The sequence below is a fragment of the Antedon mediterranea genome, chromosome 9 (genome assembly GCF_964355755.1).
Source record: "Antedon mediterranea chromosome 9, ecAntMedi1.1, whole genome shotgun sequence".
NCBI lineage: Eukaryota > Metazoa > Echinodermata > Crinoidea > Comatulida > Antedonidae > Antedon > Antedon mediterranea.
Window position 1 is genome coordinate 7,543,857 of NC_092678.1, and position 72,089 is coordinate 7,615,945.

Consider the following 72,089-nt stretch of genomic DNA (forward strand, 5'->3'; position numbering starts at 1 on the left):
GCGCTGCGCCACGGAACTTGCTTGAAGAAATTAATCATCTAAACTATTTAAACTACTGTATGCATACATAGCGCCCTCATTTATTTTTAGTCCTCCCTAGATGTGATGAAACACCATTTGTGATTGGTTAATACTCACAGTAGTAACCGGTACGTGCGCGACGCACTGAACATCCGGTGATTTGGCTCTAAGAAGACGAATTATTATTTATTCGGCCTACCTGATAATATTATTTTTATTAATGTAGGCTTATTGATGGAAATTCTTCTGTTATTATTTAAACGACCTAGGCTAGTGAATATTTTATTGCCAAGGAACGGGCCAAGGAATCATTAGTCAATTAGTAATTATCTGTATATTATTCTTCGAAAGGTAAGGTGTCTGGGCAGCTTGTTTACATACAATACAAAAAGGAGGCCTAGCATAGCTACCCGACCCAGCAGATATTCTACTTGTTGTTGGCTATGTAATATAACAGATATCGCCTTTTATATCGGTAAAATACAAGATTAGACATCCCCTCGGGAATGATATTAAGTTCTTGGGAATTATATATTTCCCTCGGCTGGCGCTTTGGGAAATATATATTCCCTCGAACATAATATCATTCCATCGGGGATGTCAAATCTTATATTTAACCTCTAAGCCGTCAATATCTGTATAATAACATACCTAAAATACCCAATTATTAGTTGATTTTGTATCATATATTTTGCTATATTGAACAGATGGCTTTAAGCTTTGTTAAAATCTTTGAGAAACAAAGAATGAAAACAAAGCTATAGCAGCCATTGCCATTTGATCAAAGGATGTACAGAAAAAATATTATATATTTAAATCTGCATACCTTGAGTATATAAATATTATATTTAATTTAGTTTAGTTTCTGTTAGTTTCTATATATTTACTTGATTAACCAATCATATTTAGTTTATTGTCTTATGACATATAAGCAACTTATTTAGGGTTTTAAATTTTCAACTCATTAGTCAACATTTTGTATAGTAATATAGCATATTATAATAATAATTAATATAACTTTTGTAAACATTTTTGTAATCCTTAAAGAAAAAATCCAAAATAATTAAAATGTATTAGACACTTTAAATGACTGGTACTATGGCAAAGTTCTTACTTAAATCTTTGCATTTAGCTTGAGTATATAAATATTACATTCAGATGGACAATTTAGTATTTATATATTTACTTGATTAACCAATCCCATTTAGTTTTTTGTCTTATGACATATAAGCAACTTATTTAGGGTTTTAAATTTTCAACTCATTAGTCAACATTTTGTATAGTAATATAGCATATTATAATAATAATTAATATAACTTTTGTACACATTAGCCTATTTTTGTAATCCATAATTTTAATGTTATAAACATAATATATAAGAATCATGAAAGAATGATAAAAACATGACGACTAGAATAGAAGTCCTTGTGTTTCTGGTACACACAAACCTTAAAGAAAAAATACAAAATAATTAAAATGTATTAGAGGATACTTTATTATGCTGTTTTGGCCATGAATAAAAAAATATCCCAGAATCCATAAGCACACAAGTGAGCACTTTTTGCTGTTTTCTCTATTTTCTCCATTTGTATTTGAAATGTCACTAATATTTATAACATTATTTACTAAATAAGATTGAGAAAAATAATGAATAAAGAAAAGAAATTAAATTTGTATGCACACAGACATTTAAAGACAGACTTGACTTTAAATGTTAGATGTTGTCAAAACTAAAATGCATTTCTTTACGCATGTTTTGACAACTCAGATACAGTAAGGTAAGGTTTTTTTTTTTTTTTTTTTTTAAACCATATTTAATGAGGGTGATCCATCCAGCTATTGCTGATCATTAGGGACCCTCAGAGGTTCACAAGACAAACATATACACAAGATCCATAAGAAAAAATCCTGACATGTGACGGGACTTGAATCCAGGACCCTTAGAGTGGTAGCCGAGCATCATAACCACCAAGCCACAACTCCACTCTGAATTGAAAATTGGAAGATACCATTTCACACGGCTAATAGAGATAACAGCATAGAAGTCATGATGTATTCTTACCTTTTGAGTCTAGTTCTTGTATTCATCATAAATATGTTCCATATCCTGCTCTGTGGCATTGTCAGCAGGCAACTGGGAGTCATCATATACTCTGTTAATGTGTGTACTTGTTGCTGGTATGACAACATTTTTAGGAACTATGTTCATATTCATACTATCCATTCTTCGGCACCTAAGTAAACAAAATGCATTGTTACACTTTGTATGTCTTGGCCTTATCTGTGTGCATCAGGAGAATGGAATGTGGGGCTAGGCTTTATGTCTTCTTTAATTACAAACATCGCAAGAGGGCTCTCTATATTATGGTTCCCTGTCATTTGTGATTTTGCACTGGGTTACACCCTCCCCTCTCTAACTATGCATTGTCCCTAATGCAGATATAGCATTTCCAATATTAGTTAAAAAAACATAAAAAGAAGGATTTCCTAAATTATCGTATTGTAACCTAGCTGGTGGTCTTCTTTCTCTACGTGGACGGGTCGAAGTCTCCTCCCCTCTCAAATCGTCATCTTGGGGTTCTTCATGATCGATTTGGTCAGTGATCGGAGGTTTATCACTTGCATCACTTGAAGTTAACAAGATCAGTTCATCCATTGAAGTTGGTTCCGGCTGAGTAACGATTGGTTGTGACGTTTTGGAAGTTGGTAGGGTTTGGGTGTCATCTGCTGAATCTGAACTAATGTTGTCTGTATCTGCATCACTATCTTCAGTTTCCATATCTTGCATTGGTTCTTCTATACAAGGGATAGATACATTATCATCATACAAGATGGTGGTGGTATCAGTCACAGTCATCTGATCTTTATTATCATTAACAGTGATGATGTTACTGTCATCATCAACAGAACTGCAGTTTTCATGTCCATCTCTGATCGGCATTCCGTCTCCGATACCTTCCACAATAACCGTGTCCGGTATCGGTCCATGCGTGCTATCAACACATGAATACGACCTAGGCGCATGATCTACCACAGTTTCGTTTGCTGCTGTCTCCGACGTATCAGGATCCACCATCATACCATCAACAGCAACTTCGGGTATTGCTTCACTCGCAACACTTTCTCTGTTACCAGTCTCAATGTCGTGGATTACTTCAGGAGGTTCCTTCTCATCAGTCAGTAACCGGATAATTGATCGAGGTGTAAATGGAGGTACATCGACGTTTAGGTGTGGTTGAGTTGAAGAAGGTGTAGACAGTGGGTCTGGTATAACAGAATTATCATCTGGAATTAAAAGTTCCTCAGAATCAGCTACCGGTACTTGGTCCTCAGAGTCGCATACAGTACTATGGCGCTCTATAACTATTGGTACTATTAATTCATCATCTTCATCACTGTCACTCTCACTGTCATCACTAGTATGTTGGTTATTATTGTTGATCTTCTGGTGGGATCTCGTCTTTGGTTTGTGGACTTTGGTGGGTTTTGTTGTAATTTCTTCCACTCCAGTTAGATAACCTATCGGCAGTAAGTGATCTCTGTGAAGTGTTTTAACAACGTCCCTATCCTTTTCTGGTGTCACTTTATAAACTGGCAGGTTTGGTAACTTATCCACTACTATATATGGATGTGACTTCCATTTATCTGCCAATTTGTTCTTGCCTTTTAGTCCAAAGTTCCTAACCATTACTCTATCTCCAGGTTGTAATTCGGAAGACTTTACTCTCAACTTTTCATCGTAGCGCCTTTTATTGGTAGCAGCATGTTTTCGGCTTCCAACTTAGCTACTTCGTATGCCTTTTTCAGGCCTTGGCGCAGTTCTTTCACGTACTGTCCATGACTGGTGTGCAAGTGGCCATCGGTGCTGATACCAAAACAGATGTCTATGGGTAATCTTGCTTCTCTACCAAACATTAGATAGTAAGGAGAAAATCCAGTACTATCATTTTTGGTGCAGTTGTAGGCATGCACAAGAGCTCCGATGTGTCTGCTCCAATGGACCTTTTTTTCCGTTTCCAATGTTCCTAACATATTTAGGAGCGTTCTGTTAAAACGTTCAGGTTGGGGATCGCCTTGAGGGTGGTAGGGTGTAGTTCTAGACTTCTTTATCTCAAGCAGCGTCGTGAGCTGAAGAATCACCTTGTTTTCAAACTCAGGGCCTTGATCTGAATGAAGTCGCGCTGGGAGACCATAGTGTTTGAAGTACTGCTCCCAAAGAACTTTTGCTACCGTACAAGCAGTTTGGTCTTTAGTAGCAAATGCTTGCGCATACCTTGTAAAATGATCTGTTACTACTAGGATGGATTTTCGACCACTTGCGTCGGGCTCTAACGATAGGAAATCCATGCAGACAAGTTCCATTGGGCCATTGGTCTTTATAGTGTGTAGTGGTGCAGACTTCTGCGGAAGCGCCTTTCTTGCAAGGCATCTTATGCAATGCTTTATCCAGGTATCAATATCTGCTGCCATCTTTGGCCAATAAAACCTTTCTCTAGCTAGTGCCGTAGTGCGTTCAACTCCTAGATGTCCGAGTTCATTGTGTAACATCCTGATTGACTTTTGTCTATATTCATCAGGCAAAACAAGCTGTCTAATAGGAGTGCCATCCGGTTTGATTACGTGTCTATATAGTATACCATCATGGATCTTCAGCCTATGGAATTCTCTAAAAATCTGGAAAAGTTCTTTATTGTCATCGGTGTATTCCTTAGCAGGTTTCCGACCAGCGGTTACTGCGTTGCGTACTTTATTAATTACTGGGTCTTTCGTCTGAGCCTCTCTCCAATCTATAGAATCTGGATTTATATCTGAAGCTAAGAATTCATTGGGTATTTCATCTTGACCCATGCCTAAGCAATATGCATAGGGTGTAAAGTTCCTATGTGGATTCTTCTTACCAGACGTTTCATTAATAGTAACTGAGTTCCGAGCATATATTGCATCCATAGCATCTTTTGAACATACTTGGAGTCTTGTTTCTAATAGATCCTTGATGTTTTGTTGATCTGAGATGTCCTTTGAGGCTGAGTTATTCAGTGTAGGTCTTCTCGACAAGGCGTCAGCATCTTGGTTGGTGCGGCCAGGTTTATACTTGATTGTAAAGTCGAAATTTGCTAAGGCAGCAAGCCATCTATGTCCTGTAGCATCAAGTTTCGCGCTCGTCAAAACATAGGTTAACGGATTGTTATCTGTCAAAACTTGAGTTCCTTTTGCATGATACAAATAGTCACAAAATTGGTCGGTGACAGCCCACTTCAAGGCGAGGAATTCAAGCTTATGAGCTGGATAATTTCTTTCACTCTGTATCAGACTTCTGCTGGCGTATGCTACTGGTTTCAACTTTCCCTGAACTTCTTGGCATAAAACAGCACCAAGCCCGTCTCGACTTGCATCAATGTGAAGAATGAACTGTTTAGTAATATCAGCATAAGCCAGAACTGGAGATGAAGACAACTTATCTTTCAAAGTCTGAAAGGCATTTTCACATTCATCGGTCCATGAGTCACCAAATGGATCTGATGCTCGTTTCAAATCAGATTTCTGATGGTTGCGTTTCTTCACACGTCCTCGCTTCGGGGCATATCCGTAACCACTAGACAGGGCATGAAGAGGATTAGCAATCTTGGAGTAGCCTTCCACAAACCGTCGATAGTAGCCGGTAAGTCCTAAAAAGCTTCGCAACTCTTTTGCGTTAGTTGGACGTGGCCAAAACTTCACTGAAGATACTTTATCAGGATCAGTCTGGATTCCTTCTTCACTAACAATATGGCCTAAGTACTTGACAGACTTGCAGAAAAACTGACACTTTTCTGGAGATACCTTTAAACCGTAATCATTTAGTCGATCTAATACTTTGAGGAGACGAGTTTCCATTTCTTCAGGGGTTTTGGCGAAAACAATTAGGTCGTCCATATACACAAGAACTTCTAAGTAATTCAGTCCAGACATACAGGTTTCCATGAGACGTTGGAAGGTAGCTGGTGCTCCTTTTATACCTTGCGGCATTCGCTCGAACTCATAAAAACCTACAGGACAGGTGAATGCTGTTCGCTCCTTGTCTTCCTCTTTCATGGGAATTTGGTAAAATCCAGATTTCAAATCTATGACTGAGAACCAGCTCGAGCCGCTTAAATAGTCTACTGCATCTTGAATTAAAGGCACAGTGTACTGGTCTGGAACTGACCTTGAATTTAGTAGTCAGTAATCAACACACATCCTCAAGCTTCCATTTTTCTTGCGAACAAGTACTATTGGAGAGGCATATCGGCTCCTAGATTCACGAATTACTCCATGGTCTAACAGCTCTTGTATGTGATTCTGTAAGTCTTTAAGATCAGCAGGTGATACCTTCCGAGTACGCTCACGGAAGGGGCTGTCGTCAGTAAGGTTGATTTCGTGTTCTGCATGTTTTGTAAGACCTAGATCCCATTCATGCTTGGCAAAAACGTTTGATCTGGTTTCAAACTTCTCTAGTATGCGGGTCTTTATTTCGGGTGAAACATCTTGTCCGCACTTAAACGGCAATTTAGAGACAGTAACATCTTTACTAGCTGTACTGGACACATTAGTCATTCCACATGTTACATTACTATTACTATTTACATCAGTCGAATAAATTGGAGAAGAAATAAAATCTGGGAGAGTTGCTTCCGCCAGCGGAGCACCCGTAGGAATATGGATATCATCCTTAGTTGAATTGTATATATTTACAGTTAGTTTACAAGTTGACGTGTGCGAAACCTCTGCTATACTTGCCACTGGAACTATACCTCGATTATTACCTCTACTGAGAGAATCTATAAGCACAGTCTTTGGTGTTCGCAAACGGTTCCGTATAATACCTTGAACTTCCTTGGTCATACCTGCAGGAATGGTAGTCGAGCCTTTCGCTTTTACTACTCCCAACTTCCCTTCGCTACCTAATTGTGCTTCTTTCTCTGCGTTGCTATACAGTGTGGCGCACCAGGAATGCATATTTAACTTTTGCAAATATTGATTACCAGCATCTTTCTTACATCGTCTTCTTAAGTTATCAAAAAGACCAGTGTTAGTACCAACTATTATTTGGTGTTGTGCCTGTGGATTGTCTTTTATTACTAATGTTAAAGTTGAAAATGACTGTCGGGTGCCTGCAAAATGTTGGTTAAAGCCTAATTCTATCTTGGTCCAGCCAAGATACGGTATCTTTCCGCCTCCACCATGCCAAAGAACAAGGTCAGAAAGTGGATACAGCTTTGTATTTAAAGACTCAAAGATGGAATTACTAATAACGGTAACTTGAGATCCGCTGTCGAGGAGGCAAGGATGGCATATTCCATTAATGTAACAGACATCAACTATACTCTCTCCAACTAAACCATGCGGAATGTCACTATTCGGAGCTACTGATCGTCTGATGACATCTGGTCGCTCCTTCTCAGATGCCGTCTTCCGTTTCCCTGATGCAGTGCAGCTATCAGTTTTTCGTTCACTAGCTCTTGGTTCTGGCTATTCTGGCAACTACGTCTCATGTGTCCCTCTTCTCCACATTTATAGCAAAAGTATGATCGGGGCCGTCTAGGCTGACGTGATTGGCTAGAAGAATTTGGTGGTGTTGTAGACTCAGTTGACTGTTGCTGGTAGCTACATGCTGAATTAGCCAGGAGTTGCTCAATCCTACTTAGCCTCTCAGCCAGGTCTTGTTCTGACTTCCGGTCATTTACTGCTTCAACCTTCGCCACATCAGTCGGAGAGCCGCGTTGGGAAATATGACCGTTATCGCGAAATTTTCGACTTCGCATGACGTCATTAATTTTAGAAGCCCTCTCTCGGCACAGAGGCATCAACGTTTCGCGCGAAAACATTAGCATAAAGTATACGTCATTTTATAGCTGTTTAATCAACATTAATAGGCGAAAAATTAACCATATATGGTAAGATCAGTTCCTTATATGTTTAAGATGTCGCAGGTCACCTAATTTTCGGAATAATTTGTTGGATTTGTTGTCAGTGACAGTTTCTTTCCAAAGTTCGTGTGCAGCCGTCAAAGCTGAAGTTTTCTAACTTGTGTTTGTTTACAAATTTTCCATTAGTGGGATTTGCATCCCATACAGTGAATTACCAAAAAATCGGCGTATATGGATAGAGTAAGTATCAATAGTCTGTTTTACGTTAAAATTGGCTTGAAACCCTATTTAAGCTTCCTACAGCGAACATTTTAAAAAAGGTCCTCATTTCACATAATTGTTACGTCTCGCGGCACTAGTTCCGTCGTGTGTGGTGCATGGTGTGTTGATTGTGGTTGTTGCAGGTGTGGGTGTGTGTGCACGACCTGGTGGATCGTTGTCGTAATATCGGCCTAGGCTTAGCCTTAGTAACATGTTGATAATTGAAATACTTTAGTTACAATTTAGTATTATTAAAGATTCGTTAATCCTACTCTATGGGAAGGTTTTAAAAAGATAATTAAGCCAATCGCAGCCTGACATATAGTTAAATATCCTCATTATTGGCAACTGATGGGTACAATTTATTTACTGTATTAATAATTATACAATAAATATACAGACACAAGGAAGTTTTGTGTTTAGTGCTTTTTTATGGTAGGCCTACAGTACAGTCATATTTTATCTGAATATGTTTTCAGGTTGTGGAATAATTATATAATTATACAGTATTTAAGAAAATGTTTTCGTCATAGTGACAATTATTTAAATAGTTCTTTACATTTCAGCTATTCATTTTCATTTCAGGTTTTTTGTTGGTATCAAGATTTTCTATCTCGTTCTTCAATATGAGGTTGGACGGTGGAAGCTGTAAAGTGGTTTTCTCGATTTCAATATCATTGCTGATAGTTTTTCATTCTATTCGCTAATATTACATATAAATTTATATTCATTTAAGTTGTAGAAGTGTTTCAGATCAGTAAATTTTTATAAAGATATAAATTAAGTTGCAATTGATTGATTGATTTACTTTATTAACCAGAGTCGCACAGATGCATACAATATAAACATAAAACAATCATAAAATCAGTACAACAGTAAGACTCAAGTAAAAATGATATCTCAAAAAGTACATATGGTGGCATATTTTATATTTACAGTATTAGGCCTAGCTAGTTTGTTATGTCTGATGAAGAAGGTGCTATTAGAAGTTTTTATATACAGTAGTATTTACTATTTGTATCAGTAATTGTTTGAAAGGTTGTATTTTTTCACATTCTGTATATGTATACATAAAAAGAAAAAATGTAATTGCTTGTGTGAAATGTAAGTTGTATCTAATAAAGTAATAGAATATTTCTGTATACAAGTGTGACATTTACTGCCAGATATTGATATACAGTACTTATAAGTACCAACCAATTAACAATACTCAAGTAAATGATGGGCTAATATTATCTTTTTTAAAAACATGACCATATAAAAATACATGGTTGAGTCTCTCAAACAAAAGATGCCTGATTTTATAAATAACATTCCCCACCATATTTATATATAAATTGAAAATGGGTTATCTTTTGGCATTTTGTTTTTCAATTTATTGTTTTTTAACAGTTTTTGTAATTTTTTCTGGGCCTAGGTTCTTCTTCAGGCTTCTTCTTGCTTGGTATATGAGCTGGGATAGACCTACCAGCCTAGATTATGGAATACCCAGATTATGTCTACTTCTACTCCAGCTACTATAGGCCCTACTACTATAACACAAACTACTACTATCAGAATTACCTAGCCTAACTAGGCCTAGAAAATACTATTTTTAGGCCTAGCTAGGCTAGAAGTTAAGTAAGTAATTATAGTAGCTAGTCTAAGTAGGCCTTTCCTAGCTCAGAAACCAAATAGAACAATAATCGGGCAGCAGATTGAAACCTTAGGCCTGTGACGCAGTACGCCTGCATGAACAACCGGATTAAACAGGGACACGATTCGGTCCGGGTCGATTCGTACCAGCTTCGTAAAACGTAAACAAAGTTTCAAAATGGCGGTTTTTCGATCGTAACCATGGAGTTTACTCCATGATCGTAACTGAACAGAAATGTAGTAGGTTTGGTTTGATTAGTGGGAGTTGCATCCCAAGAAAGCTTAAAATTAGATTTTTATTTTAATAGATAGCTTAATAGTTTATCTTGAAAGGATTTTAAATTCGCTTTGAAACCTTATCTAGAAAATATGAAATTTAATGATTGTTTACCATCATTTAAAAAAAAATATAAATAAAAAAGTTTATACACAAAATAATGATATTTCTCGAAACAAAAAAACTGTGGAATTTAGATCACAGTTTTTATCATTATTTACGCTTGCAGTTCAACTATTGAAATACGTTTATTGATTTCATCTAATATCAAAATTATACAATTTTCAAAGTGTACTAAAATAGCAAAAATTCCAACATTTTTCACGAAGCGCGCCCTCACAATGAATGAAATCAGTGATGCGTTACCAACGCGGCTTTCCGACTGACATGTGCGATTCTAGCACCAATCGCCTTTGCCTTCTTGGTTTTCCTTTGGCATTCCTCTTCCCATCTACGCACCTGTCCCAGAAGAGTCAGGTAGGTCGGTGCATTAACAACCTGATCTCGAAGATGCAGGTCTACGAGGAGAAGTTGGTCGAAGAGAGTTCCCTTCAGGAATTGCTTCAAAAGCGCCTGGTTGGCCTTGTCTGCTGCAATCCCTCCCTTTTGGACTATCTGCCTCAATGAAGACTGTAGTCTGGACAAATAATCAGAAGGCTTCTCACCTGCTTGTTGATCTAAACCCACAAACTGGTGATATAGTTCTTCTCCCGAAAGCGTAGTTCCAAACACCACCTCCAACGCGTCCAAGTAGTCTTTGGCGGTGGCTTGCGGGTTATCTTTCTTTACGTCATCTATAATATCTAATGCTGGGGATCTTAGAGCCTCTCTCAGTCTTCTCTTCTTCTCCGATTGGGAGACTTCAGTTTCGGCTTCTTCTATCAGTGCTTTGGCTTGCGCCCGCCAAACATGGTATTTGTCCTCATCTTTTGACTTATCGGTTGTGTGACCAGAGAACACACGGAGCTTTAGGTAGTTGCTACCAAGCGAAAGTCTGGACAGATCAATTGCCGGTGAAGTGTTGTTTGTAGAAGCTGTTGGTGCCGGAGACGATGATACCATTGGTGTTGAAATCACGGCTGTCTTCTTTAGGATGATGGTTCGCATCTCCATGTCTTCGGCTACCACAATCGTTTCTGGGATGTTCAGTTCTCTGACATGTATGGAAAGCTTTGCCAATACTAGCGTCTTCTGCCAGCCATGAGCATCTACCTCCTCTCGTCTGTCCACTGTTTCAGTTGGAAGCGACCCACACAGAGAAATATAAATTCGTTTTGTAGGAATTTCCAATTTTCGGCTGACTAACAGCAAACATCGATCTACGGGGTAGTTTTTTTCCTCACACCACTCGATTCCGTACGAAACGTAGTCTGGCATGATCTGTTGTACACTGGCTCAATATTCCTTAAATTTCCAAGCTTCAATTGGGTTTCCCGGACGAGCCCCCAATTTGTAACCCTTCTTGTTCGAAAATACTAATAAAAAACAGGTTGTTAATATGGTCGGAGCACTGTTACACTTTGTATGTCTTGGCCTTATCTGTGTGCATCAGGAGAATGGAATGTGGGGCTAGGCTTTATGTCTTCTTTAATTACAAACATCGCAAGAGGGCTCTCTATATTATGGTTCCCTGTCATTTGTGATTTTGCACTGGGTTACATATGTAGGCTATGGAGTCATAAAATTAATGAGTTGAGCCAATTTTAGTTGTTTAAGTTGACCATTGAAAAATAAAGAAATTATAAGAGCAGTTTAATAAATAATAATACAGTAATATAAGTACAGTAAATTAATCTTCATTTTAAATGCAGGCAGTAAATGACAAAAAAACATCAGATATATCAAAAGATATATGAAGTAAACGAGCAAGTATAAAAATGAGGCAGTTCCTCATGATTACAAAATCAAAAGGGTATTGGAAGTTTTTTTGCTTCTTAATCCAGTCATCTATTTGTAAAGTACTGATGAAGGAGACTCTGATTTGGTGAATATGGATTGGACCAGAAGCATGACTATAACTTTGACTTTAGTTGACAGAATATCAATAATCTTACAATTACGGTAATATAGCAACTATTGATTTTTAGTACAACGGAGCAGCACAGATGTGGAACAATGATCAAGTAGCAAAGATTTGCCACTATGATGTGGAACAATGATGTAGAGCAGCAAAGATGTGAAATAATGATGTGGAAACAATGTGGAGCAGCAATGATATGGAATAATGATGTGGAAAACATGCGGGGCAGCAAAGATTTGCCACTATGATGTGGAACAATGATGTAGAGCAGCAAAGATGTGGAATAATGATGTGGAAAAAATGTGGAGCAGCAATGATGTGGAATAATGATGTGGAAAACATGTGGGGCAACACAAATCTGGCACAATGATGTGGAATAACGATGTGTAAAAAAATGTGAAGCAGCAAATATTTGTAACAATGATGTGGAACAATGATGTGGAGCAGCAAAGATGTAAAATAATGATGTGGAAAAACACATGGAGAAGCAAAGATCTCATAATGATGTAGAGCAATGTTGTGGAACAACAATGTGAAGCAGCAAAGATGTGGAACAATGATGTGGAACAATGATGTGGAGCAGCAAAGATGTGGAACAACAATGTGAAGCAGCAATGATGTGGAACAATGATGTGGAGCAGCAATGATGTGGAACAACTATGTGGAGCAGCAAAGATGTGGAACAACAATGTGGAGCAGCAAAGATGTGGAACAATGATGTGGAACAACTATATGGAGCAGCAATGATGTGGAACAATGATGTGGAGCAGCAATGATGTGGAACAATGTGGAGCAGCAAAGATGTGGAACAATGATGTGGAGCAGCAATGATGTGGAACAACTATGTGGAGCAGCAATGATGTGGAACAACTATGTGGAGCAGCAAAGATGTGGAACAACAATGTGGAGCAGCAAAGATGTGCAACAATGATGTGGAACAATGATGTGGAGCAGCAATAATGTGGAACAACTATGTGGAGCAGCAATGATGTGGATGAACTATGGGGAATAGCAAAGATGTGGAATAACGATGTGGAACAATGATGTGAAATAATGATGTGGAACAACGATGTGGGGAAACAAAGTTGGAGCGATGGAATGAAACCTTTTTATATATGTAATTAAATCAATTATTACAAAAAAACTAGTACTGTAGGTAAATGTGAAGTATTTTTAAACAACTGAACAAAATGTAATGACCAGAAAAACATTTTGAATGGTGTAAGTATGCAAGTAAATCACTTAAAAACCTATGAAAGCATGACAATTAAATATGGAAGCTATTTATTATGTAGCAATTTAAGCTAATGAAAATTAGAATGTGCTTTATATACACATTGCAAAATAATCATATTTAAAAATCCTTTATTAGCGTAATAATTATAGTGAATGTGATTTTACAAAATAAATATGCAAAGAATCAATGAATAACACCTGCAATAAATGACAAGAGCTGTAGATATCATCAAGATGACACAAGCAAGAATTATTATTCCTATCAAGTAGACTGGTAAAGATGAAGTCCCTTTAATAAAAAAAATATTATAAATTAACTACAAGTGTTTAAAATCTCAGTATTCTGACATATATACATATACATCCTGTTGCCATTGCTTAAGAAAATCGTTAAGGTTTTTATTTCTGTATGGGGTGGAAGAATTGTTCTGATTTAACTTTAAGATGTATTTAATAAAGTTTAACTATCCTCTATGCTTACTTAAGCTGGCTAAATTAAACTTTTATTTGGCGAGGGTAGGGGATGAGGATTTGAGTTGCATATTCTATTCTTTAAAAAATGTTAATTAAAAAATGTACAGCATGACTTACTCTTAACAATCAGAACTGTAAATGTACAGATTCCTTTATTATCAGCACTATCAATAACAAAACAAGTAACATCAGTTGAACCAGTTTTAAATGATGAACCAGAAGGTGGATTACAGGTAGCTGACAGACCAATTTCAGCATTGTCAGTGACTGAAGGGTTATGCCAGGTCACTGTAGATTGGTCTGTCACTGTATCTTTTTCAATATTTTCCGGGCAGGTCACAACGGGAGAACCAATATCTAAAAGAAATGCTCATCATTGTGGAATATGATGTTCTTGTTGGAATATTCATGTTCGTGAAGAAAAAATAATTTAATTTATTTTGAGTTATTGTTTTACTTGCAGTGCATAAAGTTAAAGGAGTGCATAGGGCAGATGGTGTGTCTTTCGGGTTGGAGCTGCTGAAGCTAATGCGTATGTTCAATAAATGTATCAAGTTATCAGGCGAGATATCAGACGATTCCGTGTATCTCTCACTGAGAATCTTATGCATTCTTTTTAATATAACAAAGTAAGTGAAAACATTCCATGTATAATTCCGATAAGCAGACAGTGTTTTTCTTCTCGAGTATTGAATGAAAAAATGTTGTTAGTTATTACCTACTGGGCAGAAACCAATGAATTATACTGTATGTGATTTTTTATTAGAATGGGCTCAAGTTAATGCCACTGTTGACATGAAAAACAGAGGCATAACTTGAATCTATGACACTGAGATTGCTCAGGATGTTAACTCAAGCCAGCTCTTTTGAATTCATTATTTATTATTGTCTGAAGGTCACAAAACATCTTTCAATGTTTATTGCATTAAATTGACTGAAAAAAATTGACTATATTAAATATAAAATACAATTACCATTAATAGTAACTGTTAATACACAGCTTCCAGTATTACCAGCAGAATCCATAGCAGAACAAGTAACATCAGTAGAACTTATATAAAAAGGTGAACCAGAAGGTGGAGTACAAATAGCTGACAGATCACTATCAATATTGTCAGTGACAGAGGGATCATCCCAGGTCACCATAACTTGGTCAGTGGTTGAATATTCTTCAATGTTTCCTGGACAGGTCACAATGGGGGTATCAATATCTGTAAGAAATAGTTAAGAAATGTCCTTTTATTAAAAACACATATATTGACTGTGTATGCCTTGGGTTAAACACAACAGGCAAGATACTCAGGTTCACTCTTGTAATGTCCTTCAACAAATAGTTGGGCTCCTTGCTTATTAAATAAAATGAAACTTATTATTATTATCAAAAATATGAATTAAATATCTATACCAAATTCAATGTTTTGAAAGCAATTTAAATCCTGATGGAATGGTTACTCTCCTGTGGCTGTTAAGAAAGAAGTATTTTCCTTTGGAAATGTAATTAGAATGTGTGTAGATGTGTAGAGAAGAGTTTCTAGTAATATTATTCTAATTATGCAGCGGTCCAGTGGGAGTTTAGTAACTTGTAAAGTACACAGAAAAATGATTGATGTAGGTTAACATTCCATGTTTGGCTAAAAAGTGCAGCCAAAATAAATATGGATGTGGAATGGTTGGAGAATGGTAAGATCTTTTATTGTCTGAAGATTATAAAAATTCCTTTTCAATGTTTAGAATTCGTTGACAGTCTGATGATAACTATGTAAAAAATACAATCACATTACCAATAATGGTAACTGTAAATACACAGCTTCCTGTATTCCCAGCAGTATCCATAGCAGAACAAGTAACATTAATTGAACCAATATTAAATGATGAACCAGAAGGTGGATTACAAGCAGCTGACAGACCAGTATCAACATTGTCAGTGACAGAAGGGCCAGTCCAGGTCACTGTTGCTTGGTCAGTGGCTGAATATTCTTCAATATTTCCTGAGCAGGTCACAATGGGGGCATAAGAATCTAGAAAAAAGGAAAAAGAAAATAAGAAAACCTTTCAGTATTAAATGAAATATTTTTAATAAGAAATTGTAATAGAAAAAAATCAGGTATATATATTTTATTACTTTGGTATTGAGTGTAGTGTATGGATGTATCTTTCTATTTTGATTTTACAGTAGGTTAAAAAAATATCTAGTGTATGTCTTAACTTCTACACTACAAGCATGTTTCTTAGGTAAGTTTTAACATATAATGGCATGCTGACACTTCATTCTTGCAAGTTGCATATATATCGTCAATACATTAAATATAGCACAATTTTTAACTGATATTTCGACTAGATTGGATACTTAGAAAGCAAATTGAATCCCTGACCTAATAGTTACTATTAACCCAAAATCCAGTAAATTTGATTTAAAATACAGTGAAGTATGTTGAAAGGAAAATGTGCTAGCAGCTGAGGAATAGTGTAATTGTTAAAAACATGCTATCTCAAAGAACATACAGTATATCTATCAGTAAGATCTTAAACCATGTTGTAATATTGTTTGAAAATTAGGTAGGTAAACTAATATTTGCTAATGGTTGTGGGGCCCAGCTCCATTTTATCAATAACATTTGGGCCACTAGATTCCACTGTGTACCACAGAGAGACAATATAAAAAATAAATTTATATTACCATTAACAGTAACTGTAAATACACAGCTTCCTGTATAACCAGCAGAATCCGTAGCAGAACAAGTAACATCAGTTGAACCAATATTAAATGATGAACCAGAAGGTGGGGTACAAGTAGCTGATAAACAAGTATCAACATTGTCAGTGACTGAGGGGTCATTCCAGGTCACTATAGCTTGGTCAGTTGATGAATTTTCTTCAATGTTTCGTGGACAGGTTAAAGTGGGGGCATCGACATCTATATAAATAAAAAGTTGGAAGATTTACAAATAACTTTTTAAAAATTACAGAAACATTGTTGTTATACTGTGACAATGTTAGTACCCCAACACAAACTTTGCTTTAATTAGGTAAATATTGTAAATGTGTGATCAAAACGTAAAGTAAATGTAGGTGGATAGAAGAGGGTGAAAAGAATTCTAAGTACTTTTTAAACCTTGAGAAAATACATCACAATAAAAAATCTATACTAAATTTAAAAAATGATAAAGGAAACATTGTCACTGGGAATAAGGAAGTATTAAAAGAGGAATATCATTTTTATTCTAAGTTATACAGTAGTGATTGTTCTATTAGTAATGTTGAAATGCTAGAAAAACTTGGCATTTCTCCTAATAATATACCTAGACTATCCGAAAATGAAATGAAAAATTGTGAAGGTCAAGTTGAATTAGACGAATGTACAATTGCCATGAAATCTATGGCGAATTCAAAAAGTCCAGGATGTGACGGCTATCCAGTGGAATTTTATAAAACTTTCTGGAATCAAATTGGTGACATTCTAGTTGAATCATATAATTACTGCTTTAAAAATGGTAGATTATCAGATAGTCAACGAAGAGGGGTAATTTCACTAATTCTGAAGGATGGCAAAGATGAATTATTATTAAAAAATTGGAGGCCTATATCCATTTTAAACGTTGATTATAAAATAATTACAAAAGCCATTTCAAACAGAATGAGGAATGTTCTGGGAACAATTATCTCTAATGATCAGACCGGATTTTTGCCAAACAGGTATATAGGAGAAAATATCAGATTAATAATAGACCTGATTGAATTTTCAGATAAAAACGATATTCCAGGAACCTTACTTTTTATCGATTTTGAAAAGGAGTACGATAAAATTGAATGGTCTTATATCGATAAGTGCCTTGATCTCTTTGGTTTTGGAAATGACTTAAAGAATTGGGTCAATTTGTTTTATACAGGTATAAGTAGTTGTGTTATCAATAATGGTTACCTATCCAACTATTTTAAAACAACAGTATTAAGGGAATTTGTGTTAATCCTGACAGTCAAATAAAAATCACCCAATTTGCGGATGATAGCTAAAGCAATTAAAGTTATAGAAAACTTTGGTGATATTTCCGGGTTGAAATTAAATAAGGCAAAATCCAGCTTTTTAAATATTGGTAGGCTGAAAAATAAAATTAAGAACTTCACTTCTGATTATAGATTGACTAAAGGACCGGTTAAATTTCTGGGAATAGACATATCTTTGGATAAAAGCAAACTCTTTGAATTAAATTATGATGTTCAATTTGAGAAACTAAAGAAAATCCTGAATATTTGGTCCCAAAGAGATTTCACACCAATAGGTAAGGTTACAATTATCAAATCACTGGCTCTTTCTCAATTAACATATTTATTCTCTGTCCTCCCATCCCCTTCAAGTGAATTTATGAAAAAATTGGAGTGAACTCTATTTAAATTTATTTGGAGCGGGAAGCCTGATAGAGTAAGTAGAGAGACTATGTATAACGATAAAGATAATTGAGGTTTAAAAATGACAAATATTTATAAATTTAATGAAGCCCTAAAAATAACTTGGGTTAAAAGATTTTTAGACACAACCACGAACGGAAAATGGAAACAATTATTTAGGAAACAAATTTTGAGCATCGGTGGGGAATGGATCTGGCTTTGTAAACCAAAACAGGGGATAGGAATTAATTATGAAAAGCTTGGTAACTCCTTTTTACAAGATGTTTTAATAGCCTGGTTTAAACTAAGAAATGATTATGGTGACGATGTATCTGATGAGGTATTGTGGTACAATCAAAACATTAAAATTAATAAGAAAACTATATTTTATAGATCATGGAGCTTAAAAGGTGTAAATTATATTTCAGATGTAAGGCTTAACAACCAACGCTTTATGACATACTGAATTTAAAAATACCTATGCTATAAATTGCAACTTCATTCTTTTTTTTGGTTTAGTTAATGTTATCTCTCAAAATTACCGAGAAAAATTAGCTAATCCCAACCCTACAAGAAAATCGCCAGTTTTATTACAATTAATGGAAGTTAAAAAAAAAACAACCACCTTTGTGTAAAATTTGCTCAATAATATAATATATGTATATATACCCCAAAGGCTTATAGAAAATGGAGTAATGAATTTAACCAAGAGCCTAATCTTGTTAAGGTTAATTGGAATTTAATTTATAGGATGCCTTATGAATGTACTCTTGATACCAAAACACAGTACCTGCAATTCAGATTTATACATAGAATTCTTCCTACAAATGAGTTATTGCACAAAATTGGCCTGATTCAAGATAATAAATGTTCTCTTTGTAGTAAGGAAAAAGAAACAGTAATACATCTAATGTGGTCTTGCGAGAAAACTTCTAAATTGTGGGATGATGTGTTTTATTGGTTCAGGAAATTAGACATCACTATTAGATTAAATTATATAGACATATGTTTTGGTATTTTTGAATATAAATATTCAACTTTTGTTAATATGATTTTACTTCTTGCTAAGAGATATATATATAAATGCAAGATTAATGAAATTCCTCTTAACTTCATTCACTTTAAAAGATGGGTACTCTTTACAGAAACTGTGGAGAATAATATCGCAAAAAATAAAAATAAATATAATGTCCATATTAAAAAATAGGAACCAGTATTAGAAAGCGATAACGACAATTGAATGAAATACACCCATAAGCAACTGAAATAATTCATTGTAACGCCTTAGTAAATTTGACAATTTATTTCTCTTATATTGTTTTGGTGAATTATGGATATGGGAAAAAGAATTTGACTTTGTAAACCAAATCAAGGTATAGGAGTTGATAATGCAAAACTTTGTAACTATTATTGTTAATATGTTATAATAGCCTGGTTTAAACTAAGAAATGATTATGATGAGGTATGGTGATTTAATCAAATATTATAATGTGACGTCCTCACACGTCTTTGATTTTCTTTCTTCTTTTCTGATCTTTTTAATGTTGATTGGAGTTTAATTTATAGGATGCCTTACGAATGTACTCCTGACACTAAAACACAATTCCTGCAGTTCAGATTTATACATAAAATTCTTCCCACAAATAAGTTACTGCACAGAATTGGCCTGGTTCAAGATGATAAATATTCTATTTGTGGTAAGGAAAAAAAACAAAACAGTAGAATTTCTAATACGGTCTTGCGAGAAAACTTCTAAATTGTGGGATGATGTGTTTTAGTGGTTCAGGAAATTAGACATCCGTTTTAAAATAGATTATATAGACATATGCTTTGGTATTTTTTTAATACAAATTTACAATTTTATTAACATGTTTTTTTTTTAAATTTCTTACTAAGAGATATATATATATAAATGCAAGATTTATAAAAGTCCTCTTAACTTCAATCACGTTAAGGACTGGGTACTTACAGAAACTGTGGAGAATAATATTGCAAAAAATAATAAATATCAATCAAAAACGTATTGTAAACTAAATTAAGGAATAAGAGTTGAAAATGCAAAACTTGGTAATCATTATTGACAAGGCGTTATTATAGCCTGGTTTAACTTAAGAAATGATTATGATGAGGTATTTGTGGTATATCAAACATTGAAAGAGATAATGAAAAAAGAGAATGACGATTGAGATAATGTGACGTCCTCAAACGTCTTTGGTTTTCCTTTTTGTTTCGTTCTGTTGAGTGTAATGTTTTTGATAAAAGGAGAAAATAAAAGTTATTGAAAAAAAAAAAAAAATGTGTGATCAAAACAAGAATTTTGGAAAAGTTTTTAAATGTAATCCTTGATTTTTGCTATCCCATAATATCAGTTGTCTGGGAAGTCAATAAAAAATACTCTAAAACACTGATGAATAACTGGAAGAAAAATCCATCTGCGACTGACAAAGGCTACTAATATCAACTGGACAGATATTTCCCTTTCGGTAATGTAAGGGTTAAAGTAAGTGTAACATGCTATTCTAAAGAAACTACTATATGTCTGAAAAAATATCTTCGCAATGTTTGTATAGTATTAGACAGACAATGATGATATAAAAATAGGCAATAACTGTATCATTAATATTATTCTATTACCATTTACTGTAACTGTAAATATACAGCTCCCTCTATTACCAGCAGTATCCCTAGCAGAACAAACAACATTAGTTGAACCAATATTAAATGATGAACCAGAAGGTGGAGTACAAGTAGCTGATATGCGAGTATCAACATTGTCAGTGACAGAGGGGTCATTCCAGGTCACAGTCGTTCTGTCATTGACTAAATCTTCTTCAATGGTTCCTGGGCAAGTAACAATGGGGGAACCAATATCTACAAAAAAAAATGGTTTTACAAATTAACAAATAAAAAAAAATAGAATAATCCACTTTTTTGACATTCACTTTACTAAGCTACTCTTAAAAATATAATTCATGAACAACAAGCTCAGTTGATATTGGTTCAAGGTATTTTAGATACTCGACTTTAGTACAATAAAATATCACAATAAACTTAAACCTCAACTTAATGAAGTGTAAGTGTAATAACTAGTATGAGGACAGGATGGTAGATTACATAGCAAATATGTCAAGATGACGACATATATAGCTCAATAACTTCTTCTGAGACAGCAACAATTTGAATAAAACTGTGTTACAATAATTCTCAATTCTTGACTTGAAAAAAACCATACCTTGATTATTTTTTAATACTGTCACAAAACTTCTTTGCAATGTTTTTTTATAATTGAATACAAGGCAGAAGGATAACCACTGATGTAAACAAATGGTATTACCATTGATATTAACTGTAAATACACATCTTCTTGTATTACCAGCAGTATCCGTTGCAGAACAAGTAATATCAGTTGAACCAGCATTAAATGATGAACCAGAAGGTGAAGTACAAGTAGCTGACAGACCAGTATCAACATTGTCGGTGACTGTGGGGTCATTCCAGGTCACTGTAACTTGGTCCGTGGAGGCTAAATTGTCTTCAATGCTTTGTGGGCAGGTCACAATGGGGGCATCAATATCTATAAAAAAAAATATAACCAATCAACCAAAAACAATGATTTATCGATTTGTTTAGTATAAATTTCAGGAAATTTTCTCTCGTACCCTTACAAGCCCAGGTGCCAATATACTCTAGCAGGTAAAACTAAGACATGTTGTATTTCTATATCCTAACTATTATAAATCTTTGCTTTTCCAGTCTATCATAATGTACGATGTGTACTCAAAATCTTTGTAAAGTATAACTAAATTGATCATCACCATTTATAGTAACTGTAAACACACAGCTTCCTGTATTTCCAGCAGTATCCATAGCAGAACAAGTAACATCAGTTGAACCAGCATTAAATGATGAACCAGAAGGTGGAGTACAAGTAGCTGACAGACCAGTATCAACATTGTCAGTGACTGAGGGGTCATTCCAGGTCACTGTAGCTTGGTCAGTGGCTGAATTTTCTTCAATGTTTCCTGGGCAGATCACAATAGGAGAACCAAGATCTACAAGAAATAGTTGAAAGATTTTTAAAAAGAACAAAAATTACATAAATATATATTTACAGTACTTCAAAACATTATTTGGGCTCTCTATTTTGTTACATATTATGAATGTGTTTGGGAATTCGGTAAACAATGTCTGAAGGAAGTTTGGCTGCAGCCTTTAAGGGTACACAGTACATCGACTTAGCAGAAGTATGACATTTTACAACATGCTGTCTCAAAGAACCTATGTTTGTTGGTAAGATTTTTAAACCATGCTGCAATAATTGTCTCACAAGCAAATTATTTCTTTGCAATACGTATAATCCTTCATCTGGCAAACGATGACTATAACAAATTAAATGCTATTACCATAAACAGTAACTGTAAATAAACAGATTCCTGTATAACCAGCAGAATTCGTAGCGGAACAAGTAACATCAGTTGAACCAATATCAAATGATGAACCAGAAGGTGGAGAACAAGTAGCTGAAAGACAAGTATCACCCTTATCAGTCACTGGTGGGTTATTCCAAGTCACTCTAGCTTGATCAGTGACTGAATCTTCTTCAATGCTTCCTTGGCAAGTCACAATGGGGGCATCAATATCTATAAGAAAAAGTTAAAAGATAAATAAAACAAAATTACTGATATAATTCATAAATATCAGATATTTCCTTCTAAGAGGCGTAGTATAATAATGAGATATTACAAAGGTGTTTTGTACAAGAATGAATCAAAACTTACTATTAACAATAACTGTAAATACACAGCTTCCTGTATTACCAGCAGAATCCATAGCCAAACAAGTAACTTTACTTGAACCAGCATTAAATAATGAACCAGAAGGTGGAGTACAAGTAGCTGACAGACCAGTATCAACATTGTCAGTGACCAAGGGGTCATTCCAGGTCACTCTAGCTTGATCAGTGAATGAATCTTCTTCAATGTTTTCTGGGCAGCTCACAATGGGGGCATCAATATCTATTTTTAATGATATAAATAAAACTTACAGAAACTGAGGAAATTCTATGCATGCCATTATTCCTTGCACACTGATGAGCATATTTATTTTGAAAAACTAGCCATTCAGTTATTCAGCTAGTTAACATGTGCAAATGAAAACCAAAGTGTGCGTAAAGATAAAGAAGGCAAATGATAGTAGGCCTAACAACGTGGCTACTTTCAAATCTAGGACATTAAAATTTGTGCACGTAAAAAGAATTGATAATTTTATGAACAGCAGTTTGTTAGCTTATAACCAAATGAAAGTGATGATTAAAAAAAGAATTAAACTATACATTTTAACTGTACAACATAGTAGATTTATAATTCATAGGTAAAGAATAATTTAAAACTTACTTATGACAATAACTAAAAACATACAGATTCCTGTATTACCAGAAGTAGCTTCAGTATCCAGCGCAGCTGAACAGATAACATTAGTTGAACCAGCATTAAATGATGAACCAGAAGGTGGATTACAAGTCATGTTCAAACCAGTATTAACATTTTTAGTGACTGTGGGGTCATCCCAGGTCACTGTAGTTTGGTCTGAGGTTGTAACTCTAACTTGGTCATCAGGACATACAACATTGTCTTCGAAACAAAAACAATGTAGTATGATGTCAAACTCATTTATATGGACTGTTATGGGTTTCAACGTTTACTACAAAAGGATTATATATGAGCAATCTGTAAAGAGTGTTGAATATATTTAATTTAGCTGCCCATTAATACATTGAAAAAAAATGTTACTATAAAATATTAATGTCTTCTGAAGCAGAATTTTGTATAAAAAATATCAATCAATTTAGAAAATAAAATTCCTATCTATCTCATTTTGGTCTCATTGATACTATCTATATATTAATGTTACTAAATTTTTCACGTAATTTTACGTATCTCCTTTCCTGAATTGTATGGATACACACTAAAAAAAGGAAAAAAATAACATTAATTAGACGTCTCAGCGACCATGTTATGTCACTGTATAAACTATGCACCCTCTTCTATTGTGTACCGCCATGGCCGGACCTACGAAAACCATGCCGGGCCACCAAATTAAAACAGTGTTTAGTCTCGGCAGCCGGTCAAATCGAATGATTGCGTCGTTGAAGTTTTAATTAATTACACCTATCCTTTGAACAGATTTTTTGTAAATAACGGTTTGGCTCAGTGAGCAAAATGCCGTGGCCATTGATAACAATGCGTATGTGTATATAATAAGTATCACCGGTTAAAGCTAAAATTCAAAACTAGACCACAACGTAATTACAAAACTAGCAAAAAAGAAATCAAACCTTACACAAACAAAATTGCAAAATATAAAAAACATTGACATAAAAAAAATGTAAATGAACAAACAAAAAACACACAAATAAAATGAATCCAAATGGTTGTCCAAATATCAACGAAAAAATACACCAAAATGTAAAAGTTTTTGTCATCTAATTTCGCTTTTTGTGTTGATTTCAAAGTCCGTAAGCAGCTGTAGTTTTATTATTCCAATACTTCACATCTTCATTATATAACTTACCAATTCATATTTTATTATTAAAATGTTTTAATCTGCCAACTGATTGACAGACTTCAACGTGCATGTCCCTCTCATGCACGTTGTCACTTTCTGAGGCACACCTTAAATTAATATTCACACAGCACAGTACCATATACAATATTGCTTTCATTTTGTAGCTTACAGTATTTCAAAGTAAAAGAATACTTCGTAACAAAATCAATGGTCGTAAATAGTTCCGAATTTTATCCTTGGCAAAAGGGAAGAGTGTGCTTTTATTATACTTAATCTTGCAATGCAAATATTATTTAGGCAGACATGACGGGTTACTGCTAGACCACAATTTAATTACAGAAGTGAAAATAGGTAAAAAAAAATAGCAAAATATCAAAACCATTGAAATAAAAATAAAATGTAAATGAATAAAAATGAACAAACAGAATGATTCCAAATGGTTTGATACATTGTTGAACATGAAAACAACAATTTGTGTTTCAGCAGCAATGTGTTTTTCATTTGATGTACGTCCGCTTTTTTATTTTATCTATATGTATCAAACCTATTAGTGGCGGTAATTATCGCTGTTGGTTTCGATTAAATAAAATAAAAATAAAAATAAAAAATAATTAATATGTCATGAAAAACACTCATTTTATACTTTTGTTATATTTGCGCGCATCATCTGATTCACACAGCACCATTTTTCTTTAGTGTCTTTTATTTTCGCAAAGTCTGAACAGCCAAAAGTTAAGTCAAAAGTTCCATCCAGTACTGCTTTCATTTTTTAGCTTACATTTCAAAGTGACGGGATAGTGTATAACAAAATCAATGGCCGTAAATAGTTCCAAATTATTTTATTATTTTAATAATTACTTTTATCAGAGTGCGCTTTTATTATACTTGCCCATGCAAAGTCTATAACCACATATTAAAGATGTATTGTCCCTTTGTCAAATTCCAAAAAAATAAAAAATAAAAGATTTCGAAAAAAAGTGGGTCATTTTGAAGTATCATAATAGTTATTAACTTTCACCAAAAATTTGTCGGAAAAAAAAAAAATTTATCTAAAATACAGACGTTTTTTGGTTCAAAAAATAACTTTGACTTCCAGTCACAGTTTTCGATCAAAACATATCTCATAATGCAACGCGCTTATTTGGCTACTCTGTATGCATAATCATAAAACTTCCTCGCGATTTCGGTGAAAACACCTTCTCAACCGTGACGAGTTGTAAACAATCCTAATTAGCATCATGCATAATGTATAATTATGGTTTGAAATCTTTGTTTACGTTCGCTCGCGACGATTTTCCAGACGAAATGTAATCAAATTAATTTAGCTGTTAATTACGTAAACCTGTTGTTTTTGGCTCGAATTTTCGACTGAAAGTGAATAACTTTAATATTACTTTGATATGGCCAATTTAAATTTAGAATATTCTGACCTTCATTTTTTTGTGTTTCAAGGGACAATACATCTAGGTGGAAAATACTGTGCAGAGTAATTGGTTACTGCTAGTAATCAATAATGACATGTAATGTATACAGTAAATTAATGATAAGAGTTTTAGTGAGAATCTTTAGATTTTTAGTTATCCGCTTGGTATACCAAGCGGATAACTCCTTGTTATTGTACGAGATCAACATTTTTTTTCTGTATTATTAGTTATCCGCTTAGTAGCGGATAACTGCTTGTAATCGTCCTGTTACTTTTTTTTTTTTTTGGTTATCCGCACTTGGCGGATAACCTCTTGTTATTGTCAGGATCTTTTTTTTTTTTTTTTTGGTTATCCGCAACGAAGTTGCAGGATAACCTCTTGTGATTGTACGAAATCATCATCAACATCAACTTTTTATTTCTCTTCTTTCTTTCTGTATGATTTTTGTGGAACGCTTTTCTCGAAAACTTGCAAACATAACATTTTGTAACTTTCTCAACATATCGTCATGCACATGAAGATGTGCAGCGAAGCTTTTCATGATATTTACAATTGCGCAACGTGACCTACGCGCGATTTAACGATTTTGTCGTATTTAACATAGCTCGACAACCAAATAACATTTCAACTTGAAACTTTGCAAAAGTTTAATTTATATCATGCGCTAACTTTCTGTTGAAAAAAAATTGCGTGTTTTACACAAAGTTACGCGCACACGCGCATATAAAATTTCAAAATGCGCAAAATTAATTTATAATCAACTTTCTACGCGTTTCATGTCGTTTTAAGCATGTCAAAAATTCCCACGCGTGCGCACATTTTTACGTGTGCGGTGCGCACGTAGCATTGAAAACGTATTTTTTTCGCGTGATTTATGTTGTTCCAGCTTTTTCAAGTAATTTTACCAAATTTTAAACAATTTCGACTTAAAGATACGTCATACGAGCACGTCGAATTGGACAATTGGCGCGCGTTTTTTATGAAAAGGTTAAAAAATTCGTTTAAAATATGCCTTTTTTTAAACAGTCGTAATTTCTAAACTAGACGGTCAACTTTTTGTGGATGGCATATTCTGGAAGTAGATGAGTTGTAGATATCGAATCAGGTAGTAATATGGCTAACTGGACATTGTGACGTCATCGTATGGCCACACGAATATAAAATTTAGGATTTTTGTATCTTTCGTCATAGCTCATCACATTGAATAGAGCGCATCTCCACTTATCCGTTTTCCATTTTCACCCCGATTTTGATATTGTCTAGGTCAATCAAGTATCTTTCGCATGAGTTAAAAATATTTTAATTTTTTTGACGTCATCATGCCTAAAAATTTAAATCACGTGTGGCATTAATTTCATCTTTACAGTAAATTTTAATCTGTTATAGCTCGTAAGAATAAAATGTGATAATCACGATTAAAACTTTTTCTGGAAGCTATTGGATTGTAGATACGAAATTATGTAAAAATGTTGCCAATCGGATGTTGTGACGTCATCATATGGCTAGTTAAACAAAAAAGGTCGTATTTTCATCTTTTGCGTCATAATTCATTACATTTAAAAGAGTGCGCATCAATATTTCACGTATTCAAATTTCTTCTACACGCTAATACGTTGTTGCTGAGATAATTTCCTTTCGGAATTGCTACCTTCGCGTTTCATTTTAAAACCGTCAACATGTTAAAAATTGCAATAAATAGCGGGTCCCGTAATTTCACCTATTCTACACTGTATGTGATATGGATACAGATACTGTGTATACTATATATGAATTTAAATAATAAAATTCAGCAATAACAACATATCATATTCTTCAGTTCAGGTCATAATGCCAACGTGAACACTTCCTTTTGTCCTCAACCTATCCTCTTAATGTTTATGTTGCACCACTTGCGCGGCGGATAACCAAACTCGTCAAAGTGACGAGTTACATGTCTAGTTTTTTCTATGTTATTCTTCTTTCTTTCCCAAAATTTTGTGTCACGTGTATCTCAAATTCTGATCAACATTACATCGTATAAGTTTGTCAGAAGATTTACCTCTATGTGTAGAAGTGCAGGACAGCTCGTTTTTTTACTTTAGAGTCGCGCAGCGTAAGCTACGCGCGATTTTATGAATTTCGCGTATTTAACATAGACTAAAAAGCAAAATTCATTTTGTAATGACACTTGGTGAACATTTAAGTCATATCAAGGGCAAACTTTCTATGGATTAAAAATGGCATGTTTGACATAAAGTTACGCGCGCATGCGCGTTTAAAATTTCAAATTGCGAAAAATCCATTTCTAATCAACTTTCTACGCGTTTTAGGTCATTTTGAGCATTTCAAAAATTCCCACGCGTGCGCATATTTTTTACGCGCGCGTGCGCACATAGCGCAAAAACATCTTTTTTTTGCTTGATTTTTGTTTTTTCAGCCTTTTCTAGTAAATTTACCAATTTTCAATCAATTTTGACTTAAAATCACGTCATACGAGCACGTAGAACTGAACAATTTGCGCGCGTTTTTGAAGAAAAAGTTCAAACATTCGTCGAAATTATGCCTTTTTTAAAACAGTCATAGATTGTAAACTACGAGGAGAACTTTTTTTAAATTACACATTCTGGAAGATAATGAGTTGTAGATATCGAATCATGCATCGATATGGCTAACAGGACATTGTGACGTCATCGTTTGGCCACTCGAATATGAAATATAGGATTTTTGTCTCTTTCGTCATAGCTCATCACATTTAATAGAGCGCATCTCCACTTATCCGTATTCCATTTCCCCCCATTTTGTTATATTGTCTAGGCCAATCAATTATCTTTCGCATAATTTACCGTTTTTAAAATTGTGATGACGTCATCATGTCCAAAAGCGTCAATAACTTTGGTGCTTTATTTTCACCTATTCTGCACTGTATGTAGTACGTATACAGTATATAGCGTATACCGTATATACTCAGACGTGACGAAAAATAGAGAGCGCACTGAAATTGTTTCAATGACTTAATCGTTTTTCTGCGCGCAATATTTTAATGTATGACGTGCACGTGGCCTTTGCGCTGCGGATAACCTAACTCGTCCGTAGTGACGAGTTCAAATCTAGTTTTTCTTATTTCTTTCTCCCTCATTTTTGTGTCTCACGTATCTCAAAAACTTGTAAACATAACATTTCATTACTTTGTCAACATATGGGCATTTACGTGAAGTTGTGCACCTCCTATTTTTGAATGACGTCAGAGTTGCGCAACGTGACTTACGTGCGATTTTATGATTTTTTATGATTGAACATAGACTAAAAACCAAGCATAAATTTGTTTTGACACTTTGTGAAAATTTAAGTCATATCAAGGGAAAACTTTTTGTGGATTAAAAATGGCATGTTTTACAAGACGTTACGCGCGCACGCGCATTTCTCTTCTATTTTTGTGTCTCGCGTATCTAAAAAACGTGTAAACATAACATTTCATAACTTTGTCAACATATGGGCATTCACGTGAAGTTGTGCACCTCCTATTGTGAATGACGTCAGAAATGCGCAACGTGACTTACGCACAATTTTATGAATTTCGCGTATTTAACATAGATTTAAAACCATATAACAATTTAAATTGAAACTTAGCAAAAGTTTAATTTATATCATGCGCTAACTTTCTGTGGATAAAAAATTGCGTGTTTTAAACAAAGTTACGCGCGCACGCTAATTTAAAATTAAAAATGCGAAAAATCAATTTCTAATCAACTTTCTACGTGTTTCATGTCATTTTAAGCATGTAAAAAAGTCCCACGCGCGCGCTTTTTTTTACGCGCGCGGTGCGAACGTAGCGTTGAAAACCATTTTTCTCTCGTGATTTATGTTTTCAAGCCTTTTATAGTAATTTTACCAACTTTGAAACAATTTCGACTTCAAATTACGTCATACGGGCACGTCGAATTGGATAATTTATGTGCGTTTTTGAGGAAAAAGTTCAAACATTTGTCAAAATTATACCTTTTTTTAAACAATCATAGATTCTAAACTACAAGGTGAACTTTGTTTAAATTACATATCCAGGAAGATGATAAGTTGTAGATAAGGAATCATGCATTGATATGGCAAACCGGACATTGTGACGTCATCGTATGGCCACGTGAATATAAAATATAGGATTTTTGTATCTTTCATCATAGCGCATCTCATTTAATAGAGCGCCTCTCTACTTATCCGTATTCCATTTTAACCCAGATTTTGAAATTTTCTAGGTCAATCAACTATCTTACGCAAGAGTAAACATTTTTTTATTTTTATGACGTCATAATTGTCTAAAAATATAAATAACGTGGGTCACTTATATTTATCTTTACAGTAAATTTTAATCTGTTATAGCTCATCAGAATAAAATGTGATAATCACGATTAAAATGTTTTCTGGAAGCTATTGGATTGTAGATACGAATTCATGTAAACATTTTGCCAATCGGATGTTGGGACGTCATCATATGGCCAGTTGAATAAAAAAAGACGTATTTTCATATTTTGCGTAATAGTTTATCACATTTAAAAGGGTGCGCATCTATATTTTACGTATTCAAATTTTTTCTACACGTTAATATGTTGTTCCTGAGATAATTTCCTTCTGAAATTGCTATCTAAGTGTTTCATTTTGATTCCGTCGCCATGTTAAAAATTGGAATAAATGGCGGGTCCCGTAATTTCACCTATTCTACACTGTATGTAATATGTATACAGATTATACTGTTTGCATGTATATACTATATGACACAAAATTGACAGAATTCAGCACTAACAGCATATCATATTCTTCAGTTCAGGTCATAATGCCTTAATATTTTTCTGTGTGCAATATTCTAACGTATGACATGCGTGTGGCGTTTGTCGAGCGGATAACTAACTCGTCAAAGTGACGAGTTTCATGTCTAGTTCTTCTTTCCTTCCTTCCTTTTTGTGAGTCGCGTTTCTCTAAAATGTGTAAACATAACATTTCATAACTTTGACAACATATGGGCATTTACGTGAAGTTGTGCACCTCCTATTTTTGAATGACGTCATAGTTGCGCAACGTGACTTACGCGCAATTTTATGAATTTCAATGATTGATCATAGATTAAAAACCAAAAGTCATTTAGTATTGACACTTTGACAAAATTAAGTCATATCAGGGGCAAACTTTCTACGGATTAAAAATGGCATGTTTCACAAGAAGTTACGCGCGCACGCGCATTTAAAATTTCAAAATGCGCAAAATTAATTTCTAATCAACTTTTTACGCGTTTCATGTCATTTTGAGCATGTCAAAAATTCCCACGGGCGCGCAATTTTTTACGCACGCGGTGCGCACGTAGCGATAAAAACATATTTTTTTCTCTTGAATTATATTTTTCAAGCCTTTCCTAGTAATTTTGAAAACAATTTAGAACTTTTCCAGTTTAAATAACGCCATACGAACACGTTGAATTAGACAATTTGTGCGCGTTTTTTATGAAAAAGCTTAAAAAATCATTAAAATAATGTCTTTTTTTAAACAGTCATAGTTTCTAAAGTAAACCGTGAACCGTTTATTTTTATTACAAAATCTAGAAGTTGATGAGTTGCAGATATCGGATCATGCATCGATAAGGCTAAAAAAACATTGTGACGTAATCGTATGGCCACACGAATGTAAAATATAGGATTTTTGTCTGTTTCGTTATTGCTCATCACATTCAATGGAGCGCATCACGCTTATCTGTATTCCTTTTTCTCCTATATTTATATATTGTCTAGGTCAATCAACTTTCTTTAGCATGAGAAAAAAATATTTACATTTTTATAACGTCATCATGCCTAAAAATTTTAATTACGTGGGTCATTAATTTCATCTTTACAGTAAATTTTAATCTGTAATAGCTCGTAAGAATAAAATGTGATAATCACGATTAAAACGTTTTCTGGAAGCTATAGGATTGTAGATACGAATTCATGTAAACATTTTGCCAATCGGATGTTGTGACGTCATCATATTGCCAGTTGAATAAAAAAAGTCGTATTTTCATATTTTGCGTAATAGTTCATCACATTTAAATGTGCGCGCACCAACATTTTACGTATTCAAATTTCTTCTACACGTTAATATGTTGTTGCTAAGATAATTTTCTTCAGAAATTGCTATCGTTGTGTTGTTTTTTTTATGACGTCATCATGTTAAATATTTGAATTAAAGGCAGGTCCCATAATTCAGTTAATATGTCATATAATATACAGTAGTACAATGTACACCAGCATAGTCTCTGATGTGAGCAAATTGTTGTTTGCCGCCCTCTGTATCATGTAGAATTAATGTCTCCTTTTATACACAGTGTACTGTATAATTATAATACAAGGCGAAAATACAGGACCACCTCTTATTATAGTTTTTAACGTATGACGTGCACGTGGCATCTGTCGTGCGGATAACTAACTCGTCAAAGTGACGAGTTTCATGTCTAGTTGGTTTTAATACTGTACAGAATAGTGGAAAAGAATACAAAAAAGATGTATATAACCCTCATTGTAAATTGATGTATTGTACTTGTATGTGTTATGCACAGTTCGCGGGATCCTGCTGGGATTTGCGTAAAATCCCACCGGGATCCTACTTGAATTTTAAAAAAACTATCAGAATTTCCGGCGGGCAAATTATAGTCGGGATTTCCGCTGGGATTAATACAATCCCATCGGGATCCCATTTGAATTTACAAATTTTTTTTACTAGGATTAGAGTTGTTAGTCATCTTCTGAGCAGTTTCCAAAGCAATTTTGTTTTATTGGAAGAAAATAGTTACTTTTACCAGATGTGTGGCACTGTAACATTGTTCATAATAAAAAAATATATATACTTACAATTTACAGTAACTGTAAATGTACAGATGTCTGTTTTACCAGCACTATTTGTAACATAACAAATAACAACAGTTGAACCAATACTAAAATATGAACCAGAAGGTGGAGTACAACTTGCTGACAAATAAGAATCATCATAATTTTGGACATAGAGGTCGTCCCAAACAACTGTAATTTGGTCTGTGTCTGAACTTTGTTCAATGTTACTCGGGCAGGTCACACTGGGATAACCAACATCTACAAGAAGAAACTTTGATGTTTAAGCAAAATATTAAAAAAAAATGTTCATCATTTAATGCTGGTTCAATTAATGTTTTCCAGTCAACATTTTCATATGATAAAATGACTAGTAGGTACCTGTCCAATGGATGGGCACCGTGATAAATTAAGTGCCTACATGTTCTAGAAATGGTTATGTCGATATATGTATATGACACGTTATTGTGAGAGTCTAACAACGCAGAGTATTTATATTATATAATATCCTGCATTTATAAAGCTCTTTATGTTGTGAAACCTCTCTAAACGCTGATCATACAGTAGAAACTGAGGGAAAAAACTAAACCAGTTGTGGCTCGGTCATCTCGGACTCGAGCGCCTCCTACCCTAGTAAAGAAAGATCGTCAAGATCAAGATGAGATTATACAGTCGTTCGCTGCACGTGTTCGTGGACAGTCGTCTGTTTGCAAATTCACTGTAAAGTGTACGGATTCCCAGATCATTATCTATTATTCAGATGAGATGGTGAAAGATGTTTTAATACATGGCCTTGCAGATCAGGAGATTCAGCTTGACCTACTTGGGGAGCGCAACCAAGATATGACATTGGAAGCTGTAATTTCGTATATCGGGGCAAAAGAAGCTGGTAAGCGTCGCGTTCTTTATCTCGTCTTACAACTACAGGAGCATTGGCCAGCAGCTCATATCGACAACTGCAGAAGCAACAGGCTAAGATTGGCTCTGAACCAATTTGTACCTATTGCGGTAATAAAGGACATGGTGCAAGGAGTTCACCAATGATGCGCAGGCAGGTATGCCCTGCCTATGGTAAAACCTGCTCCAAATGTGGCATTAAACATCATACTGAATCAGTCTGTCGATCTTTGTCAAGGAAAGAGAATGCTATCAGTACCACAGCGTTGGGTACAACATTCCATGCAGATATGGTTGTTGCTCGGCCTTTTGCTCTTGACCATCACATATATGATGACTTTAATGACACCTGGATTCGAAAGAAAGCAGAACCGCATCCATTCACCAAGCTTATGGTATAAACCTTACCAGATGACTATCGAGCACTGGGGTATAACCTCTCACAAAGTACTCCAAAAATTAAAGCTTTGGTCATGGCTGATACTAGTTGCTTGGTTGGTATTGATATTTTACGTCGGCTACAGATGAAAGTTACTCAGCTCCTACCAGTCTCGATGAAAATGAAAGCTGCAAATAATGGCGGCGGCGCCGCCATCCTTCGATATAGTGGTATCGATGAACTTGATAAGACTGTCACTACTAGACAAGTTACGTATATCACAGAAAGCTCAGAAAAAAATATTTTCTTAGTCGTGAGGCTTGTAAGCACTCGGTATAGTCTCCAAGTCCTTCCCAATGATAGGTAATGATAGATAGAAACACCTAGGTTGGTGCCGATGACGACAACCCTACCCGCCCACGAACTTGAGACTGTCGCGTGCAAGTGCCCACACAGAAAAGCACCACCACCTATGCCAAACAAACTGTCCTGTGAGGCTACAGACGGGAATCGAAAACGGCTTGAAAACTTTCTATTAGAATATTATGGATCAAGCACCTTCAATGTCTGTGAACACCAACCACTGCCTCTTATGACGGTTAAGCCTATGAAGTTGATGATTGACCCCGGGCCAAACCTGTTGCACATCAAACTCCAGTCCCAGTTCATCTCCACTGGCGAGAAGCAGTTAAGGCTGGTCTAGATAAAGACTTCCGACTTGAACCTGATCCAGTTGGTGAACCAGTCACTTGGTGTCATCGTATGGTCATATGCGCTAAGAAGAATGGTAAGATAAGACGCACAGTCGATTTACAGTCATTAAAGGAGGAAGGTGTTAGAATATTCAACAATATGTGACCTACATGTCTTCCTACAAATTGGTCAAAAGACGGGTATCGGATTCTGGCTGCTTCAGAAGCATTGCGAATGTCCATCGACCATCCCATTCTGCTACACTTTCAAAATTCCTTTTTATGTTATAATTGACCAATTAATGGAGTGTTTATTTGAATCAGTTTTTGTTGATTATTTATAATATATGAAAGATAGGATCTTGGCAGTGTAAATACAATAGCCGATATCACTGCACATCGAGTCACTTGCATAAAAACAACCTGATCAAAAATTCCTCCGCCTATGTCATAAGCCTCCCTTGTTACATAATAATAAAGACAGAAGTTTCTCTTCTCAGGCGTATAATGTATACACTACACAAAGAATTAACATAGAACAAACAATACGGATAAAAAAAAAAAATTGTTTTGGTAAGGTGAGACTCAATCTTGGTACCTCGAGTGCTATAGACGCAATCACAGACCACCGAGACCACCGAGCCATACTGTATACACACCTGAATAGAAGTTGAAGAAAATATTCTGGGCATTTATATGCAGTAACCACTTATTACATATTATTACATACTTCAATGAATCATAATTTTTTATTATGACATCTATAAACATTTTAAAAAACGATGAACTGTCCAAGTATATACTTTCAACGTTAATATATGAACATTTTAAAGAAGACGGTTAATGTTAAGTTTGTTATTTCGGTCCAAGAAAATGTTATAGTTTGTTTGATTGTCAAAGTTATTAAAAACAAATGAATATGCAATTAATGATGACGTAATCAACTTTTTTTTTCTTAATTTCATAATGAATCATACATATGATACATAGAAACTAAAATGCAAAATAGGGGTTCTCCGAGCATTCTGACAATCTATATTATTTTTAAAATTAAGCATATTTTCCATTTTGCTAACTTATATGTGCGTAGCCTGTCACATTTAACATGCTCGTATACCGTGGTTTATAGTTGAAAAGTACATAAAATATAATGAAAAGAAAGGTTGTAAAACAGAAATCGTAAGAGTGTGCATTATCGTTAACGTGGAGTGCGCACTCATGGTTTTTTAAATGCTTAAAATTGCCTGAAACGTACTCTAGTTTCATCAAAAATGAATTTTGAACATTTTAAGCGCGCGTACACATGAGTTATATGAGCTACGCACGTATATGATGCAATATGACCTGAAATTTTATGAGTACCAAATTTGGTTTAATTATGATACATGCTTGTGAAGATGTGATTACAAACGTGATATTGCGCATATAAACAAGATAACCACATCGATTCCTAAAAATTGACGTAGCTAGATGAAATTAATCTCAAGATAATTGATGAACAAAGTAATGCTATGGAAAGAATAAATAAATAAATAAAGATCCTGACAAAATCAATCTTAACTAGAATTTAATTCGTCACTTTGACGAATTATAGGTGATCATTTTTATCATTTTATTGACATTCATATTTTTGAAACATGCACGTATGTTAACATACAATCGGAAAATGTTGATGTATGCCATCCTATTATACGCTTATAGTGCTGAGTTGTGCCTATATGCCATATACAATATGTACAGTATATACTGTACTGTGTATATCTATATACAGTGTAGCATAGGTGAAATTACGGACACACATCATGTTCTAAGTTTTTGGCACTGATGACATTATCAAAAAAAACTTGTGGATAACAATATTGAAAGATAATGAATTTAGCAATAAAATATAACAATTGGAAGAAAATTTGGCACGTAGAAGGGCCGTGCGCGCTCTTTAAAAATTGTATAACTTTGACGAAAGAGATGAAAAAACTACTTTTTAAATTCAACTGGCCATAAGATAACGTCACAACATCTCATAGGCTTAATTTTTGTATGAATTCATATCTACATTTCACCAGCTATCATACTAAATTATAAACATCGAGGTCAACTTTAATTCAGAAGAGCTGTAAGGTATTCAAATATACGTTGTAGGTAAAATTACGTAACCACCGTTATTTAAATTTTAAGACGTGATAACGTTATCCAAAAGAAAATATTGGCAACTCATAAGTAACATAATTGGTTGAGGTAGAATATGTTAAAAATTAAAAGAAAATTGATCACAGATAAGCGAGTTGCGCTCTGTTGAATAAGGTGGTCTATGACAAAAGGGGAAAAACACCTATTTTCAAAATTCATGTGGCCAAATGATGACGTCATACCAATTTGTACGTCTAATGTGTATATACATTTATTTATACAACTCATTGGCTTTGACGAATTATACTGTAGGTGATCATTTTTATCATTTTATTGACATTCATATTTTTGAAACATGCACGTATGTTAACATACCATCGGAAAATGTTGATGTATGCCATCCTATTATACGCTTATAGTGCTGAGTTGTGCCTATTATATGCCATAATACAATATGTACAGTATATACTGTACTGTGTATATCTATATACAGTGTAGCATAGGTGAAATTACGGACACACATCATGTTCTAAGTTTTTGGCACTGATGACATTATCAAAAAAAAACTTGTGGACAACAATATTGAAAAATAATGAATTTAGCAATAAAATATAACAATTGGAAGAAAATTTGGCACGTAGAAGGCTGTGCGCGCTCTTTAAAAATTGTATAACTTTTGCGAAATATACGTTGTAGGTAAAATTACGTAACCACCGTTATTTAAATTTTAAGACATGATAACGTTATCCAAAAGAAAATATTGGCAAATTATAAGTAACATAATTGGTTGAGGTAGAATGTGTTAAAAATTAAAAGAAAATCGATAACAGATAAGCGAGTTGCACTCTGTTGAATATGGTGGTCTATGACAAAAGGGGAAAAACCCCTATTTTTCAAAATTCATGTGGCCAAATGATGACGTCATACCATTCTGAACGTCTACTGTGTATATACATTTATTTATACAACTCATTGGCTTCCATAATAAGTTAAAAAAATTGGGGGTCACCTTTCATTCTGAAAAGTTATATTCATTTTAAAAAGGCCCTACTTTTTACCATTTTTAGCACTTTTGTACATTTAATGTGCGCATTTTGTCATGTTTAACGTGCTCGTATATATTTTAAGTCGGAATGGACTCAAAGTTGGAGAATGTACTAAGGATTGTGAGTAGAATGTGATGTATACATCAAATTTTATTTTTTACGCTTTTTAAAACTCGCGTAGCCAAAAATATGTTTTTGCGCAGTAATTTTTTGAAACACGCAAATGGCCTATTTCATGCTCTAAATTGATCAAAACTTAATTTTGAGCTTTTTAAAATTTTAATGCGCGATTTCACGCGCATGACCTTGAAACACGCAATTTTTTATTTGCTAATACTTTTACCTTTGACCTGAAGTTTACGTGTAGTAAATTTCATTAATATGTGATAATGAATTATGGAGATATGATTGACAATGTGATTTCACAAAATGGCGTATACGCGACGTCATGGATGAGTGATCACGCTGAAAAGCTTATTAGGACTAAGTTACAGTATTTGAACGACATTGTAAAATTTTGGTAATCATTTACATTAAACTTTTTGAGGTAATTGTTACACAAATTTGTACAGAGAGAAATAAATAATAAGAACTAGAATTTAATTCGTCACTTTGACCAATTATAGGTGATCATTTTTATCATTTTAATGAAATTAATTTTTTTTAAACATGTACGTACGTTAACATACGATAGGAAAATGTTGATGTATGCCATCCTATTATACGCTTATAGTGCTGAGTTATGCCTATTATATGCCATATACAATGTACAGTATATACTGTATATCTATATACAGTGTAGCATAGGTGAAATTATGGGACACACATCAAGTTCAAATTTTTTGGTATGATGGAATTATCAAAATAAACTCGAAGATGACAATTTCGAAAGATAATGAATTGAGCAAATAAATATAAGGATTGGAAGAGAATTTGACACGTAGAAGCGCAATGCGCGCTCTTTGAAATTTGTATAACTTCGACTAAAGAAATTTAAAAACTACTTTTTAACTTCAACTGGCCATATGATAACATCACAACATCCGATAGGCTTAACTTTGATATGAATTCATATCTACATTTCATCAGCTTTCATAATAAATTATAATCTTCAAGGTCACCTTTAATTCTGAGGAGCTATAAGATATTCAAATGTATGGTGTAGCTGAAATTACACGACCTAGGTTATTCAAGTTTTTACGCGTGATGACGTCATCACAATAAAAATGTTGACAACTCACGAGAAAGATAATAATTTGAGCAAGCACATACTAAAATATCTGCAAAAATCGGGCTCAAATAACGGAGATGCGCTCTATTGAATGTGATAACCAACACAAAAAGATAAAAATTACTAATTTTTAAATTCAAGTGGCCATTTCATGACGTCATACCATTTTGTACGTCTAATATGTATATATATTTATATCTACAACTTATTGGCTTCCATAATAAGTTAAAAAAATTGGGGGTCACCTGCCATTCTGAAGAGTTATGTTCATTTTAAAAAGGCCTTATTTTTTACCATTTTTAGCACTTTTGTACAATTAATGTGCGCATTTGTCATTTTTAACGTGCTCGTATAGCGTTATTTTAAGTCGGAATGGACTCAAAGTCGGAGAATGTACTAAGGATTGTGAGTAGAATATGATGTATACATCAAATTTTATTTTTTACCCTTTTTAAAAATCGCGTGCGCAAAAATGTGTTTTTGCGCAGTAATTTTTTTAAACACGCAAATGGCCTATTTCATGCTCTAAATTGATCAAAACTTAAATTTGAGCTTTTTAAAATATTAATGCGCGATTTCACGCGCATGACCTTGAAACACGCAATTTTTTATTTGCTAATACTTTTACCTTTGACCTGAAGTTTACGTGTAGTGAATTTCATTAATATGTGATAATGAATTATGGAGATATGATTGACAATGTGATTTCACAAAATGGCGTATACGCGACGTCATGGATGAGTGATCACGCTGAAAAGCTTATTAGGACTAAGTTACAGTATTTGAAAGACATTGTAAAATTTTGGTAATCATTAACATTAAACTTTTTGAGATATTTGTTACACAAAATCTGTACAGAGAGAAATAAATAACTAGAATTTAATTCGTCACTTTGACGAATTATAGGTGATCATTTTTATCATTTTATTGACATTCATATTTTTTAAACATGCACGTATGTTAACATACGATCGGAAAATGTTGATGTATGCCATCCTATTATACGCTTATAGTGCTGAGTTGTGCCTATTATATGCCATATACAATATGTACTGTATATACTGTACTGTGTATATCTATATACAGTGTAGCATAGGTGAATTTACGGGACCCACATCATGTTCTAATTTTTTTGTATGATGACGTTGTCAAAATAAACTTGAAGAGAACAATATCGAAAGATAATGAATTGAGCAATAAAATATAACAATTGGAAGAAAATTTGGCACGTAGAAGCGCGGTGCGCGCTCTTTAAAATTTGTATAACTTTGACGAAAGAGATGAAAAAATGACTTTTTAACTTCAACTGGCCATATGATAACGTCACAACATCCGATAGGCTTCATTTTTATATGAATACATATCTACATTTCACTAGATCTCATAATAAGTTATAAACATCAAGGTCAACTTTAATTCAGAAGAGCTGTAAGGTATTCAAATTTACCTTGTAGTTGAAATTACGTAACCACCGTTATTTAAATTTTAAGACGTGATGACGTTATCCAAATGAAAATCTTGGCAATTCATAAGTAACATAATTGGTTGAGGCACAATGTATTAAAAATTAAAAGAAAATCGATCACAGATAAGCGAGTTGCGCTCTGTTGAATATGGTGGTCTATGACAAAAGGGGAAAAAATCCTATTTTAAAAATTCATGTGGCCAAATGATGACGTCATACAATTTTGTACGTCTAATGTGTATATACATTTATATCTACAACTCATTGGCTTCCATAATAAGTTAAAAAAATTTGGGGTCACCGTGCATTCTGAAGAATTATTTTCATTTCAGAAATGCCTTATTTTTTACCATTTTTAGCACTTTTGTACAATTAATGTGCGCATTTTGTCATTTTTAACGTGCTCGTATAGCACTATTTTAAGTCGAAATGGACTCAAATTTGGTGGGTGTACCAAGTAAGATGAGTAGAATGCAATTTGTACAAAAAAATTGTATTTTTTACGCTTTCTGTGTACGCACGCGCAAAAACGTGTTTTTGCGCAGTAATTTTTTAAAACACGCAAATGGCCTAATTCATGCTCTAAATTGATCAAAACATAATTTTGAGCTTTTTAAATTTTTAACGTGCGATTTCACGCGCATGACCCTACGTGCGCGTGCGTTTTTATTTGCTAATATTTTTACCCTTGACCTGAAGTTTACGTGTTGTGAATTTTATTAATATGTAATAATGAGTTATGGAGATATGATTGATAATGTGATTTCACAAAATGGCGTATAAATAACGTCACGGATGAGTGATCACGCTGAAAAGCTTATTAGAACTAAGTTACAGTATTTGAAAGACATTGTGAAATTTTGGCAATCATTGACATTTAACTTTTTGAGATAATTGTTACACAAAATAGTGTACAGAAAGAATAAAGATTTCATACAATAACAATAGGTGATCATTTTATTCTAAATGATCACCTAACTAGACATGTAACTCGTCACTTTGACGAGTTTGGTTATCCGCCGCGCAAGTGGTGCAACATTAACATTAAGGGGATAGGTTGAGGACAAAAGGAAGTGTTCACGTTGGCATTATGACCTGAACTGAAGAATATGATATGTTGTTATTGCTGAATTTTATTATTTAAATTCATATATAGTATACACAGTATAATCTGTATCCATATCACATACAGTGACATACATAGAATAGGCGAAATTACGGGACCCGTTATTTATTGCAATTTTTAACATGTTGACGGTTTTAAAATGAAACGCGAAGGTAGCAATTCCGAAAGGAAATTATCTCAGCAACAACGTATTAGCGTGTAGAAGAAATTTGAATACGTGAAATATTGATGCGCGCTCGTTTAAATGTAATGAATTATGACGCAAAAGATGAAAATACGACCTTTTTTATTTTACTGGCCATATGATGACGTCACAACATCCGATTGGCAACATTTTTACATAATTTTGTATCTACAATCCAATAGCTTCCAGAAAAAGTTTTAATCGTGATTATCACATTTTATTCTTACGAGCTATAACAGATTAAAATTTACTGTAAAGATGAAATTAATGCCACACGTGATTTAAATTTTTAGGCATGATGACGTCAAAAAAATTAAAATATTTTTAACTCATGCGAAAGATACTTGATTGACCTAGACAATATTAAAATCGGGGTGAAAATGGAAAACGGATAAGTGGAGATGCGCTCTATTCAATGTGATGAGCTATGACGAAAGATACAAAAATCCTAAATTTTATATTCGCGTGGCCATACGATGACGTCACAATGTCCGGTTAGCCATATTAGTACCTGATCCGACATCTACAACTCATCTACTTCTAGAATATGTCATCCACAAAAATTTGACCGTCTAGTTTAGAAAGTACGACTGTTTTAAAAAAGGCATATTTTAAACGAATTTTTTAACCTTTTCATAAAAAACGCGCGCAAATTGTCCAATTCGACGTGCTCGTATGACGTATCTTTAAGTCGAAATTGTTTAAAATTTTGTAAAATTACTAGAAAAGGCTGGAAAAACATAAATCACGCGAAAAAAATACGTTTTCAATGCTATGTGCGCACCGCACACGTAAAAATATGCGCACGCGTGGGAATTTTTGACATGCTTAAACCGACATGAAACGCGTAGAAAGTTGATTAGAAAATAATTTTGCGCATTTTGAAATTTTAAATGCGCGTGCGCGCGTAACTTTGTGTAAAACACGGAATTTTTTTTCAACAGGAAGTTAGCGCATGATATAAATTAAACTTTTGCAAAGTTTCAAGTTGAAATGTTATTTGGTTGTCGAGCTATGTTAAATACGACAAAATCGTTAAATCGCGCGTAAGTCACGTTGCGCAATTGTAAACGTCATGAAAAGCTTCGCTTGACGACGTTACGTAAATGTCAATATGTTAAGATAGTTACCGAAATGTTATGTTTGCGAGTTTTAGAGAAAAGCGTTACACAAAAATCATACAGAATGATTTCGTACAATCACAAGAGGTTATCCTGCAACTTCGTTGCGGATAACCAATAAGAATAAGAATAAAGATTTCATACAATAACAATAGGTGATCATTTTATTCTAAATGATCACCTAATAAGAAGAAGAAGAATAAAGATTTCATACAATAACAATAGGTGATCATTTTATTCTAAATGATCACCTAATAATTAGGTTATATGCATTATCATATAACCTAATTAAAAGTTAAATTGAACAAAATTTAAAGCCCCATTCCCTACGTTTTTTAGATCTAATTTAAGATCACAAACTATATTTAATGTAAAAATAATACTATATGGTCCTATTGCGATAACTTTTTTCGTCTTTAAACGGTTAAAAATGTGAAAAATAAATCGATTTTAATAATTATAGCGGCCCGCTATAAATCCCAAAATGCATTGCGCGCGGATTGATATTTTTGTTTTTCACCTGTAATTCGCCCACTTTTCGATCGATCGTGAAGCCAAAACAAATGGAAGACTCCTAACTTTTCAGCGAAAATACCGGGTGTTCCCCAATTTGTATCAACGGAGTCTGGCAAAAATAGAAAGACAATTAATGCAGCAACTATACAACGTCAGGCTAGGTATATAGCTAGCGTACGATGTTCGTACGTTACCGTTGTTTACCAGCTAGGCCTACAAAACTAAGCCTAGCTAGGCTAGGCCTGAGACCGTCCGCGAGAGTTCGATCGCCGCGAGCTACTTAGGTAGTGCATTGTTTCTCACTTTTTATCATAATTTACCATAAAACGTACATTTAAGACAAGGAATGACATGGTTTAATGTTTTTAAAGTGATATATATGTATTATTTTCCAAAAAACGTCCAAAATTGCAGGGAAGGGGTCTTTAAAAACATCATACTTACAAGTTACATTCACTGTAAATGTACAGTTTCCTGTATTACCAGCTCTATCAATCGCATTACATATAACTTCAGTTGAACCAATAGGAATATATGTATTAGATGGAGTACAAGTAGCTGACAGATCAGTATCAGTATTGTCAGTGACTGAGGTGTCTGGATTCGAGAACCATTTTGTATTTGAGCTTGACGATAACACTATTTCACCTTGGCATTTAACAACAGGTTTCTCATTATCTATAAAAGAAACCAATTTGTTTTATTATTTAAAATACATTATGATATGAAGGTTTATGAAGATAAATAATATTATTATAAGAACTTCACTCCTATAATATTATCCAGTACATCATTCAGCCACAAGCTAAATATAAATAATATATCAATATATCAAAACTAAAATTAGTAGACTGAATTAATCATCAACAAATAAACAAAAATAATATCTGGAAATAATACATTTAAAAAGTTATCTAAGGGCAAAATTCAGTAATTTGCATATAACTTCTAGAGTCTTTACCTTATGGTATTCAGTTTAATGGTTTAATGGTTTGTAATTTGTATAGCGCAAAATACAAGTCTCTATGTGCTGTTTAGCACAAGTGTGAAAATGATAATTTTGATGGAAAATAAACCACGAAATAGCCTAAAAAACCGAATAAATAGACCAAGACAACAGAAAAAGTCTGAAAACGGAATGTCACATCACCCACACTGTTTCACTTGTCAAGACAAGCTAACTATTCACAAGTGTCAAAGTGATGTGAGCATCTGACTATATATATGAATGTATATGAAAAAATAATGAAATCACACAGAACGAAACAAGTGAGTCTTCAAGTGAGCTTTGAAGATCGAAAGATCGCTCACCACATGACTACAATCTACACGGTGGATTGTCAAGAGTGGTTAAGTCAGACGTTGACCGGAGGGAACGAGTACAGGTAGCTGAACGAAACTTGATCAACTCTGAAATATACGCTGGGGACAAATGATGAATGGATTTGAAAACAAATAAAAGAACTTTGAAAACAATACGCTTTTCAACAGGGAGCCAATGGAGACGACGGAGAACAGGGGTGATATGTTGAAATTTAGGTGTCCGAGTGATGAGACGGGCGGTACTATTCATTAGTAGTTGAAGTCTTCTAATAGATGTTTGAGGCAATCCATAAAGAACTCCATTACAATAGTCCAATCTGGATGTTACTAGGGCATGCACCAGCTTTAATGTAGCATCCTCGTTTAAGAAACGTCTAACTACCCTGATGTTCCAGAGTTGAAAAGATACTGCTCAGCTAATATTGGTGATATGCCTATTCATGGATAAAGCGGAGTCACATGTTACGCCGACATTACGTACCTCAGACGATGGAATGATATAGGCGTCTCCCACACGAATGGTTTCAATTATGGGCATGTTTGCTTGACGTTTGGGCTTTATGTAAAGGATTTCAGTCTTATCAGTGTTACAGCAAAGCATGTTGGAAGACGGCCACGAATGTACATCATCAATACATGCTTCTAGGATGCGGATTGACTCAGTGGTATTCTCGTCTGGATTGAAAGAAGTATACAGTTGAGTATCATCAGCGTAAATGTGATACTTGATTGCATGTTTGTGAATAATATCACCGAGAGGGCGCATGTAAATTAAGAACAAAATGGGCCCCAGGGTGGAACCTCAATGTAATGTATTTAAGAGTTGAACCATGCCAACACTGTACCAGAAAGACCTAAGTCTGAAAGTCGATCTATGAGGATACAACGGTCAATAGTATTGAAGGCCGCGGATAAGTCCAGGTATACAGACGATTTCGATCCAAGTCGGCCCTAATCCGTCTCGGCCAAAGTCAAGTCGGCCCCAAGTCAAGTCGGCCCCAAGTCAACTCGGCCCCAAGTCAACTCGGCCTCACGTCAACTTGGCCAAAAAATAATCGGTCAACTCGGCCCCATTAAAGTATGGAACGCAAAATGTGCAAAGGAAGGGGATTGATATTTCTTCACATTTTTTTACCTATGAATAATTCTACTTTTAATGAATATTAATATTTAGACAATGATACATTTAGCAACAAAAATAAGAATGATAAGCAATCATACTATTATTAATGATTACAATTTGGATAATAAATAGGAACACATTGTAGGTCCAATAATGATGATGCACGTACGTCGGCGCGTCTGTTCGTTTGTGCGTCAAAATTCAATGTCCGATATGCGAGGACAGGTGTAGTAAGATTGTTTGGTTGAATCATTGAGGTATAAAATATTAATGTTAACTCCATGGTTGAATCACGCGTAGATTTTTTTCAGTGTATGCATATCCATTTGATCAGGCAACATCTGAAACCAATTCGTAGCTGCGCCTCCCTGCTCCTTTGGTAGCTATTTCGATATCTACAACTTCTACGTGTTTTCGCTGACCGGGGATTCCCCTTTTTTAAAAACGCAAATCGTGGACAAAAACGAGGCATGCCAAATGGTGGAACGTAGGCCTACGTCTTCGATTTACTAAAATGCGGTACCTGCACATGTTTTTGTAACACGCGGGTACTTCTATTCATATCGGCAATGAGATCATTTTTTAGAGTATTTTTCTTATTTCTTAATTTTTTTTAAAGCGTGGATAGTAATAATCATAATAATATTAAGCACTTTTTGCGTTCCATACTTTATTGTGGCCGAGTTGACCGATTAGTTTTTTTGGCCGAGTTGACTTGAGGCCGAGTTGACTTGAGGCCGAGTTGACTTGGGGCCGAGTTGACGTGGGGCCGACTTGACGTGGGGCCAACTTGACGTGGGGCCGACTTGACTTTGGCCGAGACGGTTTGGGGCCGACTTGACCTGCACCCATACAGACACTGTACAGTGTCCCTTGTCGAGGGCCTGCAAAATATCGTTATTTACATTGACTAGATGGTACGCTCGCTTCGCTCGCGTACCATCTAGGTCGTGCCCACAGATGGTTCTCGAATACACAGTAATTTCAGCGTAACAAAACTGGCGATTTCAAATGTACGTACCGCAGGACTATATACATTGTCGTTTACAGAAACGAATAAATAGACACGATGATTTATGTAGTCAACTAAAATTAGCACCCTGGGAATTACTTCCGAAGGAGAAACTTATCACAAAATCAAGTTTTTGATTTGGACTCATTTAAAGAAACCCAATTTGTGTTTTGTATGTAACATTAGGGTTGAGGGATGGGAAAGCGGATAGGTACAAAGAGGAACAATTTTTAAATATTATTATTCTTTATCCACTCAGTAACGAAATATTTTTTTCATGTTTTATAGGCCTATAAATAATATACCTCTAAATACAGTAAAACATTTGCGATTTAATACTTTTTTTATTTTATTTATTTATTTATTTCTTTTAAATATTCATTGTACACTAATTTTCCCCGTGTATGGCAAGAGATTCCTAATTATATTAGAGAACATTCTTTATTTAGTTTAGTTAAAACTGTCACTGTCATAATCGATTGAAATATTAAAGTACCATGTCACGATACACAACTACGACGTTTATATTTGGTAATTATTAATTAATACAAACGTTGAGAAAGAACTGTCGGTATAAAGTTTATTTGTATATAATAATGTGTTTATATATCTAACAGTAGAGCCTATCCACAATCTCGCAAGTTTATTCTCAAAGGGCCCATATATTTACCTACCGTATGTGTTAAACCAAGGGCTCATAAATTTACCTACAGTACTTGTGTTAAACCAAACTCTGGCAGACTGAGAGATTGGGATGTTCCATTCATCGCAAATCAATAGATTTGTATATCGTATATTAAATCTATCAAAATAGTATTTTTTAAAGAAAATCGGCCTGTCTTCAACATTATGATGGTGTACTCTAGCTGTTCAACCGGTTTTCAGCCATTAAAAACAATTATCGTAGGAGGAGATAGGAAAATGCGAAGCCTCCTCGCATTTTTGTGGCGGGTATTTTTCAAGACGGACATCCATTAGACAGTGTATACCACGATCGAAAAACACCCCTATTTGGGGCAAATAGTTGAACCTAAATTCGTTTTAATCGTCAATAACTAATTATCGAACTCAATTTAATTAGTAAACAGGGTTACATCAGGTGGTTAAAATCAGTACCGAAAGTACGAACCAACTTTATATACCATCGAGTAAACATTCTAGAAATAACGCGCGATTTACCGAATTTTGCCCTTACGTAAATTTATATATAGATGCTGCGGTCGACAATGTATTGAACAAATTCTGTAGATTTGTTGCATATAGATTGTGCATTCCAAATAGTAAGTTTTATGCGAATGTCTGAAGAGCTATTTGACACAGGAATGTCATCAGTAGAAACTAAAGAAGGTGTAACAATAGGTGTAGACTTGTTTACCGGCACGGCGGCCACTGCTAGGGGGTAAAATGTTAAACTTCCTAAGGTTATAAAATACTGTGGATGACACTCTGGCTTTTAGACCTAGGCCTAACAATGGCAAACGGATGAATGGGGCGAGAAGGCTCAAAACAGGGTGACCTTTCACGTAAAACTGGCAAGCCGAGGCCTAGCCAGTGGTAAAAAACTTGAGTCAAAGTCTGACTTGAAGGCCGTGAATAAAACATTCAAATACGAGAAATGATATGTCTCGGATGTAAAGAGACAAATTAACAGCAAAATTTTGACAAAAATTGTGCAAAAATAGTGGGTTCATACTTTCCGTACTTATTTTACTACCAAATATAAACCAGTCTAGTTGAGTTAGACAATTAGTTATTGACAATTGAAGCGAATTTAAGTTTAAAGATGTATTGTCCCTTGAAACACAAAAAAATGAAGGTCAAAATATTCTAAATTTAAAGTGGCCATATCAAATTAAGTAATATTAAAGTTATTCACTTTAAGTCGAAAATTTGAGCCAAAAACAACAAGTTTACGTAATTAACAGGTAAATTAGTTTGATTACATTTCATCTGGAAAATCGTCATGAGCAAAAGTAAACAAAGATTTCAAACCATGAGTACGCATTATGCATACCGGTATGCTAAATTAGGATTGTTTACAACTCGTCACAGTTAAGAAGGTATATTTGAGGAAGTTTTATGATTATGCATACAGAGTAGCCAAAGAAGCGCATTTCATTATGGGATATGTTTTGATTGAAAACTTTGACTGGAAGTCAAAGTTATTTTTTTAACAAAAAAACGTCTGTATTTCAGTTAAAAAATTTTTTTTTCCAAAAATTTTTGGTGATAGTTAATAACTATTATGATACTTCAAAATGACCCACCTTTTTTCAAAATCTTTTATTTTTTATTTTTTTTGGAATTAGTCAAAGGGACAATACATCTTTAACTATTTTCCCACAATATAGGCCTAGATAAAGTTGATATAAAATCCCTGATCCGTGTTGACACAAATGTTATAATTGTTTTACTCAATCAAGTCAATATTTTTATACTATGGTACTTTATACTGAATTCTAGCTTACCTTCTTCATAGAATTGTACATTAAAAGTGCATTGACCAGTATTACCATCGCTATCAGTTGCAGTACATGTTACAGTAGTAGGACCAGAAGGAAATGATGAACCAGAAGAATGAGTACAATTATTAGCAACCACTCTAGAGGAAATGTCATCCATTACTGTGGGTGGATCCCATGTTACAGTTGAGGGTATACCAATAATACCAATGTTACTTGGACAAGTCACAATTGGTATAAAAGGGACTGGAAAAAAACAAACAATAAATATATTACACTTGTATGTACCACAACATCTTATTAATGTCTACTTATTAATCCAAGTTTCTATTTTACACCTATATTGTTAGTTTATAGTTTTTATCAGTTTTCATCATTATGATAAAGTTAAATTACTTGAATCTTACAAAACACCCTATGTTATTTTATATTGAAGAAGTTTAGGTTAAAAATTATGTAAATGGCAAAATATGATGTGAACTCAACTTAACCCAAGCAGAAATGTTCTTTGAGATGTTAAAATCAATAATTAAAAAAACAGAATTATTGAAAACAAATTATATATTTACAAGCATTTGTTGTTTGATTTCAAATTCCTTATAATTTTGCTTTGCTTCATAAAATTAAATCATCCATATAGTTATAAATAAAAAATTATTTACTTCCATAAACCCGCACTTCACAAAGAGTGATCTCAATACTTCTCTTTTGAAAAAGAAATACAAATCGTCCAATTCTAGGCCTACAGTGTACAGATTGGTCATTTCTTGAACCAATGGATCCACATTTGTTGCTGGAATTTAAAGGTGAATCTTCACTATCAACTACGTACACCTCTGTCCCAAAATTAGATACTAAATAAACAATTTTTAAAAAGTACATTTGAAATCAACAGATAATGATAAAAATAACTTATTTTAAATTACTAACTTTAATTTAGATATACAATCAGTTTTGTGTTTTTCTGGCTGCAGTGAAACTGTCACTTACGGGGTTTGATACATAAAACAATGCAACATCAAAAACAGTGATCTTTCCTTATATTTTGATGATACTGATGATGAATAAAGCATATTTGCTTTGATTTAGGTGTGTAATAAAAGTAATGAATGTTTCGTATTTGTTGAGCAGAGAGAATGTTTCATTCATTGAAAGATTGACTTAAATAGAGCAGTAAATTCCATAGTCTGATGATTTGTGAATGTAAAGTGTACATACCTTCGTAACCATATGGTGTATATATATTGAGATAGTCAATGCTGTGCACACTGCCTAAATCAACATACCAAAAAGGGTTCTGATCTTCTGAAACTTATAAAGGAATTATTTTTTTTTTACATGTTTTAAATTAAATCTCATGTTTTAGTAATCATTGGGTACAGGATTTTAGAATATTTTAGATTATAGTGTAGTGTACCTATTTTGTTTTGAGATAATTAATTATTAATTTTAACAAAAAATTACCCCATAAGTTTATAAACATGCTATTTCAAAATTAATTTTATGGAATTTTAAAGGTCATTTTGAATTTTTAAATTTTGTCAGAATATTTTTTAACAGCTAATATGCACATCATTTTGGGCCTATACTTACCAACCGTACGGGAACATGAACCATCGTCGAAATCTCTATTAGTGCCACCATCAACAGCTAAACTGGCATCATATGATATCCCACCAGAAGAATAAGTTGTACTCTGGTAAGCAGGCTTGCCACGTGATACATAAGATCTAACAGAGACTACATTGAACAGAAACAAACAAAAAGTAGATTTTAATATAGGTGATAAAAAACAATTTTCCCAACATTTAATTAAAAAAAAACGTGCGCAGAAAGAGATTAAACCACATACCATTGTTTGGTAATATGTTTTTCATATTTAACACTCAACAATATTTCAAATGATTTTTAAAAGTGCGTATGCAAATAGTTGTTTACCATGGTACTCGCATATTTCCCCTTTATATCCACTTCCGCATAAACACGTAAATGTACTTTCACCAATGACATTATAACAAGTTCCATCATTCAGACAAGGATTTGGCGAACATGGATCTAGTGTAAAGTTAGTTAAAACATAATGAAGCAACTATAGAGAATTTTCAAACAAGAAAAGAAAGTGTACTGCATATATTTTGCGCAGAACTGTGGATTTAAATGATTTTTTTATTTTATCAAACATGAACCATCGTCGAAATCTCTATCGCTGTTACAGTGTTATCATCTACAGCTAAACTGGCATCATATGATACACCACCAGAGGAAAGTTGTACTCTGGTAAGCAGGCTTGCCTTGTGATACATAAGATCTAACAGAGACTACATTGAACAGAAACAAACAAAAAGTAGATTTTAATATAGGTGATAAAAAACAATTTTCCTAACATTTAATTTTAAAAAAAACGTGCGCAGAAAGAGATTAAACCAAAATGTCAATACATACAATTTGTTAGAAATGAATGTTAATAATTTGTTTACAAAATTATGTGAACATACCATTTTTTGGTAATATGTTTTACTCGACTCAATAGTTCACTATGTCGGTCGGTCGGTCTGTCGGTCTGTCTGTCGGTCCGGTATCACTATGCGTTTTATCGCTTTTCTATACTTGTTGGACTGTTTTGATGTACAGACAAGTTTTAAAGTACTTTTTGAAAGTTCATTTTTTTCTGAGAGCACGCGACTTATGGCTGTTGGCCTTGTTCATATTTAACACTCAACAATATTTCAAAGTGCGTATGTAAATAGTTGTTTACCTTGGTACTCGCATATTTCCCCTTTATATCCTCTTCTGCATAAACACGTAAATGTATTATTATGACAGGTTCCACCATTCAGACAACGATTGGGTGAACATGGATCTAGTGTAAAGTTAGTTAAAACATAATGAAGCAACTATAGTGAACTTGTAATTTTCAAACAAGAAAAGAAAGTGTACTGCATATATTTTGCGCAGAACTGTGGATTTAAATGATCTTTTTATTTTATGAAAAGTTACACTACAATGTCTGATGAAAAAACTCTAATAATGTTTCTACAAGGATATTGTTACTTTGTTTCCCTTAATGCACACTTGCAGAAGGAAAATCATCAGCTCATTGAATTAAACCCATTTATTCATTTTCATTTTTAGTATTGAACAAATCAAAGAGAAATGGAACACACAATATCAATGTTCAATTTCCGTGCACTAGGTTTGGAACCATCCATGATAATTCCGAGTTTGTAAATGTTCTAAATTCCATCCTCTAAACCCAAGTACTGCATCAGTATTTAACACATCCATTACATTTAGAATTTTATATCACCTTAAACTTCATATTTTTGTTTTAGAACTCCACACAATGTCCACCCACCTATGGACTCTTACTGTAGTTGGTCAACTTGTGTAACTTTAATTCAATACTATTAAATCGATTTGATTTTAATTGATTTTTAACTACAATGTATTCACAGGGCCATTTCTGTCTATATAATGGAGGGTTGCATTATCAATTATTACGATATCACAACACCTTTAAAATCAGATCTGTATACATATCTGTATTCTCTCTAAGTTAAACATTTGAGCGAAGTTCATTTATTTTATGTACCAGTAATACTCTTTAGACTTTACCTGCACAAATAACACTAGCATCCTCAGAATGTCCACAATTGTGCACCTCAATTCCACTATGAGTACAGCTTGTGATAGAGGTTTCATTTCCTGAACATTGAACATTATTGAGCATAATTACACCAGTCCCTTGGCCAAAATGAGCTTGTCCTGGTGCTTTAATTGCTCGTCCTAGTCCTAATTGTCGACATACAACTTGGGCGTCATTTATGTCCCAGCCATTATCACATATTGTACCCCATTCTGTGCCATTGTATACTTCAACTTTTCCCTCAAAGACATTGCTACCATCCACAAGTATAATGTTTTCTATTTATAAATCCAAAGGCAAATAACTGAAAAAATGACGATGCTGTGGGTGGATCTCAATAGAGATACAAAAAAAAAGCGAAAAGCTAAATCGAAACGATAAAGTAAAACAGCCAGAAAAGTTAGCAGAGCTTTCAGGCAACACTAGCCCTTCATCAGTGCAAGTCTATTTCTATTTATAGGTATAAATGCTAACTTTAAAATAATAATACATATTTGCGAAAGACAAAACTTGTGTTACATAAAAATTTACCCCATTCCTGACTTTTGATCCTAAAATAACGTTTTCACAATAATTTGACCTGACACCGGCATAGTACATCACTTTTAACATGCTCATATAACATGGTTTAAAGTTGATAAGTGAATAAACAATGGTATGTTAAATGTCAATATGAACATTAATCTACATTTTTATCTTGAATTCTTGAACAACTTTACACTTGAAACATTCTTAACATCATGTTAATCTCATGGACCTATTAGTCTATGGTCTGTTCAAAATTGTATGTATACTGTATATAGTAAATATAGCACCACCTATTCGAAAAAAAAATAAATTAAATTATCCCCTTCCTGACCTTTGATCCTAATTCCATAAACACCTTGTCTGTACATATAGGTTGATTAAATTTATCCCTTCACAACCTGTAAGCCCTATCATAACAATACATATGTGAGGACAAAACTGTACTATAATTTGTGGAAGAGTAGTCTTTTGATTCATGTTTCTGAATTTTCTCTATACTGACCCTAAATGATACCAGTGATACTGACCAAGTTCGGAGGAAATTAGTAGCATTTTAAAATGTTGCCAAAAGAAAGAACGGTGAGGAAATAGAACCCAGTGACCTGATGCTGACTGGGTAATAAAATTACATACCATGTCCAATTTTAATATCGTCTATTGCGACATCACCAGTATAGTCACTTCCTCTAGTGCCTTCGAACATAATGTAGGTGTCTTCATCACTAGTGTATGTGAAGTGTAGTATATGATGTCGCCATACATTTCCTTGGTTACCCTTTGTTGACCACAACAGTTGGTTCCCCAAGTCTGATGTTTTGTAAACGTTTAGATTTCCCATTGCAGCTCCGTACATGTGATAGTAAAATGATAAGGTTATATGCCCTTGTGGTAGTAATGGACTTCTTAGGCGAGCTGCCATTCCTTCAGTTATGGGGGTTGATGTTTCAATATATACATAATAATCATCTATATATGTAGAAATAAGCAAATATAGGTCTATTAACTATAATTAACTAATCAGTTCACTTAACTATTAACTGATTAGTCTTTTTTATATCAAACATTGTAATGCACTCTACTACGCGCGCGCTAAGGCAAAAATGCCCTTTGCCAAATTTGCGAAAGGCCAAAAATTTCTTTCGCCAAATCAATTAATGTTTAGCAAAATAAAAATTAGTAATTTTGATATAAAATACAAATTATTGTTTAAAATGAATGTATATCTATTGTTTTGTAATATTTATATAATTAATAAACTCGTTGTTCCAGTCGATCCAGAAACGAAAAATGCATTCTAAATATAGTATCTGAACGTTCACTCGGTCGTTCAAAAAGAGTACCGGCAGAAGACTATAATTAATACATACCTAGTTGTTTTTGTCACATGGCATGAAACGCGATACTCTCTGTTTTATCGCATGTTTTTTTAACTCGTGTACCTGGATTTTATGTCACATGACATGAAACGTAATACTCTCCCTAAACTATTCCCACGACTCATGTTTTTTCCTGTCAAAATTCTGGTCGGACCTTTTTCATTACACATACTCATATATTCATAATAATAATTTAATGTTAAGATTAATCAATCTTAACATGGAATATATATTTATTTTTCATATATGTTGTTGGTGTCCTAGCCTAGGTTTTTTTGTGTTTTTATAATTCGCTAATCCAAGATAGGATTCGCCGCCAAAACTAGTCTAGCCTCTGATCAACTCTCTCTCTGGTTGAGCTGAGGCCCACGGCCCCGATTTTGTCTCATCGGCGGATATCCGGCCAAATTAGGATAACCGATGTGTAGGGCGTCTACAAAAATTGACCTTTTCTAGCTTTAGATAGGATTTTAATTAGCAAACAACACATTTTTTGCATTGTCAATGTCCATGCTTCTAAAGGCGATGACAATGGTGTTTACTAACCCAACGAACCACGAATTGGTCATGTTATTCAAAATGACCAATCCGGAACAATAATTATTACCAATTGAGAGCGTCTTACGGCGGCTCTCTCGCTGTCGCACGTTCCGACTATTTTTAGCAACCTACGAGGGTAGGTAAGCCAATAGTAGGATAGGGTATTTTATTACAATATACAGTGCTTTTGGTGACGAGATATTTGTACTTTATTGTGTACTGTGGGGTGGACTTAACTAGCTCTAGGCCTTCAAAATGTATGATAATTTGCTTTCGCCATTTTGGCGAATGATGCCCAATTTCTTTTCGCCAAATGAGACCTTCAGTCGCCGTAGGCTCTATTTAGGTGTTAATGTAGTGTCTAGATTCGAGTTAAGCCTTAGTGTAGATGCAGCCAATTTTTATATTACTGTAAAGCCCAAAATTGTCACTGCCCTTTATTTTCGCGACTTTCACGATTGAACAAGGGCGCGCGAAAATTGCAAAATAATTCCCATCGACGTTGTATACAGTCGATCATGCCTGCCGTAGCAAAATACCATCGCCATGCTCTCCACCACCACCACACAGATGCATCCGGCCATCATCGCAACCGTTCGTTGTTATTTTGTAGAAACAACAATCATTTGGTACATTAATTATGAGGGTGTTCAATATCTAAGAGCCTATTAAACACGTGCGTCACCAACTGTGTAGCCAAAACATTTATTTACATCCCTAAATTTACAATCACATATTCTGTAATTTACTGACGCTATTCAACTGTTGTTTGACGTTCATCGCAGAGGCGAAATACATTCGCAAATTTGGTTCAACAAATTACACAAGAAACTCAAATCGCGAAAATAAAAGGTCATGAAATAGTGAAAATTAGGGCTGCGAACATTTTGGGCTTTAGGCCTACAGTATATATGGATCTTTAGTTAAATTAGCCTAATTAGTCCAAGCTCAATATTTATGGTATCAAATTACAATTAGGTAAACAATATGCATGATATATATCATTTTGGTACCTGTATACCCTGAATGACCGTTTCTTGGTCCAGTGTTAGATGATCCTGTAGAACCATTTTTGCGTGTCCAATCAAAATCATCACTTGACACTTGAGTCCAGCCATCAAAACTATTCTGGAAATTTGTGTCTATAGTACCGTTCACTATAAGAAAGCAAAATCGTTCCACTGTCTAAATTTATAAATGAATAGTGTCACTGCCTTTTATTTAATGTATGATTTAGCGTTTTACGACAAGTATATAGTTCTCGAGATAGCATTTGTAGCAATTTTTAACCAAAATTAATGAAAATAAATATTTTATAAATAATTTATGACAACTTATGGTAGGTCTATGACTAAAACCTTTATTACAATTAATATAAACATTATAATTGGCTTTCATATGATATAATTTACATATACAAGCTCTAATTGTAACGCAAATTTAACATTTCTTTTGATATCCACTCCCACATAATTAAGGTAGTTTTTAAAAGCTGTTTGAAAAAAATTCAAGCATATGTTACAAAAATATTTGTTATTCATTAAAAAATTTAATTTTATCAAAAACATTTAAAAAGAATTAGGTCACTGACTTCTGACCTGAAAGTGCATTACCAGAATCACTAGAATCGGGTTTTCAGATGTAATAATTACGACTTAAGGTAGTTTTTAAAAGTAATAATTATGTCCTACACAAAAATCATATTAAGACAAATGGTAAAATACCGTATGTGCACTAAATCGACTCATCTCTAAAGACACAACTTTGCGCTGATTACTAATTTTTTTTTTTTTTTTTTTTTTTTTTTTTACCATATTTAATGAGGGTGATCCATCCAGCTAATGCTGATCATTAAGGACCCTCAGAGATTCACAAGACAAACATATACACAAGATGCTCTACATAAACAAAGTCTTCTTACAAGTCTTTGGGAGTGGAATTGTAATTTCGTCCTTAGAAAAAATCCTGACATGTGACGGGACTTGAACCCAGGACCCTTGGATTGGTAGCCAAGCATCATAACCACCAAGCCACAACTCCACTCCCACTAATTATGGGAGTATGATCAGGAAAAAATGACTGACGTAAAAATGTTCAGCGCTTAGAGGTTTCACAACATTAGACACTATATAAATCCAGGATATTATTATTATTATTATAAATACCTCTGTTTCATAGAATGGCATGCATACTATAAATTCCTGCACTCTTTTACATTTTATTATATGCACATGTTACGTTCGAGTGGATAAAAAGAATGCTAGCCACATTACATTGATCCACGGATATAATAACAGGTGCCTACTTACTTTGAGATGAGCAGATAGAACATTGTAGAATTAACAATATCATTAATATAATAATACAATTTTTATCCAACATGTTTTTTTTCCTTACTTTCCCATCAAAAATAAACTTGAAAATGTCAAATAGACAACTTTCAGTGTAATTAATACTTTCTAGTTTCTTCCATTAACCAGGAAGGGTTTAATATTTCCTGGTATAAAAGGGTCCTAATATTTCAAACCAGTTACATTTCCAGTTCCTGATATAATCTAAGACCTGTTCTTATTTTAAATAAAACATAAACTTATGAAATGTCAAACTTGACAAGTTTTTATCCTGAAAGTCCCAGTGTAAGCATCCTCATAATATCAATAACTACAGTAGATAGATTCCTTTTCCTGATCTAAAGATATATTCTTACTTTCAAAATAAAATAAATAAACAAATTATTTTCATTGTTCCATGGATGTCATACTGCCTGCTTGCTAGTCTCACATTCAATGCAGTGTTTATAATATAGCACAGTATCTATATATAAATTATGCTTAATTCAGACAAAGGCGAGCACAATGAAAAACTTTGAGAAAAATCTCCGCCTTGGATACCTACCCCATCTAATCTATTTACCTACCTGATCTATCTCAGATGTATCGCGAAACGTAGATTTGATAACATTACTTTTCAATTACTATTGATTGTTCCATTTTTGTCTTTAAAAACGACAAAATTGTGCGTTTCCGATTGAAATGTGTGGATATCGCAGGGTTATTTTCACATACTCGGGCTGACATAGCTATTTCTCATGCATTCATAAAAAATATTCAGAAAAACATTATTATGAAATTAACTTGGGAAGGGAAAATAGCCTAGGACTATACTTTATTTAATTGATAACCTAGGCCTATATGTTTATTTGTATTTTATGGTTGAGGTAGTACAGGAACACCAAACTCAATTTGGCGAAAAATTAAACATAGAAGGTATATTTTGCGATTATTTTGAGTTATAACATAGAGGGCGATATATACAATTTTAATTCAATGTCTCGCGCATCGGCCAATAAAATAAAATTTAAAAAAAATAAAATACAAACCGGTCAAACAACTCAAGTGAAGCATCATAAAGTTGAAGACAACCCAAATTTCTTTTTTAAAAAATAATTCAATTTCAATAGATTTAATATACATTTATACAAACGTATTGAGATTGTTAAAACTGTTAAAGGGGGGTTCCGGGTTTAAAATGAATAGTAAAAAATGTAAAATATATTTGTTTGTCTCTTGAACGGTCAAAGTCTCAATTTATATAAGCGCCCAGTGAAGCAGAACGAAGGCTGTGAAATCAGGCCAGATAACAAGTGCAGCTACGGCAAAATCACACTGTGGTTACAAAATAGGAAATTCGTGAAATGGTCCATCTTCCGACGACTCGTTATCATAAACCATATCAATTACTTTTGTAAAATTATACTTATCTGATGTAATTTTAGTCGGTCTTCCCATTTATAAAGTCAATTTTTTATGAAAATTCATCAAAACAGTGAAAAATTAGATATGTTTGCACTTTACGTTTGCCGATTTTCGCACCGACTTAGGGAAAAATCAAAATCAATGAAGCGTAACGTATACCGTTCTGTACATTCCTGCTGAGGATCGAGCGAGACGAAAATACACGTGCTCTCTCTGCTGCATGCCTGGCATCGTCACGTGATAAGCAGATACAACAATACCAAACTGGCCGGGTCGAGTATACCCCCGTCTATAATCACAACATGAACGATGTACAGTATTTGATTGAAGGTCGACTTGACCTACCGGAATGGTATAGATAATATAGATCGAATGAGAGAGTTGGAATATTTGTGTAGTGCAGCCTATATAGTAAAAGGCCTGGTAGTATCAATTCGCATAGGGTCTACTACACTAGCTAGCTCAATTTTTAACTGGGCCGGATCGGCTAGGTCTCCTTCCTACTACCTGGTCTACTTGCTTGATGCATGAGTATCCGCTTTTTTGGAGAGTAAACTAAGCCTATTTTATTTTAGGCCTACTTAGACGATCGGGACACCATACGTGTGGACGGCGATCGGACCTTGTTTTGCTTCAATATTTACAGCCGATTTTGTAGAACGTTTTAGGTTTAGATTGTTTAGGAGTTTGGTTGATAGGATGGGTTTTGTTATTTTAGGGCCAATCGTCTAGTAGTAGGCTAATTTCTCGTTATTACTTCTTCATTCTGACATGTCTATATTGTTATAATATTTTTTATTTAATAAATAAACGATATTTAAAACCAATTTTAAACCCAGAATCCCCCTTTAAGGTTGTAGGATTGTGAGCCATATCGCATATCGATAACAGTATTTGACGCAGATACAAAATGTTCTATCTAGAACTATAATAACTTTATTGTATTGTCACGAGTGACGATAAAATTATAAAATTACATGCAGAAAACAAATTACATATGTGGTCAGTAGGCTATAGAGGTAACACATTCTTTAGAAATTATAAAAAAATCCAAATCAGGTATCCTAGGCCCATGTTTCAATCTGAATCAAATGTACCCTCGGGTACTGTTAGGTTCAGGCCTTTACAGTTGATACATACCAATTGGTTTCAAATGGCCCATTAATCCAAGAAAAAAACTTTGTTTTGACAAGTTAGTGTGTTTGTTGCAGATAAAAACTAGTCAATTCGAGTACATTATGCTTTTACAGCATGGCGCCACCTACTACTATACTACCACAAATAAATTACTGCCCAAATTCCTATGATCATAATGCTATAACACCCTGAAGACAGGGTATCTTAACAATACACAGAAAAATTCAAAATATCCAGGGCTCTAAAGTACAATCATGGACCTTGAATAGATAAAATATCAAAATAAATAGTTTTAATTATTATTCTTTCTTCCTTAAATGATGTTTTATTTAAATTGATATTCTATTTAATAATTTAAGATATAGTGATTTATTATCAATTATTTTTGTCAATCAGTAGGAATAGAAACATTTAGTGTATATTATGAAATGCTATATTTAATTATGAAGCAGACCTATTTGGGTAGTAAATACATAATTGTTTTGAGGATGGGGATTATGATTGGATTCAATTTTCCTTCTGTAGTTCATTTAGCTTCTACTATATATAAATTTACATAAGGGCAAAAACTACGCTTAACTTAACTACATTTTTACTCAATATTATAGTAAGTTGGTACATACTTTCGGTACTGTTTACTAATTAAGTTTAGTTAAATAAATATTTATTGTCAATTAAAACAAGCACGAATGTGCGATATAGGGGTACAGCAAAAGAAGCTGTAATGACGTCATAAGGCGGGATGACGTCACATACACATCAATAACCTCGGTACCCGATACGGCTATACGGTACCATCTTCGTCATATGGCTGCATCCGGTTTGAAATTAAAAAATCTGGCTCTATAGCTTTGAGAACATGTATATGTCCCTGCAGTATATTCATGCCAAATCCAAGCTCAATACTACATCAAATAAGTGAGTAGTACTTTATAAATCGCACTTTTTAATCAATAGTGTCGGATGGAGAAGATGAGAGAGTCCTATAGACTCGGGTACCCCGAGTAACAAATTTGGGGTAAACGATTTTCCTCAAAAAGGGATATTTTCCGACTGATAGCACACTAATTTTTGTGACCTATAAATGTCGAGTGTTACTTCAATGCAAGTTGCGAGTTGCGAGTCGGAAAGTGCGAGTTGCGAGTCGGAATGTGCGAGTTGCGAGTCGGAAAGTGCGAGTTGCGAGTCGGAAAGTGCGAGTTGCGAGTCGGAAAGTGCGAGTTGCGAGTCGGAAAGTGCAAGTTCCGAGTCGGAAAATGCGAGTTGCGAGTCAGAAAATGCGAGTTGCGAGTCGGAAAATGCGAGTTGCGGGTCAAAAAATGCGAGTTGCGGGTCAGAAAACGCGAGTTGCGGGTCAGAAAACGCGAGTTGCGGGTCGAAAAACGCGAGTTGCGGGTCGAAAAACGCGAGTTGCAGGTCAAAAAACGTGAGTTGCGGGTAAAAAAATGCGAGTTGCGGGTCAAAAAATGGGAGTTGCGAGTCGGAAAATGCGAGTTGCTGGTCGGAAAATGACACCAGTCCTACCTAAACAAAATAGAGTGGGTTGTATTGTGGATGTTAGAAACAAATTGCTCGAGCATGTGATATGAAACAATTAATCATTATATTTGATCTGCATTTTTTCTCGCATATGTGCGACCAGTGCGACATGATACAACCCACCCAGGTGTGTAGACTCTGTACATAGTGTAGGATGATCACCAAAATTAACCTATTGTGGCATATATGACAATGGCAAGAAATTTAATTATTTTCTTAACACTGCTTACAATATTTTTCACGCTGCTGCTCTAGCCCGCTACGTCACATGAGATGACTCATTCATTAGATGAAATCAAGCAGCTTTATAGTACTACACTTTGACATTTTTGTTAAAATGGAAACTCCACTATAATTTATAGGTACCACCTGTTGAATCCAAAAAACGGCTGGGAAAAGAGTCTAACGACAAATCCCTAAGCATTTCTGGTATTTATGAGTCCCATGATATTACTATAATTCGCTGTCAGATAATCATTGAATTATTATCAAAACAGTCCATTGAAGTTTTTGTTTGTAATAGGATACTTGAAGCATGGATACCTCCATGCTTGAAGTATCTAGGCGTGATGAAGTGACCCCCAGACTTGAACTTAGCAATAACAATAAGCGAGCAGCGTTTTTTTGTAAGAAATATTCTTGTTTATTATTGACTTTAGCATTATTTGTTTCTGAATGCTCAACTTGTTTATATTTTAGTTAAGTCTCCAGTGCTTACTACAGTTCTAGGCTAAGCACTGGAGGTAGGCTTCACATTTTCCGACCCGCAACTCGCATTTTCCGACCCGCAACTCGCATTTTCCGACTCGCAACTCGCATTTTCCGACCCGCAACTCGCATTTTCCGACCCGCAACTCGCATTTTCCGACCCGCAACTCGCATTTTCCGACCCGCAACTCGCACTTTCCGACCCGCAACTCGCACTTTCCGACCCGCAACTCGCACTTTCCGACCCGCAACTCGCATTTTCCGACCCGCAACTAGCATTTTCCGACTCGCAACTCGCATTTTCCGACCCGCAACTCGCATTTTCCGACCCGCAACTCGCATTTTCCGACCCGCAACTCGCACTTTCCGACCCGCAACTCGCATTTTCCGACTCGCAACTCGCATTTTCCGACTCGCAACTCGCATTTTCCAACTCGCAACTCGCAGAAAAGAAACCCTCATAAATGTCCATTCAAACGACAGGAATATATTTAGGTGTTATATATAATTTTTCATGCAATATTAATGGTCAGGATTATAGGATACAAAAGACAAAATTAAATAGTTTTGTAGCATCTGTAACAAAACTGACACTCCTTTGTTTAACTTGAAGGAAATAATATTGTATATTATTCTATATCATATAAACATATGAATCATGCACACTCCTTTTCTAGAATCAGATAGCTGCTTTAGTAGGAAAACAAAATGAATCACAAGTATGGACAAACATATTAATGTAAACAAACAATAATCCACTTGGAATTTATTTAAGATAGAACTAAAAAATTTAATTTCAAACGAATACTTATGTAATCTAAACAAAGCAGAAAGAAAATGGAACGACGTTAAAAGAAAAACTCCTTGAATCAATTATCTAAAAATTTAATTAAGAAATACACAAGAATAAACATAAACGTACGGTATACAGTATATTTTCTTGATTTAGATCAATTGTTCATTTACCATCATTATTATATTATTGTTTTCTAGGAGGCGCCCGAGTCCAGGATGACCGAGACGCAACTGGTGCTAGCCAGGATTTAAACTAGAACTATTAAAATAAACCTGGCTAGCGACGAGGGCGTATCCCCATACTTCGGTTTGGGTTTAGCTTTGCAATATTTATTAGTTTGTTATTTTATCATATAAATAATAAAAGCAATAATATGTTCAAAATGTTAAACTATACAATTTTATAAAAGTATTCAAACAAAACATAATCTTATAATGCAATATACCATTTTATCATATATATTTATATTATATCAAATCTCTTTTTAATACTGAATATCAATCTTTATATCGTTTTAGCTCTGTAATATAAATTTTCTCTGTATACATGTTTGTTTTATCTAGATTTCAACACAATATCAAAATATTTTATATAATCTTTTAACCTCTGTCTGTGTAATATCACTTAAATATTCATTGATAAATCGATAGATAGATAGACATATATACTGTAACCTTCACCATATTGTTTATCATTGCAATAAAAGTGGGTTGCCCCGACCCGCAACTCGCATTTTCCGACCCGCAACTCGCATTTTCCGACCCGCAACTCGCATTTTCCGACCCGCAACTCGCACTTTCCGACTCGCAACTCGCATTTTCCGACCCGCAACTCGCATTTCCGACTCGCAACTCGCATTTTCCGACCCGCAATTCGCATTTTCCGACCCGCAACTCACATTTTCCGACCCGCAACTCGCACTTTCCGACCCGCAACTCGCATTTTCCGACTCGCAACTCGCATTTTCCGACTCGCAACTCGCATTTTCCAACTCGCAACTCGCAGAAAAGAAACCCTCATAAATGTCCATTCAAACGACAGGAATCTATTTAGGTGTTATATATAATTTTTCATGCAATATTAATGGTCAGGATTATAGGATACAAAAGACAAAAATAAATAGTTTTGTAGCATCTGTAACAAAACTGACACTCCTTTGTTTAACTTGAAGGAAATAATATTGAATATTATTCTATATCATATAAACATATGAATCATGCACACTCCTTTTCTAGAATCAGATAGCTGCTTTAGTAGGAAAACAAAATGAATCACAAGTATGGAAAAACATATTAATGTAAACAAACAATAATCCACTTGGAATTTATTTAAGATAGAACTAAAAAATTTAATTTCAAACGAATACTTATGTAATCTAAACAAAGCAGGAAGAAAATGGAACGACGTTAAAAGAAAAACTCCTTGAATCAATTATCTAAAAATTTAATTAAGAAATACACAAGAATAAACATAAACGTACGGTATACAGTATATTTTCTTGATTTAGATCAATTGTTAATTTACCATCATTATTATATTATTGTTTTCTAGGAGGCGCCCGAGTCCGGGATGACCGAGACGCAACTGGTGCTAGCCAGGATTTAAACTAGAACTATTAAAATAAACCTGGCTAGCGACGAGGGCGTATCCCCATACTTCGGTTTGGGTTTAGCTTTGCAATATTTATTAGTTTGTTATTTTATCATATAAATAATAAAAGCAATATTATGTTCAAAATGTAAAACTATACAATTTTATAAAAGTATTCAAACAAAACATAATCTTATAATGCAATATACCATTTTATCATATATATTTATATTATATCAAATCTCTTTTTAATACTGAATATCAATCTTTATATCGTTTTAGCTCTGTAATATAAATTTTCTCTGTATACATGTTTGTTTTATCTAGATTTCAACACAATATCAAAATATTTTATATAATCTTTTAACCTCTGTCTGTGTAATATCACTTAAATATTCATTGATAAATCGATAGATAGATAGACATATTATATACTGTAACCTTCACCATATCGTTTATCATTGCAATAAAAGTGGGTTGCCCCCACAAAAGAGAAAAAAACAATAATCCATTCAAAAACAATTAAACAATTGAAAGTGAAACAAATGATCATTGAGTTAAAAAAACATAGGATATTTTAGGTAGGGAAGACTCATCATTTGCATTTAACAAAACAACAAATGCTAAATTTGGTCAACAAAAATGTGTTTATCATATCTATAACATCTTTAGTGTGTAGCCAATTCTTCATTCCAACTTTAAGTATTTCCCAAAATTTGTTCTCCAGGTAATTTGAATACATACATTCAAATAGAGAGAAATACTGTAATTATATCTTATAATTTGAGTAATAGACTAGTCCAGAGAGTCATATTTCCACTCTAATAAGATACTGTAGGCATTTCGTGTTAAAAGCGAATAAACATGTGTTTTAGGGTAATTTTGGGGTGTTGAATTCAAATTTGCTGTTTACCCAGCTCAATTTTTAGATCTTCACCCTTAAAATGTGAAAAACAAAATGGCCGCCATTTCAGACTTATTTTGGCTTATAACTTGACTTTTAAATGACGTAGCAAGTTAAAAATGGTGTCTATACCTATGTTTGTGATAGTGAAGATTCCAACTATATTTTTATTAAAGTTGAAAATATTTTATTTCAGCCGCCATGTTGAAATCCAAGATGGCCGCCATTTTAAACGTATTTTGGCTTATAACTTGACTTTTAATTAACATAGCAAGTTAAAAATAGTTTCTATACCTATGTTTGTGATACTGAGGATTCCAAATATATTGTTATTAAAGTTGTAAATATTCTATTTCAGCCTCCATGTTGGAATTCAAGATGGTCGCCATTTAAAACGTATTTTGGCTTATAACTTAACATAAGTAACATAGTAGGTTAGAAATGATGTCTATACAGTACCTATGTTTGTGATACTGAGGATTCCAAATATATTGTTATTAAAGTTGTAAATATTCTATTTCAGTCGCCATGTTGGAATTCAAGATGGTCGCCATTTAAAACGTATTTTGGCTTATAACTTGACATATAAGTAACATAGTAGGTTAGAAATGATGTCTATACAGTACCTATGTTTGTGATACTGAGGATTCCAAATATATTGTTATTAAAGTTGTAAACAGCCGCCATATTGAAATCAAAGATGGCGCCTATTTTAAACACACACACACACAGGGTAGTAACAAGTGCGAGGCAAACAAACAAATGAAAATGAAAAACTCACAAAGGGATTGTTCTTTATGTGTAAAATATTTTAAAACGAGATAGATGATAATGATGATCATTGTCAAGTGTTTAGAAAAATTAATGAAAAAAAGGAGGTAATACGGAATTCATAAATGTAAAAATGTTACTGATGACACATAAAAGTAGTGTTTGCGCCACAAAAGAGAAAAAAATATATATATACAGTATATAAACATCACAGAATAAATTCTAATCCGCCCGATATAATGAAATTTAATTAATTAGAAAAAATAAAAATGACGAAACCTGTGAGAATGAGAAAAAGCCCTCTCCGAGATTCAAATCCGGAACCTTCTGCTTGATATGCAGATCTCCTAACCATTAGATCACTGGGGTTTTCATTGTATTGTATCAATTCGATTGTGCGAGGCAGCGAGGCACACCAAATATAAGTGTGAGGCATGCGGGCATATAGTTTACAATTTCAAAAAGGTGCGAGGCATATAGTTTACAATTTCAAAAAGGTGCGAGGCATTTCTTAACGTGCTATTATGCTATATTATAGGCCTAATAATTAATTATTTATATTTTTAAAATAGGCCTAGCGTATCGAAATAGATTCGTGTATACACTCATCATGCTATGTTGTTTATTTTTATGTAACGATTGTTTTTTTCATTCAAGTCATATGGTATAAGTTGACTACAATGTTCAAATTGTTTGTTCATAATGATAATGAAAGAGTTGGTCAAAAAGACTTCACAGAATTAATTCAATACAACAACAACGTATTTATATCAAAACATTTCTCGGAATAGAAAGAGATTGTAAAATTGGTAAAGAAACAAACATGTTAAATGTATACAAACAACAATTGATAAAGACATCAGTATAATAATAATATATAAATTGAGAAAACTGCTAAAAAGTAGTGTATAATTTATTTTATTTATGCATTGATATTACCATATATTAATGATTGTTGTGAAATTTGGGGTAACACTTATAAAAGTACAGTACAAAATGTTTACAAAAAAAGGTACTGTGATTTATAAAATTATCAATAGTGTAAGATGATAGCATTAGCCATAGTAGTAAATGATACTGGATACCAGAGGAAGTAGAGGTTTCGTTTTGAGGTTTTTTCATCTACAGTATTATATATAATGCCTTCAATTCAGAATAAGGAAATAGAATTAAGCTTCACGGCCAAAATGATAATAGAGGACTAAAACAAAGTGGAATAAAAATGCTGTAATATGTTACTGCTGATACTGTTCTGTTTTCAAAGAATAATCGATCCTAAATTTTAAATTTTGGGAAATGATAAAATGATGCCTCGCATTTTTTGATGATGGTAAAACGATGCCTCGCATAAATTTCTGACTTGCTTTGCTTTTGCGCATATCCTAGGCCAGTTGTGCATGTAGTTCTCTGTGCCCTGGGGACCTGTGAACACCTGCACATAGCCGGCCTGCGATTTTTTTTTTCGTACATAAGTTGGGGACCCCCTCATGAAACGTCACAAAATAAACATGAATAATTCATCAGTTAAATTTGTTGTTCCGTGTGCACCCAAGCGTATAGCAACAAGAAGTGATTACACAACTGCGATACGATACTTTCTACAGTAGGCCTAGGATAAGTAAATTCACGTGATTGCCTTCGCGCACTCTTCTTCACACAAAATGTGTCGAGTCGAGGCTAATCGACAGCTAGGCAAGACATTAAACTAAGTAGTAATTCATTGGACATAGCCCAAAGAAAGCTTAGACCCACAAGAATAAAGAATGTGTAGCCTATAATTTGTGTACTGTATTTTTTTAATTCTGCTATTTTATTATCAAACAATATGCATGATGTACTCAAAGGAACTTTAAAAATGCGCGTATATGAACACATGAGATGGGAAGATTTCACCCACGAGAATAAAAAATGTATTTTTGTGTAATTTATTGTTTAATTTTGCTGACTTATTACTCGGATTGTGTCATACCAAAGATAACTATCTTTGGTCATACCTAACACACACGTCACACACACCCACAGCTACTACTAGAATAGACATGGGTTTAAAGACTAATAATTAGGCATAATAGTATTAATAGAAACTATAATTTTAACACGTTAATTCTTTAGTAATAAATTATATTAAAAACACCATAAACTAAAGGCTGATTATTTCGACAATCCACACAAAACGCCGCTATCTTCTATGAAATCGCACGTCGCAACAACAGCGGAGATAGGCCTAGAATCGTACCGCACTTGTGTAATCACTTCTTGTTGCTATACGCTTGGGTGCACACGGAACAAGAAAATTTAACTAATGAATTATTCATGTTTATTTTGTGACGTTTCATGAGGGGGTCCCCAACTTATGTACGAAAAAAAAAATCGCAGCCGGCCTAGCCCATTAAACAATTATTACGCAATAAACATTAAGCTATATATGCTTTGCAATTAGTGGTAATATGTAGGCCTACACACATAAATATAAGTTTAATTTATAGTATAATAATTAGATATCAAATTAATAGTTTTCATACAATAATATCGTGGATTTATATAGCGCCTAATGTTGTGAAACATTATTACCCCAGTCTATTGGATCAAACGTGTATGGAAATATCCAAAATTGAAATGACACATGAAATAAATAATGTCATATTGCAGTTTTTGGTATAACAAGTGAGCATCTTCATCTGCAATCAAAGTTGCTATTTCATTGCCAGAATTTTACCTGTTTGGTGACCAAGTCAACAACTTTTTTGGCTTATATTATAATGCTGTTTCCAAGATTCATCGAGCATAAAGGACATTATATTGTGCCAACAAGGATGAAGAACCATCAGTTAAAGATACTGCATATCAACGGTATTCAAAGGGTTTGGGTAATTTTCTAACTTGCCATCACTACCGGTGACCGGTAAACAACCTTTGTTCTTATGTCATCCACACCAGCATTTGTTATAAATCTTTATGAATTTGAAATAATTTGAAATGGTGAATAAATTGATAATTGGTACTTAATTACAGTATTTAAATTTCTACAACAAGCAGTATTTAACTTCCTTGGCAAAAAATTTCAGGAAATGGAATCGAAACTTTGAATGCAGATGGAGCATTAAATCTATTAGGGGCCTACTATTACTTTGCCATCATTAAAAAAATATTTTAAGACAGAAGAAGCAATATAGTGGAAAAATATGTAGTTAAAGAAAACACTGGGGAGCAAATGGCAACATCTTCAATGTCATTTCGAATGAGAAACGATCTGTACTTGCAAAGAAACAAAGATATGAATTATGAATTAATTCGAAACATGCATCTTTTGTTCAGTCCAAAATTAACAAGACATCTGATTAATAATAATTAATAGTAATTCACTTACAGTAGGTGGTCTATAAGTATACAGGGCTTCAAAATGGTAAATGGCGGCCATTTTTAATTTATGCTAATGAAACCACTTCACGATGTCCGATTTTGGTAAACTTTGGATATGATGTTAATTTGGACCATATCAACCAGACAAAACAAAAACAAATTATGTTGCAATTTGTTCTAGGTTCAACCATACTTTTACTGGACTATAGGTAGAAACCATTCTTAACTTGCTATGTTAATTAAAGTCAAGTTATAAGCCAAAATACGTTTAAAATGATGGCGGCCATCTTGGATTTCAACATGGCGGCTGAAATAGAATATTTACAACTTTAATAACAATATATTTGGAATCCTCAGTATCACAAACATAGGTACTGTATAGACATCATTTCTAACCTACTATGTTACTTATATGTCAAGTTATAAGCCAAAATACGTTTTAAATGGCGACCATCTTGAATTCCAACATGGAGGCTGAAATAGAATATTTACAACTTTAATAACAATATATTTGGAATCCTCAGTATCACAAACATAGGTATAGAAACTATTTTTAACTTGCTATGTTAATTAAAAGTCAAGTTATAAGTCAAAATACGTTTAAAATGGCGGCCATCTTGGATTTCAACATGGCGGCTGAAATAGAATATTTTCAACTTTAATAACAATATAGTTGGAATCTTCACTATCACAAACATAGGTATAGACACCATTTTTAACTTGCTACGTCACTTAAAAGTCAAGTTTCACATTATAAGGGTGAAGATCTAAAAATTGAGCCGGGTAAACAGCAAATTTGAATTCAACACCCCAAAATTACCCTAAAACACATGTTTATTCGCTTTTAACACGAAATTCCTACAGCATTTAATTTTTCTCAAATCTGGACTAGTCTATATACTCTAGTAGCTAGATCAACTTTCGTATGCACTTTGAGGTCCAGAGAATTTGACTTCAGAAATTGGTTTAGGGTGGTCAAACAATCATTTTTGGCTTGGTTACACATTTTGAAAATGTGGCGAAAGGTCAAAAGGTCAGGGTGAAAGGTCATAAGACCAAACACCAATATGTCCTTAAATCTCAACAACCACTGGTCACAGCGAAGTAATTTTGGTCTCAAATTGATCTGAAGGTATACATTTATATTCAGTCTAATGGGACATTTTAGTAAAAAAATGACCGGAAATGCCATTTCTGACCTTTGACCCACACCTCAGGGCATGTATGTATCTCCGTAACTACTGATCGTAGACACTTAAATTTGGTCTTAAATTGTTTGAAATAAATATTTATTATTTGTAGCACATTTTTAAAAATGTTACAAAAGGTCAAAGGGTCAAGGTCAAAGGTTATATGAACAAATAAAAATAGATACTTGTATCTCGGCAACCACTCGTCGCAGCAAGTCAATTTTAGTCTCAAAATGTTCAGAAGGCATGCTTTCATATTCAATCTAATGGGACATTTTAGTCAAAAATTATCAGAAATGCCATTTCTGACCTTTGACCCACATATCATGGCATCTTCATATCTCTGTAAGTACTGGTCGTAGAAACTTAAATTTGGTATCAAATTGTTCGAAATATACATATTTACATTCATTGTAATAGAAAATGTGGTTAAAAGATGAACAGAAATACTATTACTAATGTTTCAAACAAAAAACATATCTCTACATAACTTATCCTTAGACAGATGCAATAACTGATACTTTAAATTGTTTCAATTTCAAGTAC

The 72,089-nt window shown here is 34.1% G+C and overlaps 2 protein-coding genes across 2 annotated transcripts; both read right to left on the bottom strand.

The window, feature by feature from the left end:
• Positions 1-1,359: 1,359 nt before the first annotated feature.
• On the bottom strand, positions 1,360-33,172 carry LOC140058127 (hyalin-like). The gene is made up of 14 exons (XM_072103683.1): positions 33,024-33,172; positions 23,587-23,823; positions 22,972-23,208; positions 22,597-22,833; positions 22,009-22,245; positions 21,528-21,767; positions 20,828-21,064; positions 16,488-16,724; positions 15,592-15,828; positions 14,785-15,021; positions 13,928-14,167; positions 13,535-13,625; positions 2,084-2,255; positions 1,360-1,469 (listed from the first exon to the last, which is right to left on the bottom strand). The coding sequence occupies exons 2-13, from the start codon at positions 23,714-23,716 to the stop codon at positions 2,093-2,095; spliced, it is 2,523 nt and encodes an 840-aa protein (XP_071959784.1). The 5' UTR covers positions 23,717-23,823; positions 33,024-33,172; the 3' UTR covers positions 1,360-1,469; positions 2,084-2,092.
• LOC140059274 (paraneoplastic antigen Ma2-like) lies at positions 10,432-11,518 on the bottom strand. Its single transcript, XM_072105142.1, has one exon. The coding sequence runs from the start codon at positions 11,455-11,457 to the stop codon at positions 10,432-10,434; it is 1,026 nt and encodes a 341-aa protein (XP_071961243.1). The 5' UTR covers positions 11,458-11,518.
• Positions 33,173-72,089: the final 38,917 nt, after the last annotated feature.

What these genes read in the sequence shown, in the direction of transcription:
- LOC140059274 (XM_072105142.1), bottom strand. Translation starts at nt 11,457, where the DNA reads ATGCCAGACTACGTTTCGTACGGAATCGAGTGGTGTGAGGAAAAAAAC.
- LOC140058127 (XM_072103683.1), bottom strand. Translation starts at nt 23,716, where the DNA reads ATGACTTGTAATCCACCTTCTGGTTCATCATTTAATGCTGGTTCAACT. An exon ending in GTTTTTAGTTATTGTCATAA is followed by an intron (nt 23,209 to 23,586) that starts GTAAGTTTTAAA and finishes CATTAAAAATAG; the next exon opens with ATATTGATGCCCCCATTGTG. An exon ending in ATTTACAGTTACTGTTTATG is followed by an intron (nt 22,246 to 22,596) that starts GTAATAGCATTT and finishes TATTTCTTGTAG; the next exon opens with ATCTTGGTTCTCCTATTGTG.